This window comes from Camponotus vicinus, unplaced genomic scaffold (genome assembly GCF_025532165.1).
Source record: "Camponotus vicinus isolate PSW18456_S1 unplaced genomic scaffold, iyCamVici1.0 SCAF_10, whole genome shotgun sequence".
In the NCBI taxonomy this organism is placed as follows: Eukaryota; Metazoa; Arthropoda; class Insecta; order Hymenoptera; family Formicidae; genus Camponotus; species Camponotus vicinus.
This window is the reverse complement of record NW_028141946.1, coordinates 10,534,638-10,606,726: the sequence shown is the minus strand read 5'-3', so window position 1 is coordinate 10,606,726 and position 72,089 is coordinate 10,534,638. Positions and strand designations below refer to the sequence as shown.

General features: G+C 35.8%; 3 protein-coding genes and 3 pseudogenes across 3 annotated transcripts; 2 read left to right on the top strand and 4 right to left on the bottom strand.

Annotated features, from left to right (window-relative positions):
• The window catches only part of LOC145960890 (uncharacterized), a 14,122-nt pseudogene extending 1,581 nt beyond the window's left edge, over positions 1-12,541 (bottom strand).
• A 3,548-nt stretch (positions 12,542-16,089) lies between these two features.
• On the top strand, positions 16,090-28,056 carry LOC145960889 (uncharacterized; annotated as a pseudogene).
• An 18,153-nt stretch (positions 28,057-46,209) lies between these two features.
• LOC145960888 (uncharacterized) lies at positions 46,210-48,301 on the top strand (annotated as a pseudogene).
• A 246-nt stretch (positions 48,302-48,547) lies between these two features.
• LOC145960887 (uncharacterized) lies at positions 48,548-54,754 on the bottom strand. The gene is made up of 4 exons (XM_083080587.1): positions 54,366-54,754; positions 53,655-53,837; positions 53,200-53,572; positions 48,548-48,568 (listed from the first exon to the last, which is right to left on the bottom strand). The coding sequence occupies exons 1-4, from the start codon at positions 54,752-54,754 to the stop codon at positions 48,548-48,550; spliced, it is 966 nt and encodes a 321-aa protein (XP_082936713.1).
• A 6,516-nt stretch (positions 54,755-61,270) lies between these two features.
• LOC145960886 (uncharacterized) lies at positions 61,271-63,311 on the bottom strand. Its single transcript, XM_083080586.1, has 4 exons — positions 63,056-63,311; positions 62,169-62,263; positions 61,802-62,035; positions 61,271-61,729 (listed from the first exon to the last, which is right to left on the bottom strand). The coding sequence occupies exons 1-4, from the start codon at positions 63,309-63,311 to the stop codon at positions 61,271-61,273; spliced, it is 1,044 nt and encodes a 347-aa protein (XP_082936712.1).
• Positions 63,312-63,419: 108 nt separating this feature from the next.
• Positions 63,420-64,367, bottom strand: LOC145960885 (protein CFDP2-like). Its single transcript, XM_083080584.1, has one exon. The coding sequence runs from the start codon at positions 64,365-64,367 to the stop codon at positions 63,420-63,422; it is 948 nt and encodes a 315-aa protein (XP_082936710.1).
• Between the last annotated feature and the right edge of the window lie 7,722 nt (positions 64,368-72,089).

Genomic DNA, 72,089 nt, shown 5'->3' with positions numbered 1-72,089 from the left:
AGCCGCGAAAAGCTAGAATCTATATCATTTAACATTATTTGTACAATAATTTACTGCGCGAACACTCAATAACGTTACATGTGAAAGCACCTTAAGACGTGAACAGTAAATGAATAATCAACCAATCACAGTCGAGAATCATGGCAACCACTATCATAGCATAGATTAGATTGTAGATCATTATTACAGCAATATTATTATCAATATTTTAATAATTTTTATTTTCGGTGATGTAATTATTACATTACTATGATCAATAGTACATTATTGTATCCATGTAATACATCCCAGTATCATAAGAGACATGCATTTACTGTATAAGACTATTTAAATCTGAACATTATTTGTAGTTTATTAAACTTTAATAAAATATAATAATTAATAACTCCTTTTCTCTCGACCAAACTGGCAAATGTATTTATTAATTAATTCCTATCATTGTGATAGGAATTAATTAAAAAAATTTAATAAAATATGTTTAGTAACTGGTAATAATATGTATTACTGCTAAAGCAATATGTTTATACAAAATTATTTAAAAAATTTTAATTTATAATATTTATAATTTAGATTATTAAATATCAATTTTTTTCAATTTCTACAGGAGCTGAGAACGAGATATTCTGTGCATCCATAGTAATCAGCAAAACAAATCTTTAGCTGATATCAGAAGATTTATAACAAGAAAAAATCCATTTACAAATCATGAAATTTTATTAAGCGAGAGCTCATTATTATTGTCTCCGCTTTCAGAATCTTGTGAAATGATTTGGAATCATCTACTATGATTAATTTAAGTGTTTATCGAACAAGTATCAATGTCAATAAAGCTTTTACACATGTTTGTATAATGCTTAAAAAGTTTATAATTCTATCTAGGTAATACCTGTGTGTATGTGTGCGTGTATGTGTAGTTTAATAATCCGCATACCACAGATCCAAGATACACCGAGTGTCAAGAGGGAATCCATTACAAACCATGAGAATCTGTTAAGCGAGAGCTTAATATTATAGTCTCCGCTAATAGAATCTTGTGTTATGTAATGGAATGATCAACGCCCATTCATTCATCTGCTGAGATTCTTGAAATATGAATGATTTTATATTGTTGACGATTAGCAGATTTGAAGACAACTTGTACTGCTATTCAGTGAATACATCAGGAAAAATAGTACTTAACATATATTTAAAGGCAGTGTATGGTATTATATATATTATACATATCCTGTGTGCATATATACATATACATTCTTGGTATCACTATGTATAAAAATCTGTTAATATTTTATTTTTAACCATTTATCAAATATACATTTATATTAGACTATATATTTATACATATAACTTTTTGGAGAAATTAATCTGTATCACTATGAAAACTATATGATATATTAGTAATATTTATACTTTAGAGTTTATATGTATGTATATAGTCTCACATAATGCATATCTTGAAATGGTGTTAGAATAATTATATCTTTATAATACATATTGATGTTTCTCATATGGCATGCTGCCTCTAAGGGCCACGTTGCCTCGACATATGTAAGATTTTATTTGCGAAACAGTACAATTCTTAATTGTTAACAGGCAGAATGCCATACAAAAATCATCAATATGCAATTATAAAGATATAATCATTCATATATTCATACAAGATATGCATTATGTGAGATGATACATATTATATATATAAATCCGTAAGTAATTACTACAAATATAATATCTTACCAATACAGACATTATTTTATTGTTAGCGATAAAGATTCATTTCTTTAAAAAGTTATATGTTTAAATATACAGTCCAATTTAATTGTAATTGATTAATTGATTAAAAACAAAGTATTATAAGGTTTATATCTTGTGATACAGCAATGTTGTATACATATGATACATATAATTTAAATATACTACATATATTTAATACAATATGCTATTTAGGTATGACATGGTAAAGCACTGTCTTTCCCTTTACTGACATATTCACTAAGTAGCAGTACAAATGGTTTTTCAATCTTCTCATTCTTCTAACACGTCAACAATATAAAACCGTAAATATTTCAAGAATCTTCTCTTTCCGCCTTTCGACTAATTTCGTTAAAATATATTTTCAATTCTTTGATAAATTTCTTTACTGTCGTCAAAATCGTCAAAAAATAAATATATCGTGTCGTCAAAGTATACAATGTCGTCAAATTAATCAATTCTCCGTTTCGGGTTAGTTTGACGACATCGCCAAAGTACCTATACGATTTATCGGTAAAAATTTTGACGACACATTCTCTCTCTCTCTCTCTTTCTCTCTCTCTCTGTATAAATCGTGTATGTGTGTGTGTGTGTGTGTGTGAGCGTAATGAAATAAAAAAGCATCATATTTGTAAGAATATGTTAATAAAAAGCATATAATATATACATCATTTGAATACCACGATGTAGATATTATAGTACATTATGCTAAATGTTGTGGATAAATTGTTAAATATATTATTTCAAAGTATACACACACACTCATGCACACAGATATCTGACTAGGAATATAAATGTTTTATACAATGTGTCAACTGTAGAAACATATTAATCATTTGATAAACGCAGCAGTTAAATTAGTGACAGTGGATATGATTCATACTTTCATGTTTTTACAGATGACTACATTTCATACAAAATTTACACGATATGCTCGTCGTATAATGTTGACAAAGCTGGTGTTGTTCGGAACATAGTACTACAAAATGTATAAGAATCACTATTGAAACTTGACTTGATTATTATCTGAAGAAATATCTCTCGGATATGTTACGTTTATGCTTTAATGATGAGGTTGAAACTATGGATGGCATAACTAATAATAATTTCTTATTTATGGAATAAAATTTAATAGATGTTCTTTATTACAACTTCAATTATAATTTTTATTGATACTTTTTAAAAGAATATTAATAGCTTTCTGTATATAATATACAAAAATATAATATAATAGAGTAAGTTATAGTAAAGTAAATATAATAGATTTATTATAAAAAAGCCGTGTTATAAAAAATTTTAATTTTAAATTTTGTAAATGAAGATTATTACATATTTTTATCTAGAAATAATACTGTTGTATATATTTGTTCATATTTTAATTTTTCTAACTTAAAGTAAGCAACAGTTTTCTTCTTATTTAAGATCTTAACAACTAATTTTGCACTTTGTATCACAAAGTATGATTCTACTTGTATCAAATTGCAGAAATGTAAAAGAAAACGCAAAGTATGAATGCTTTAGAGAAACAAAATCTGAGAAATTAACATTTTATAAAAAATCGATTATATTACAAGTTTTAAAAAATAATAGAATATTTCGTTTTAACTTATAGTACGACTTTTTTTTAGAACTAATAAACTTTATACTAATATACACTTATTACATATTTTTATCTAGAAATAATACTGTTTGTATATATTTGTTTATATTTATACTTTTACTAATTTAAACTAACAATAAGTAACAGTTTTTTTCTTATTTAAGATCTTAAGAACTAATTTTGCACTTTGTATCACAATGTATGATTCTACTTGTATCAAATTGCAGAAATGTAAAAGAAAACGCAAAGTATGAATGCTTTAGAGAAACAAAATCTGAGAAATTAACATTTTATAAAAAATCGATTATATTACAAGTTTAAAAAACATAATCGAATCTTTCGTTTTAACTTACAGTACGACTTTTAAAACTAATACACTTATAAAAACATTTTTGACTTGTGATGCTTTGGTATAGATACGCTTAATATTGCAACAATTAAATGAAAATGTATATATAATTGATGATGTAGATAGTTTATCTGCCAATTTTTTGTAAATTTGTTGTGAATACTTCCATCGTTAAACTGCAGATCTAATTCACTTACATTTTTAACTTATGATGCTTTGGTATGAATGTATTTACGTCTTCTTATTTTTCTTGTCTGTAAATAAATAGATTAACATGAAATAATAATTTATTTTACATTTATATAAATTAGATCTGGAAGATTTGATTCTGTTTTTTGTTCCTAATGTATCATAAATGTTTAATAAATTATATGTTAAAATAAAATATATATTAAATATACAAATAAATACAAACCAACCCAAGATTATATTATGGTATTATTACGAATATATATTCATCGTATTTGTTATTGCACGCAGGACATTTTTCGTGCAATAAATTTTGTATGCAGTTTTTGCAACAACATAAATGTTTACATGGCATGAACATTATCTTAGATTCCTCGATTAAACATATAATGCATATGCCTTCTTCATATGAATTGTTTGTATTTATAGTTGATTCTATATTTTTAATGGATAAGAACGGCATTTCTAGTTTGTCATCTTCTGTAGTCTCTTCATTAGTCCAGTAACTATAATCATCATAAGAAACTTCATAAATATATTCTGTAAAAAATAGAATATTGTGTTATTTTATTTTATGTATATATTTATATGTGTGTATTTTTTAATGTCTTTTAATTTTACAACTTGTTATATTTAATTACCTTCATCATTGTCATTACCATCATCATTATCATTATTATTTTCCTTTTCTCTATTTTTATCAACTTCTGCAGTTTCAGCTGTTGAATAAACACCAGCACGTTAGAGTATTATATTAGCAAGCAAGAATAATATTAATATGTAGTTCATTTAAATTATTATGAGATTGGTATAAGAAATCGACTGATTTAAATTGTTTAGATTATATCTTGAACTTATTGTGTATATTTTATGCATATCTCTTAATCTTACAAATTAATTATATTTAATTATCTTCATCATTGTCATCGTTATTTTTCTTAGTTTCTCTATTTTCATCAACCTCTACAGTTTCAACTGTCGAATAAACACTATGTTAGAGTATTATATTAAACAAGCTTAAAAATTAATAATGTTAATATTTAAAAGTTACATAATTGTTATGATATTGGTATAAAAAAATGATTTAGATATTGTTTGAATTATATATTTTGAGCTAATAATGTAACGATAATTAGATAAAAAGTAATTATTTAGTCTAACAAATTTTTATTAAAATATTATAAACACTTCTAATGCTCAAATATATTATTATTTTCAACAACAAACAAATCTAATTAAATGATACTATATAATCAGCATTTCAAAAATGTTACCTGTACACATACACACACACACATACACACATATACATACATATATACACACATATACATATATAAAATATATATTTATAAAATTTATAAAATATATATTTGTAAATATATGCTGTGACCGTTAATTTATTAAGGGCTAATGACATTAAATGACCGGTGATAATGGCCCACGGCACACCTTCGGCGCGATCTTCTAATATAAAAGAAAAGTGTTTCTTCTCCAAAGTAAAATATATGGGCGCCAGGTGCGGGAATCCGCACCACGCTAATAAAATTTAACGTATCGGCAGTACACACGAAAAAAAATGCAAAGCTCTCAGAAAAACCGCGACGGACGCTCGGCTAGCCCCGTCTCGAAATTGGTAGAGGGGCGGTCCGTTTTAATAATTCACAAGGAAGGATCGAGAATACAAGGTGGCTGCAAATAAAACATAATATTTTAGTAACAAGAATTAATATATTTAACATACAGGGTGATCCAGAACAAACGTTTGTCTTTAAAAAAATAAATTGTCGAGTCTATTCTAAGACGATTTTCCCTTTACCAAAATTGTCTACGAGGCTTAGTTTTTAAATTATTAAATAAAATAGTTTGCGAATTACGGAACGAGTACAAGAGGTAGACAGGGACGGCGCAACTCACCGTCCGATACAGGCGATCATGTGGGGGGGGCGCTCGACGCGATCAGCTGATTGCTGCACACGATGAGTGTAACAATCAGTGTGTGTGTGTGTGTGTGTGTGTGTGTGTGGTGTATTTATGCACGCGTATCCACACATGCACCGTACTCTCTCTCTTTCTCTCTCTCTTTCTCTCTCACTCACTCACTCACTCACTTATTCTTACCTTAATAATGAGATTCTTCATACTGCTGATAAATAGCAGTGCCCAGTGTGTTGCACGATAATAATCGTCGTCGACGAGACGTCGTTTCTTCAACACGCAGTCTGACACATCGTCAAATAAGCGAAGTTTTTTCTTTCATCACTTTCGACACTTACAAATTTACTCGCGCACTTAATCACTCACGATTGATAAAAGGAGGAATTTACCAACGGTTACGGTACGAATTTAATAAACGGTTAACGCATTTAATTATTAATTACACACTCGATTAAAGAAACGCGTTAACAGAACGCGATACTCGATGCAAAGCGCGCGACGCGACGACCGACGACAAGCAGGTCAGGTTAGTACTAGCGCGTAATGCTACACGTTTATGTTTGGCAGCGCTAGAGGCGCTAGTACTAATCTGACCTGCTTGTCGTCGGTCGTCGCGTCGCGCGCTTTGCATCGAGTATCGCGTTCTGTTAACGGGTTTCTTTAATCGAGTGTGTAATTAATAATTAAATGCGTTAACCGTTTATTAAATTCGTACCGTAACCGTTGGTAAATTCCTCCTTTTATCAATCGTGAGTGATTAAGTGCGCGAGTAAATTTGTAAGTGTCGAAAGTGATGAAAGAAAAAACTTCGCTTATTTGACGATGTGTCAGACTGCGTGTTGAAGAAACGACGTCTCGTCGACGACGATTATTATCGTGCAACACACTGGGCACTGCTATTTATCAGCAGTATGAAGAATCTCATTATTAAGGTAAGAATAAGTGAGTGAGTGAGTGAGTGAGAGAGAAAGAGGGAGAGAGAGAGAGAGAGAGAGAGAAAGAGAGAGAGTACGGTGCATATGTGGATACGCGTGCATAAATACACCACACACACACACACACACACACACTGATTGTTACACTCATCGTGTGCAGCAATCAGCTGATCGCGTCGAGCGCCCCACATGATCGCCTGTATCGGACGGTGAGTTGCGCCGTCCCTGTCTACCTCTTGTACTCGTTCCGTAATTCGCAAACTATTTTATTTAATAATTTAAAAACTAAGCCTCGTAGACAATTTTGGTAAAGGGAAAATCGTCTTAGAATAGACTCGACAATTTATTTTTTTAAAGACAAACGTTTGTTCTGGATCACCCTGTATGAATAAATTTCAACGGCGGACAGACTCGCGTAGATGTAGAACGATTTTATAATATTGATTATCAGATTATTAGCCGACAGCGACGGGCCGGCATTCGAGCGCGATCACCGCAGTATCACGTGTCACGCGGCAGGAAGAAAGCGTAAAAGAAAAGTCCCGGAATTCCGCGCTAAACGAAACTTGTTAGAGTTTCGGCAGCTACGAATTCCCAAATAATTTTTAATAATGAACACCGCGGTTTTGGCTCCTTTAATGACATCCGTCTGTCGCAAATAAAATAATTAATTACAATAGTAGATCTACTCGCCACACGCACAGTTAACAGAATCGATTATAGATGCGAGTCGATTATTCAGATCTACTGCTTTAACGAAAGAATTGAGCGACTACTAACGTATCTAACATAGACGGTTGAATCTAGACATGAAAAATTATAAATAACAATAAAGTATCAAACGATTTGAGCCTCGGAAATATGCGAGCCGACGCCGCGACGTAGTTGCCGGTTATCGAGTATCGCAATCGCCTTTGTGCGTGAGCTCGGTTACAGTACTTTTAACAGACAAAGTTTACAGCTAACAGTAATAATTGTACAAATAAACATTTACAGTGACTGTCGGCGCGCAACTGGGAGAGAGGGCACTTAATTTTACGAAAGCTCGAACAAAGTCTTTCGGCCGGCCGTCGTACTCTAAGACGCAAATATCGAGAAAAGGAATTTCACAATAAATTTAATGACGGCAGCTATATGGCACCGACATTGTTCGAGCTAATTCTACCTGAATTATTTAACAAAGATGGCCAGATGGGGTCGACGATTGTCTCACCGGTGACTCCTTGCGGTTCTCCGTGCTCTCGGCATCCACGTGTCGGATCGATAATTTTGGGCCGTCGTTCCCTTCGCCGGTCCGCCGAACAGTGGCGAGCGGAAGGCCCGTCGGAATCACGCTAGCAAATTAATGCGTAACTAGGCCACCTGTGGCGCTTCCGCAACGCTCAGGATCGTCGTGTGGCCCATTTAATCCTGCGGCCTTCAGGGCTGTACATGTGCTTGTCGCACCCCGTTTCCTCTTTTATTTTCCATAATTCCTCTCGTCGAGGCCCGTCAGGAGGGATACTTTCGGCAGCCACTCGCCGTTATTTAGAATGTTCTTCTTTAGCGCTGTTCCGGCCGAGATGACTCCGACTCGGGGTCTCAGTGTCAGTTTTCGTCCGCTGGTTGGCCTTCCCCTCAATTGTTCCCCGTACCTGCTGGGCATGTTTATGTTTACAGGGGCGGCAGCGGTAGTCTTAAGTGGACTTTATTATTGACGCAATTAAATAATAATACTTAGCTTGGCGTGTTCCTTTTAGTCGGCGCCTCCGCTCGCCCGTTTCCTTGTATCCTGTACTTCTTCCTCAATTTTGAGCCACCGGATGAGATCCCGTCAGCGTTTCCCATCGTGCCCGCTCTTAAGCCTAATCTTAACGCTAACAAATAAATTTGTACGCACGGGAGGCGAGTATAATCTCGCCTCCAATAGCCGCTCTCTCCCTAAATTAGGGGAGAACGAGGGTCCAAATTCATTCTCGGTCGGATCTCGCGATCCTTGTGACGGACCGCCAAGTGTCACGTCACAATGCATATATTTATATATACAAGATAGCTTATTTTAATTTATCCACTGGAATATTTTGACATTTCCAGTTTAGAACGAAAATGCTTATTCCGACAAAATTTGTTTAATTTGAAGGGGAATAAATAACACTTCGTAAAGGATTGATTTTTTTTATAATTCTATCTTAATATTTTTATATGCAGAATACTAGAAGAATTATATTATATAACGTAACAAAATTATATTACGTAAAAAAAATTGCGTGATTCTATTTAAAAAGTGATGATGATCTCCGTATAATCTAGAAAAGTCGATTTTTTCTAAATTTAATTACATCATATTTATCCTTCAAACAAAACAATTTCTGTCTAAAGCATTTTTGTCTTAAACTTAAAAATCTCGAAATATTCCAGTGGATAAACTAAAATAAACCATTCTCTGTGTATATATACAGGGTTTAGCAAAAGTGTGGAAACCCCTTAATATTTCGAGAAATACGCATTTTTAAAAAAAATGTTTCATACAAAAGTTATAGGGTTTTATGTGGCGCATTACACAGCAACATTATTATGACCTCGAATGACGTTGTCAAGGTTATGTGAAGGTCACCTCCAACTTTTTAAATGGGACACCCTATATGCTTTTACATATTCTTGTAGCTTATATCGAGAGCTTTCCAAAACACTATAATTAAGTACCTTTTCATTAAGTACTTTCCGAGTTATGAAGCTTAAAATCATTTCTTAATTTTACATAAACCATAAAATATCTAGTAAAATATTCATTTTTCGATTATCTTACCTTAATACTTTTATGTACAAAATAATGAGGAATCAATTGGTGTAAAGAAAAAACATAGTTATTTTTAAGAAAAAATATGTAATTTGCAATTAACAATTACATATTTTTTTTTTAAAACAACTATGTTTTTTCTTTACACCAATTGAATCCTCTCATTATTTTGTACATAAAAGTATTAAGGTAAGATAATCGAAAAATAAATATTTTACTAGATATTTTATGGTTTATGTAAAATTAAGAAATTATTTCAAGCCTCGTAACTCGGAAAGTACTTAATGAAAACTAACTTAATTATAGTGTTTTGGAAAGCTCTTGAGATAAGAATATGCAAAAGCATATAGGGTGTCCCATTTAAAAAGTTAGAGATGACCTTCACATAACCTTGACAACGCCATTCGAGGTCATAATAATGTTGCTGTGTAATGCGCCACATAAAACCCTATAACTTTTGTATGAAACATTTTTTTAAAAAATGCGTATTTTTCGAAATATTAAGGGGTTTCCACACTTTTGCTAAACCCTGTATATATACATATATATATATAATTACTTTTACACGTAATTGAATGTGCTTTTATTTATTAATGTATTTATTTGATTAGAAATGATCAAATGTAAGCATATAATATAAAATTTAAAGAGTAATTATAAACTAATTAATTAAAATTATATTAAAAATCAAATACACTCATGAATCTAACAAAAAGAAATAATAGTTTTTTACCTTCGAATTCATTAGTGTCATATATGCATTTCTTTCGTCTCCGACGTCGAGTATTTTGTCGTGTAATTGCGTTTTCAACGCTATTAACTGGTATTAAAGCAAAGAAAGTATATATTTTTATAATTAAATAATTACAATAAAATAATTACAACTTACAACTAAACAACAAAATGATAACAAGAAAATTTCTTTCTCAGACAAAATGATTAATCAAATTTTACCTGCTTCTACAGCTCCGTCTGTGTGTAAATCCGCACAAATTTCATCTTCGTCATTATCTAAAAAAGTTAATATACAAAAAAAATGTAAAAAGTAATAAAAATTATAAAATTTGACAACCAAGAAATTTGTAATGAATAATACTTGTAAGAAATTTCAATAGAATGTATATATTGTAAATAAAATATATAAAAATATATAATTCATAAGTACTTGCCTATTATGAGTTCCATATTATATTCCTGACGTCCGCTATCTTCATCAAATATCTGTAAAAATTCTTTCAACGAGTAGATACCAGTAGATAAATAACTTTGAGCTTCTTGTATTCTTGTATTTCTATATTTGTTATACCGGCAACGATTTCTTGAAACTTGTAGGCCATTTATTAAACGATCATAATCAATTTCTTGATCCGTAATTAGTTTTGAAATGTTATCTACAAAAATAATTATTTTTTACAATATGAAATACCTTTTTTTAATATAATTATTGAAATACTATATATATTTAGGTATAGAGACTTATATATGTATAACATATACATAACACATACAGTTATAACATATATAACACATGTTATACTATAAGTACAAAAACTGTATATTGAATACCTTCTATATATTATAATTGTTAAGAAAAGTAAAAACATTTGTTCGGTTTTTATGATCACTATGTAGAAATACAGATAAAATAGTTTAGAAATTATTGTCTAAGATTCTGTTTTAAAAGTTACTCATTTTTGTAACAATTAAATAATATATATGTATATAAATATATATATATTTCTACAGTGATCATATAAACCGAATAAAAATTTTTATTTTTCTTATTGTTTTTAACAACTAAAATATATAAAGGATTATACAGTTTTTATACTTATAGTATAACATGTGTTGTATGTTAGTATAGTATACCTAAAATATAATGTATATTATGTATATAAGCATACCTAAAAATATCCAAAGATTTGGATGAACTGTTTGCATTTTTGCGATATAATATTATGAAATGATTCGACAAGATTATTAGTTCTAACTGGGCATCCATATACACTTATTTTTTTTGATATTGGGAGCCAAGTGCTCCTCATATATTTCATAAAAATTAATATGTTAGGATAATTAGATTCCTTATCTGCAATGATCTGCATAAGATTTAAACCTTCGGAAAACATTTCTGATAGTGCCAATGCTAATGTCATTGCCATGGACACAATTTTACGCGGTGCTTTTAGAAACTCTAATCGTTTCCACTTTTTCAAAACAGCCTATAATGTGAACATAAAATATATATTAATAAACTATTTTAAAAACTTATAAATTATGAATGTCAAAATGTAAATAATCTATAAAATAAATCAAATCTAATAGTTTTGCTAATAAAAAATATTTAAAATACCTGACAATAGTGAAACCAGCAGCCTCGTAGAGGTGCATTGGGAAATTGTTCATGGACAGCATTCATCGATGCTTTTTCATAATCACACATTATGAAGCGCAAATTACATTGCAGATCAGGAGCTAATTTAACAATTTCTTTCCATATGGATTTGTATACTAATTGCGTTCTTGCTTCACACAAGATAAATAATACTGCAATACCCTAAAAGAAAATATTTATATATTAAAATAATGTTGATAGAAAAAATATATGTAATAAAATTGTATGGAATGATAAAATTAATATACCTTTTATCCATGTATCGCACATGAACTGAAAATAACTGTGCAAAATTTGGTGCTCTTGGTACAACCTGAAATAACATTTATATAGAACTATAACAACAATCATCATTGTCCACAAATATTTCAATAAAATTATATATTTTAATTACAAATATAATATAATAACAACTAATACTCACAGAAAATGTACCATCGATAAAAGTTTCAGAACTTTCCTCTAATATTTTTAGAAGTTTATCGTTAGTAAATATGTAAGAATATTTGTTGTCTTCAGATATAACACAACCTTTGTAAATAACCTTTACAGATTCGTAGTTTTGGAGAAGATTGCCAAGATTACATACACTTGAAGGTAATGGAGGACGCATTTTAAGTTTTTCTTTCGATAACACATTTCTCATAGTATTATATGAAATATAAGCTGCTGCTTTTGGATTTTTTCGAGAAACAGTATTAAATATTTCTTTGTTCGTTGTAGTGGTCTCTTTACACATTTGAATCATTTCACTTTTTAGATTCAAAATATCAAGTATGTGAGGATCGCTTGGATGATTATGATTACTTTGTAAGATAAAACTTTCCCTTTCTTTAACTAGCACACCCTTACATGCTGTAGTACGTCTTTTTGTACAGCGATATGTGTAAGTATATCTGTTATCTATATTGTATGTATATCCTTCATATACATACAAATAACTGTTCTTTCTTCTCCCAGATATTATTTCCATTTTATAGCTGCAAACCTAAAGTGTTTTAAGCTGTATTATTATTTTTTAAAATAATAATTACATGCATATCGTTTTTCAGTAATACTATTCTACACAGTATTGTATTTTTATTTTAAATGTAATGTAAATAATTTGATTATATAATAAGATCATTTTTGACACTATTTTAATACTAGGTTTTTTCTTATTTATTGGTAACCTTATTAAATATATTTAAGATTATTATATTTTATTCTATATAGTGTTACATTACATCTATATTTTCATATATAGAATAAAATAATAATTTTTAATTTATTTAATAAGGTTATAAAATAAATAAAAAATAGCAATAAAAAGTGTAGAAAATGATCTTGTATAATCAAATTACATTACATGTAAAATTAAAATACAATACTGTAGATTGTTTTATTGGAAAACGATGTATGTACCGATGATTGTATCGAAAACAGAAATGTTAGGTTAGGTATATACAATTTCCTTAAGGTAGTTATAGATTCTATATCTTATAAAATTATATATAATCTAAACAAATCATGAAAAAAGTAATCCCATTTATATCGTTCAATTTAATCTATTTCGAATTAATATTGCATAACTAAAACGCGGCAATTCAACAAAAAAATTTTAATTATATTCTATATTATAATTTGTATTGTATTCTAATTATTCAATATTAATTTCTTTCTGTTTTACATATGAGTGAAACCGCAAAAAGAATAGTTATGTTTACAATTCATCTGAGTTGAAACAAAAAATTGTCTAAAAAACGCGCTCACACACACACACACACACACACACACGAGTGGTGATGTAAAGATATTTCACGTAATCTAATTTTATATTTATATAATCATCTAATAAAAAATTCCATATTTTTCTCTTCTTTTGTAGCATTTCTGTCCATTAATAATAAGACGAAATATACTATTTTGTAACATGTTAACGTGTAAAAGCAAATTTGTCGGATTTCGTGAAAAGAGATTTACTTATCATTATTATACTTGATTTTGCAGATATCTTGACTGCCCTTGTCGTTTCCAATGTTTCTGAAACTTACCACGTGACTGTATTGAATAAAATTCTGATGTTTGTTTTCCAGAAATGTTTTGGTTAGTGCGGAACGAATTCTCGAAAAGAAGATATCTGCCGTACTACGAATATTTTTACGTTAGCTGTTTGAAATAAAAAATGACTAACGTTCAACAGAGAAGATTCTGCAATTGTTGTATGTACAATTAGTAAATATGATTGTTTCATTGGTGTATGCTTTTAATTTTCGTCAAAACCGCCAAAACTAAGAACATACGCCAATCAGATTCACGAAGTTCACAAAAGTTGCAATGCATAGTTTTCTCTACTAAACGCAGTCACAGTATATATAAGTATACTGTGACGCAGTCAATGCTCTATCTAATATATTGTATGTTTATGGCTCAAACTAATCGGAGATGGTGAGACGTGAGACCGGGAGTTCAGTGGAGATCGGCCCATAATATCATTAGTTTATTAACGATTTAGTAGTACAGAAGATTCTTTATTCTTTTCGAGAATTCGTTCCGCACTAACCGAAATCTTTTTCTGGAAACCAGAATTTAATTTACAGCATCGAGCTACATAGCAAAACTCTAAATTAATAAGAAGGACGGTCAGGTAATTTGCAAATCAAGAAATAATGATAAATTAATCTCTTCTCAACAAAATTTGTTATACTTCCTTAACATGTTACAATAGTACTTTGTTTTTTATTAGTGGATGGAACTGTAACAAAGAAAACATAATTGATTGAATTTATCATAAAGATAATCGCAAATATAAAATTAGGTTATGTGAATATCTTTTATGTCGCCTTCCTCGTATGCTTTAAAGATAATAATAGATTTTTGTCTCATATATGAATTGTAAACGTAAGTATTCCCTGCAGTCTCTTGCTGTACGAAACAGAAACAAATTAATTGTGAATAATTAAAATATATAGAATATATAGAATATATATTATAAATTAGATGGAATACAATTAAAATTTTTTCATTGGGTTGCCGCGCTTTTAAAAATGCAATACAAAACTTTCGAAATAGGTTAGATTGAGCGATATTAAACGTCATTTTTATTATTTCTTCCATAATTTGTTTGAATTATATGTATATGATTATATAAAATACTGAATAAAAATATGTGTATTAAAACATAGAATATATATACTTAAGAAAATTGAAAATGCTTTTCTTATGCTACATTTTCAAACTTCTACTTTCTTATTGTTTTTCCAATAGTAAAATATTATATATTTTCCAAAGTACTATTTTCAACTTAAAATGTAATGTTAATAATTTGGTTACAATACAATTACAATAACAAGATCATTTTTTTACACTTTTTTGTATTACTTTTTTCCTTAATTACTTCTAAAATCTATATAGTTTAATATTTTATTCCATAGCATAACATTATACATCTCTATGTGTGCGCCTATGTGCGTGTTCGTGCGTGTACACTACGTCTCAATAATTCGTTCCTTTTTCGGTGTAGAACGGTGTAGATGAGCGCGCCATCTCTAGGCTAGAGATCTACACCGGGCTCTCTAGGCTCATCTACACCGTTCTACACCGAAAAAGGAACGAATTATTGAGACGCAGTGTACATACCGTTGGCTTTACACACACGAACATGCATGTACGCACACGCAAAAAACACGCACTTATTGTTAGGCGTACATTACGTCTCAATAATTCGTTCCTTTTTCGGTGTAGAACGGTGTAGATGAGCGCGCCATCTCTAAGCTAGAGATCTACACCGGGCTCTCTAGGCTCATCTACACCGTTCTACACTGAAAAAGGAACGAATTATTGAGACGCAGTGTACACGGTACGATTTTTCGTACTGGGTCTGATAAGATTTAGGTCCATATTCTGAATCCTCTTTTATCGATAAAAGTGCCTCTAAAAGTGGCTTACAGCCAATTAGAAGGCTTATAAGCCACTTTTAAAGGCCCTTTTATCAATAAAAGAGGATTCAGAATATGAACCTTAGTATATTAGAAATGTTGCATTCTGATTGATGTATTTTTAATATATTATTACTAAATCATCAGATCCAGTACGCGAAAAATCGTACTGTGTGCCGTAGGCTTAATTTTAAAAAGCAATAAAAATACAGCTTAACACATTTTTTATATTTACAGCATTAAAATGGAAATAATATCTGGGAAAAAAAAGGCAGTTATTTGTATGTTCACGAAGGATATACATACAATATCGATAAAAGATGCAATTATATATACCGTTGTGCAAAAAGGCGTACTGTTTCATGTACTGGATTATTAGTTAAAGTAGAAGAAAAATATGTTTTAAAAAATAAACATAATCATCCAAGTGAATCTTATGTTATTGATATTTTTAATCTAAAACATGAAATGATTCGAATGTGCAAAGAGACTACTGCAACTGACAAGGAAATATTTGATATTGTTTCTCGAACAAATCCTATAGTTGCAGCAAATATTTCATTCAATTCAGTAAGATCTCTATTATTAAGAGAAAGAATCAAAATACGTCCTTCGTTACCTTCGTTACCTTCGTTAAATGTGCGTGACATTGGCAATTTGCTTCAAGGTTATGAACCTATAAAGTTTATTTATAAAGGCTGCGTTATATCTGAAGACAACAAATATTCTTACATCTTTACTAGCGATAAGCTTCTAAAAATATTAGAGAAAAGTTCTGAAATTTTTATCGATGGTACATTTTCTGTGAGTATTATTAATTATTTTATATTTGTAATTAAAATAATTTTATTGAAATATTTATGGATATAATTATTGTTACAGTTCTGTATAAATTTATTTCAGGTTGTACCAAAAGCACCAAATTTTATACAATTGTTTTCAGTTCATGTGCGATACATGGATAAGGTATTTTAATTTTATCATTCCATATAATTTTATTATATACGTTTTTTCTCTCAACGTTATTTTAATATATAAATATTTTTTTTAGGGTATTGCAGTATTATTTATCTTATGTGAAGCATGAACACAATTAGTATATAAATTCATATGGAAAGAAGTTGTTAAATTAGCTCCTGACCTGCAATGTAATTTGCGCTTCATAATGTGTGATTATGAAAAAGCATCGATGAATGCTGTCCATGAACAATTTCCCAATGCATCTCTACGAGGCTGCTGGTTTCACTATTGTCAGGTACTTTAAATGTTTTTTATTAGCAAAACTATTAGTTTTGATTTGCTTATAGATTATTTATATTTTAACATTCATAATTTATAAAGTTTTTTAAATAATTTATTAATATATACATATTTTATGTTCACATTATAGGCTGTTTTGAAAAAGTGGAAACAGTTAGAACTTCTTACTGCACCATATAAATTAGTATCTATGGCAATGACATTAGCATTAGCACCGCCAGAAATGTTTTCTGAAGGCTTAAACCTCATGCAGATGATTGCGGATGAAGAATATGCTAATTATCCTAACGTATTGCTCTTTGTGAAATATATGAAAAGTACCTGGCTTCCAATTTCAAAAAATATAAGTGTATATGGATGCCCAATTAGAACTAATAATCTTGTGGAATCATTTCATAATGTTTTGTTGAAAAAAATGATTCATCCAAATCTTTGGGTGTTTTTAGGTATAAATTATATAATAACATTTAAGTTATACGAAAATAATATTTTACAACAAAAATTTTTTAATGTATAATATTTCGTTTTTCTAAGTTTATAGTTGCTTAGAGTTACATAATAAAAAGATTGAAGAATTTTGTTTTGTTGATAATGACTGTAGATATTTATATAGCAAAAATTGAAAAATTACTAATCTTTTTAGCAACATAATATAGCAAATTATATGTAACATATTAAATGCATTGGAATAGTTTCTATGTATGTATTATCAAAAATTATTTATTTTTGCAGATATCATTTCCAAAATAATTTTGGATCAAGAAATCAATTATGATCGTTTAACAAATGGTTTGGAAATAACAAGAGATCGCAGTCAATTTAATAAGTATAAAAACAGAAAAATTCAAAATGCGAAAAATTATTTATTTACTGCAATTTATTCATTAAAAGAATTCCTGCAATTATTTGAAAAGGAAAATTTACATAAACAACATAAAATGGCATTGCTAATAGGTAAGTATTTATAAATTAATTTTTGTTTTTCTATACGTTTTACTTTGTTATGCTGTTATACAGGATTTGTCAAAAGTGTGGAAACCCCTAAATATCTCACAAACGGTGCATTTTAGAAAAAAATGTTTCAGGCAAAAGTTGTTTGGTTTCAAAGAGGCCATAAGACGGTACCATTGGTTTGACCTTGAAGAGTCATTTAAAGGTCACGTGAAGGTCACTTCAATTTTTTTAAATGGAATACCCTACATATTTTTGCACACTCTTGTAGCTTATCTCGAGAGCTTTCCAAAACACTATAATTAAGTACCTGTGGCGGCTACGATCCACCACACATTCAGCGCCTACTGAACCGCACGCCGTACACGTGCTACGCGTACGGCGGTGCGAGCCCTAAGGCGATTCGGTACGCGGCGAGCCGACAGATGGCCGCAGGGGCAAACCATTTCGCATAAGTGAAATTCGGCAGCCTCGCTATATAAGACCGCGCGAGACGACGGAACACCGAGTCGCGGCTTGAGAATAGCACAGCATCATAGCTCTCTATATCGATAGCCAAGACTTGTTCTTTTTGCACGAGGAGATAATACCTCCTCGGGAATTAATTGTGGAAGAGCTTTGCGCTCTCGCATCATTACACGGCGGAGGAGTCACATTCCACGGCCACTCTCGACGCCCCGATCACCAGGGCCGGTCAGATCACCGTGGAAAGAGGCGCCCAGGGCACCCTGCACCAACCAGTCAGCAGGAGAGAAAAAGGTCTCGTTCCTGAGAAAAAGCTTCTGCCCTGGAAACTGGAGAAGATAGACCTGGAACCACCGAGATTTACTCGTCCACCACGATACCTGCTCGAAGTCTGGGACATACGCATACGGAGATACACTTCACCAACTGGACCTTGGAGCGTTCCAGTAGCAGTCTCACCACTGCCGCCATCTCCATCGCCGTGTTCACGAACAGACCAGGCCTCACAGACGGTCCCATTAAGCCGTGTCCACAGGGGGACTCAAGTCGGCGCAGTTCACACTATCGATCAGAGCACTCAATCGGACTCCGATTGGGAAACGCCCAGTCACAGCACGGCCACGCAAACGGATCAAGTAGACGAGAACAACAATAGTCTAGGGTCCTTAAAAATCACTAAGGCCTGGCCACACATAACTTATAGAGAGCGGCTATAACTCCGCATACAAAAACGGCCCTTGTAAGGGCCACCAAAAACAATCTAAAATTAATTGTATATAGTGTACAGAATAAACCAACTACTGTTACATCGCCTCGATTATTCACGAGAATCTCGGCAACCTCTGCAAATCCTTCCACGAGCGAATTACGAACACGCCTGAACATAAAGCACTACATACCTTTTCGTTAAGTACTTTTTAAGTTATGAGGCTTGAAATAATTTCTTAATTTTACATAAACCGTAAAATATCTTGTAAAATATTCATTTTTCGATTATCTTACCTTAATACTTTTATGTACAAAATAATGAGAGGAATCAATTGGTGTAAAGAAAACACATAGTTGTTTTTAAGAAAAAATATGGAATTGTTAATTGCAAATTACATATTTTTTCTTCAAAACAACTATGTGTTTTCTTTACACCAATTGATTCCTCTCATTATTTTGTACGTAAAAGTATTAAGGTAAGATAATCGAAAAATGAATATTTTACAAGATATTTTACGGTTTATGTAAAATTAAGAAATTATTTCAAGCCTCATAACTCAAAAAGTACTTAACGAAAAGGTACTTAATTATAGTGTTTTGGAAAGCTCTCGAGATAAGCTACAAGAGTGTGCAAAAATATATAGGGTGTTTCATTTAAAAAAATTGAAGTGACCTTCACGTGACCTTCAAATGACTCTTCAAGGTCAAACCAATGGCACCGTCTTATGGCCCCTTCGAAACCAAACTTTTGCCTGAAACATTTTTTTCTAAAATGCACCGTTTGTGAGATATTTAGGGGTTTCCACACTTTTGACAAACCCTGTATAATACACACTCATTATTAAATATTAATAACAAAAATTATGTACGAATTCCTTTTTATAAATATTATATTATTATGTTGTACATTGATTGGTATTATAGTATTAATGTATTAACCATACTATATTAATATCTACATATTAATATGTATTAATATATATGTATATGTATATATATATATATATATATATATATATATATATATATATATATTAAAATATCCATATATAATCATATTGAGTATGTGTATTTAAAAAATATTCTTATATATTATTATTTACCTACAAAATCACATACATATTGGAATGTCCCTTATTTGCATGATAAAAAATTCTTATATGTTTAGATTTTTATTTATATTATTATTTTTTCGGTTTTACCCCCTAAAAAATTTATAATTGATAGAATCACACAAAAAATTTCCGCCCCCTAGATTATTAATTCCTTCTTGTGCGAACGGAAGTTTTAAGTTTGATAAAGAAACATAATTTAAAACAAAATATAAGTTTTGTCAGCACAAAAATAAATTAATCTAGAAAACAGAGAGAACTAAATTTTTTGTACATGATTCTTATGTCAATTGTAAACTTTTTAGGAGGTGAGATAAAAAAAATACCTAAAAATATTTTTAATAAAAATCTAAATATATAAGAACATTTTTTATCATTATATATGTATATGGATGAGGGACAATCTTGTGTGTATGTGTGTGTACAGTGATATAATCTGACAAAAATGATTCTACATAAAATAATAAATAATTAGTATGAAAGAGGGCTTATGGAAAGCCAAGCGTAGTTAATAATACGCAATACCGCTTAAATTTCCTCGTCATTAATAAGATTGATTCGTCAATTTATTAATAAAGACAAGGAAATTTAAAAACGATATTGCGTATTATTAACCACGCTTGGCTCTCCATTTGCCCTCTTTTATATTAATTATTATTTATTATCAGAGCTATATATCAAAGTTAATAAAATAATAAATCCATAAATGTAGAATTAAATTTTTGGCTTAAGGTTTTGTTTGTGGAAAAATTGACTTAAACAAAAATTTATTAAAATTTTACATTTTATTTTAAATTAAGATTTTTATTTCAGTTTTTACTTAATGCTTATTATATTTCCTTTTATTTCATATTTAGTTTTTTTTCTAGATTTGAATGATTTCTAATGATCATGTGTTATATTTAATTATTAATTTAGTATAAGGAAAATTAATTTTTTTATTTTAATATTCATATAAATTTTATCGAAATTAAATTCGATAATATATAACATTATTAAAGGTTAAGCATAACAAAGTGTTATGTTAATTTCCTAATTTTCAAAATTAAATTTTTTTAAAAGCGAAGTCTTTTATGAAAAAAGTATTCTACGTTTTTGACTTATATTTTTATATTGAATTATTATCATTTTCTTTCCAGTTTCTATCTAATTGCTATAAGATAATTTGTATACATTAATAATGTTTACATGTTTTAGATGATAATGATGACATGGAAGTTTGTGATTTATATAAAGAAGCAACTACCGACTCAGGTAAAATTCTTAATTTTTGTATCAGTTTTTTATAGCTAAAATTTTTATATAAAAAATCAGTTAATGTTACATATACAGGGCGATCCTGAAAAACGTTATGTCTTTAAAATGACGTATTCCTGACACCATTCTAAGACAATTTTTCCTTTACCAAAATTTGATTTGAAGCGTAGTTTTTGAATTATGAGCAAAAATAGTTAGTAAATCACGCGTCGGGTACAGAAGGCAGGCAGGAGCGGCGCGGCGTGCCGCGAGCGCGGGCGCAGCTGACCGCCCGACGGGTGATTATCACCGCATGAGTCGCTAACTATTTTATCTTATAACATAAAATTATGCTTTAAATAAAATTTTGGTAAAGAAGAAAATGTCTTAGAATTACGTCAGAAATACGTGTTCCTTAAAATAACGTTATTTTAATAATGAAAAGTTCCGGATCGCCGGCCGTCCGACGTTGCAATCAGCTGATTGCTACACGCGATGTGTGTATGGCGGAGTGTGTGCGTAAGAGAGAGAGAGAGAAAGAGAGAGAGAGGGAAGGTAGGAGGGACAGACATTCATACACACGCACGCACTTTTTTTCTCGCTCTCTTTCTTTCTTTTACGCAACACTCATACACTCTCTCATTCAGTCTCTCACTCACACTCTCTCGGTCACTCACTCACTCACTCACCTGCTTACTCACTTGCTCACTCACCTTGTAGCAGCGTAGCGAATCTTCATGCTATGTATTGTTGTTATCTGCTGCACGGTTATAATTGCTAGAGATGCGCGACACATCGAAATTTTTTCGATTATTAGTCTCACACTCGATTGACACAATACAGATTACACGATAACGAGTTTACTGTTTATTCACTCACTATTGATTTATCGATACCAAAAATTACTTTCAAAGAAACGCGAATGCAAACAGCACATGACTCGACGCGAAGCGACGGACCGCGGAGACTGCGCGACCACAAGAGTTATGTTGCCAGAAACGCGACACGCGACATCTAACAAACGACTTGCGCGTGGCGCGTGATTGACGCGAGATAAGACGAACGATCGGCTAAGAATTAAAATTACATTATTCTTGCGATTGACTTAAATCTTCGCATCGTGAATGCAATAATTTCGAAAACGTAATAACGTACAACACATGCTTTTTAAAATAATAATTATTTATTATAATTAGAAATAGTTATTATTTATAATAAATAATTAATTTTTTAAGTATGTCATTATACGTGTCATGTTTTCTACCGCATTCGCAATGCGAAGGTTTTAGCCGATCGTTCGTCTTATCTCGCGTCAATCACGCGCCACGCGCAAGTCGTTTGTTAGATGTCGCGTGTCGTGTTTCTGGCGACATAACTCTTGTGGTCGCGCAGTCTCCGCGGTCCGTCGCTTCGCATCGAGTCATGTGCTGTTTGCATTCGCGTTTCTGTGAAAGTAATTTTTAGTATCGATAAATCAATAGTGAGTGAATAAACAGTAAACTCGTTATCGTGTAATCTGTATTGTGTCAATCGAGTGTGAGACTAATAATCGAAAAAATTTCGATGTGTCGCGCATCTCTAGCAATCATAACCGTGCAGCAGATAACAACAATACATAGCATGAAGATTCGCTACGCTGCTACAAGGTGAGTGAGCAAGTGAGTAAGCAGGTGAGTGAGTGAGTGAGTGACCGAGAGAGTGTGAGTGAGAGACTGAATGAGAGAGTGTATGAGTGTTGCGTAAAAGAAAGAAAGAGAGCGAGAAAAAAAGTGCGTGCGTGTGTATGAATGTCTGTCCCTCCTACCTTCCCTCTCTCTCTCTTTCTCTCTCTCTCTCTTACGCACACACTCCGCCATACACACATCGCGTGTAGCAATCAGCTGATTGCAACGTCGGACGGCCGGCGATCCGGAACTTTTCATTATTAAAATAACGTTATTTTAAGGAACACGTATTTCTGACGTAATTCTAAGACATTTTCTTCTTTACCAAAATTTTATTTAAAGCATAATTTTATGTTATAAGATAAAATAGTTAGCGACTCATGCGGTGATAATCACCCGTCGGGCGGTCAGCTGCGCCCGCGCTCGCGGCACGCCGCGCCGCTCCTGCCTGCCTTCTGTACCCGACGCGTGATTTACTAACTATTTTTGCTCATAATTCAAAAACTACGCTTCAAATCAAATTTTGGTAAAGGAAAAATTGTCTTAGAATGGTGTCAGGAATACGTCATTTTAAAGACATAACGTTTTTCAGGATCGCCCTGTATAAAAATAGAAACTTTGTTAAATAATTAAAGTTACATACTATAAAGAAGTTAAATATATATTTTATTTAGTTAAACCTTATTTTTTAATATATAGAAAATAATTTAATATAAGGAAGCTAAACTCTTTCTTTTCTATTTTAATATTCATATTTTTATTGAGAATTCGATAATGTATAACATTGGCTGCGGTCAAGATTGTGCTACAAATACTTCGAAACATCATTCTATCTTTATTCTCCTAAAATATAGAACAGAGATAGAATTATGTTTCGAAGCATTTGTAGCGCAGTCTTGACCGTAGCCATTGCTGCAGGTTATTGAAGCATAAAAAAACGTAATATTAATTTCCTAATTATCAAAATTAACTTGATTGAACACGGGGCCTTGCACGAGAAAAGTATTCTACGTTTTATATTTTTACATTGAATCATTATATATCTTTCTGATTCTACTATCTAATTGTTCTAAAATAATTTGTAAATATTAATAATGTTAAATTTTTTAGATGATAATGATATGAAAGTTCATGACTTTTTAGAAGTAATTGTCGACTCAGGTAAAATTGTTATAATAACAAATTTCTTTATCAGTTTTTATCTCATTTTTGTATTAAAAAGTCATCAGTTATTGTTTACATATATAAAAATAGAAACTTTGTTTAATAATTGAAGTTATACATACACTAAAGAAGTTAAATATATGTTGTATTTAATTAAACCTTATTTTTTAATATATGGAAAATAATTTAATATAAGGAAGATAAACTCTTTTTTCTATTTTAATATAAATTCCATATAAATTCCATAGAGATAATTTGATAATCTATAACATTGTTGGGCGTTATTTAAGTATAAAAAAGCGCAATATTAATTTCTTAATTTTCAAAATTAACTTTCTTCAACACGAGGCCTTGCATGAAAAAAGTATTCTACGTTTTTGATTTATATTTTTACATTGAATAATTTATCTTTCTGATTGTACTATCTAATTGTTTTAAAATTATTTGTAAATATTAATAATGTTAAATTTTTTTGATGATAATGAAATGGAAGTTTGTGACTTATTTAAAGAAGGAACTGCCGATTCAGGTAAAATTCTTATTATAGTAAATTTTTGTATAAAATATCAGTTAATGTTTATGGAAAAATAGAAACTTCGTTTCGAAATATTTTTGATAAATTTCTCAAATATAAATATATTTTATTACATTTTCTTTTACCTCTAATAAAATATAATATAATTATAATCTCTAAATAAAATATAATAAATGTAATATAATGAATAATTCATAAATTATACAATTTATTATTATATTAGTATTGTATTATCTACCTAACACTTTTTAAATAAATATTTAAGGATTCTTTATATAAAATTTTGCAGAATCTTACGAGAACAGAGAAAAATCTTAGATGAATTGCATGCAGAAAAAACATTGAATGATAATATTTCTTAAATAATTCATTGCATTTAGCTTAATTAATTGATCAAATTTCATAGATATTAATAATTTTTTAGTATTTTAAATAATTGTATTTCTTTAGCTTCAAATGCTAATGAGAAGTAAAAATGTGAGTCTAATCGTTAATAAATATATACTACGTTTAACAATGATCCATAGGAATAACAGATAAAAGATGTATATATAGATATACAGGGTGACCCATTTTAACTTAGGCAGCCAAATAACTCGAAAAATAAGCAAGATAGAGAAAAATGTTTTAGACAAAAGTTGTATGGTTTCGAGGGGGCCATAAGATGGTATCATTGGTTTGACTTTGAAGAGTCATTTGAAGGTCACGTGAAGGTCACTTCAATTTTTTTAAATGGAACATCCTATATATTTTTGTACATTCTTGTAGCTCATCTCGAGAGCTTTCCAAAACACTATAATTAAGTACATTTTCGTTAAGTACTTTTTGAGTTATGAGGCTTGAAACAATTTCTTAATTTTACATAAACCGTAAAATATCTTGTAAAATATTCATTTTTCGATTACCTTACCTTAATAGTTTTATGTACAAAATAATGAGAGGAATCAATTGGTGTAAAGAAAACACATAGTTGTTTCGAAGAAAAAATATGTAATTTGCAATTAACAATTCCATATTTTTTCTTAAAAACAACTATGTGTTTTCTTTACACCAATTGATTCCTCTCATTATTTTGTACATAAAAGTATTAAGGTAAGATAATCGAAAAATGAATATTTTACAAGATATTTTACGGTTTATGTAAAATTAAGAAATTATTTCAAGCATCATAACTCAAAAAGTACTTAACGGAAAGGTACTTAATTATAGTGTTTTGGAAAGCTCTCGAAATAAGCTACAAGAATGTACAAAAATATATAGGGTATTCCATTTAAAAAAATTGAAGTGACCTTCACGTGACCTTCAAATGACTCTTCAAGGTCAAACCAATGATACCATATTATGGCCCCCTCGAAACCATACAACTTTTGTCTAAAACATTTTTCTCTATCTTGCTTATTTTTCGAATTATTTGGCTGCCTAAGTTAAAATGGGTCACCCTGTATATAAAGTTCTTTTATTTCAAATTTATGTTAAATAAAAAGTTTTTTTAAACAACAGTTCTTTTTATAGAAAATAATAAATATATTACTTTTTCACTTTTTATTATAATTAATACTATGAAACACATATCAAAATATCTAATTGTGTATAGAAACTACGAGTTATAATAATCTAAATAATCTTAATAATGTCATCTTCGGTTTCCTATTCAATTTTCTATTTTATTTTCTAAGCTTTTGATGACAAAATTTTTATTTTGTCAAATAAATATTTTCTCTAATTTAATTAAAAAATTAAATTTTTTTATAGATAGAAATAATAATGAGAAAACTATGTTAAATTATGTATATAAAATATTAAATTTATTTTAATTTATAATATAAAATAATAATTATATGTTATATTTATATATTATACTTATATTACTATTATGTTACTTAATATTATATAAGTAACGCTTGAAATAGTAATGATATGCAGAATCCGTCAATCATAGAATGTACTAGAAATTACTGAAAATATTCACAGTATTTAAGCAACAAGATTTATTTTCTTTTTCTTTTCAGGTAGTTGTACGAAAGATATAATTCAACGTATCACTCCGTTTCCTGAACAAAATCCCAGCAATAATAACAATTCAAACGAGTTTAAAGGTTACACTATTATTATTTTAAATTTATAATAAAATAATTTATATTTATACAATTATCTAAATTAGTTTTGAACTCGTTTCAATTATCTAAAATAAGTTTTGATTAACAGTTTTATAATGCTTCTATACTATTTATACTATTATCCAAATTAGTTTTGAACTCGTTTCAATTATCCAAAATTAGTTTTGATTAATATTACAAGTTTTATACTACTTTTACACAAATTAATTTTATTATATACATATATTAATTTTAAATAACTATATTTGTACGAATTATTTAACATATTAAAAAATTGGACACGTCAATCATATATTATTTGTTAATATTTTACTAATATTTTTTATTATACAGGGTTTCTTAAAAGTGGACCGCTACTTTAGGAGCATATTCTACTCGAAATGAGCAAAAAGTTCATATAAACAAATGTGTCGTTTTCACATTACAGTCATCGCTCAGAAGACAAGCAGAGCAGTGTATTTTGACTGGAGATGATCACTTTGAACAATTGCTTTAAGACTAGTTTTATTACTTTTAGTTTCTACTGCTTTGCATCGTTCAAACTAAAATGATATGGCTTGTAATTATTTTAAGTTTCAACATGGCTGTATGGTGAAAACGACATATTTTTGGATATTTGTTATATATATAAATTTTTTGCTCATTTTGGATGAGTATTATACGTTCCTAAAGTAGCGGCCCACTTTTAAGAAATACATATTTTATAATATATAATATAGAACTAATAAATCTGATTTTTCAGAAACTGCAAAAGAATACCAACAATGTAACGTTATTGTTACAAAAATAGACACGGAGCAAATAGTACAAAAACGAAAACCTTTATCTACTATTAGGTATGTAATCGTAATTAGAACAATTTTTAATTAAAATTAAAAAAGCTAGTTATTTTTATTGCTAAAAATAATTTTTTTAAATTTCAGTACCACAAACATTCTACCAAAATCAGTTAAACGACGAAAGCATTCACAACAAATATACAAAAAAAATGGCAGATAAACTATCTACATCATCAATTATATCTACATTTTCATTTAATTATTGCAATGTTTAGCGTATCCATATCAAAGCATCACAAGTCAAAAATGTTTTTATAAGTGTATTAGTTTTAAATGTCATATTTGTATGTTAAAACGAAAGATTTGATTATTTTTTTAAAACTTGTAATATAATCGATTTTTTATAAAATGTTAATTTCTCAGATTTTGTTTTTCTAAAGCATTGTCATATATACTTTGCGTTTTCATTTATATTTCTGCAATGTGATACAAATAGAATTATACTTCGTGATATAAAATGCAAAATTAGTTGTTAAGTTTTCAAATAAGAAGAAAACTGTTGCTTATTGTTAGCTTAAATTAGTAAAAGTTTAAATATAAACAAATATATACAACAGTATTATTTCTAGATAAAAATATGTAATAAGGGGTATGGTCAAGACTGCACTATGAATGCTTCGAAACATCATTTTATCTTTATTTTCCTAAAATGTAGAACAGAGATAGAATGATGTTTCGAAGCATTTGTAGGGTCGTAGTCTTGACCATATCCAAGAGTATTAGTATAAAGTGTAATAATTCCAAAAGTCGTACTGTAAGTTAAAACGAAATATTCGATTATTTTTTTAAACCTTGTAACAATCGCTTTTTTTTAAATATTAATTTCTCAGATTTTGTTTTTCTAAAGCAATCATACTTTGCGTTTTCTTTTACATTTCTGCAATTTGATATAAATAGAATCATACTTTGTAATATAAAGTGCAAAATTAGTTGTTAAGATTTTAAATAAGAAGAAAACTGTTGCTTACTTTAAGTTAGTAAAAGTTTAAATATAAACAAATATGTACAACAGTATTATTTCTAGATAAAAATATGTAACAACCTTCATTTACTAAATTTAAAATTGAAATTTTTTATAATACTTGGCTTTTTTATATAATACTTCTATTATGTTTACTTTACTATAACTTACTCTACTATATTATATTTTTGTATATCATACAGAAAGCTATTAATATTTTCCTAAAAAGTATTAATAAAAATTATAATTGAAGTTCTAAAAAAGAACATCTATTATTTATTCCATAAATAAGAAATTATTATTAGTTATGTCCATCCATAGTTTCAATCTCATCATTAAAGCATAACGTAACACATCCGAGAGATATTTCTTCAGATAATAATCAAGTCAAGTTTCAATAGTGACTCTTATACATTTTGTAGTACTATGTTCCGAACAATATCGCTTTGTCAACATTATACGACGAGCATATCGTGTAAACTTTGTATGAAATGTAGTCATCTGTAAAAACATAAAAGTATGAATCATTCGCTGTCATTAATTTAACTGCTGCTCATTCGCTGTCATTAATTTAACTGCTTTTATCAAATAATTAATATGTTTCTAAAGTTAACACTGTATAAAACATTTATATTCCTAATCAGATAATATCTGTGTGCATCAGTGTGTATTACTTTAAAATAATTTATTTAACAATTTATCCACAAAATTTAGCATAATGTACTGTAGTATCTACATCGTGGTATTTAAATGATGTATATATTATGCTTTTTATTAACTTATTCTTACAAATATGATGCTTTTTATTTGATTGCGCTTATACACACACACACACACACACACACACACACGAATGTATACAGAGAGGAAGAGAGAGTGTGTGTACGTGCTCTGAAAAAAAGAACATATCTAAAACTTGAATATTATTCTAGAAATTTCTTTCAGGGTAAAGGATTGATTTTCCAAAATTCCAAAGATTATGCGAAATATAAATGTTGATACTTCCATATAATAACGTTTTATATATAGTATTCTAGTAGAGGTGATGATTTTTTACATTTAACCGCAATTAAAAGTATTACATTAGAATTGTACATTCAGATTAATTGCAGTAGAAATGTTTTACCAAAACTAAATTTATATATAGTAGCTATCTTATTAAAATCTATAGTTTTGCTTCATATATATACATATTACAAAACTAGGAGCTTAATTTTATAAAATTTTTCCTATCAATTTATTTGTAAGAATGATAATTTAACAGATATGACACATACATTATTTAAATATTGCAATAAAATAATACATTACACATTACACTGTTTTCTGTGGATTAAATCATTAAACATTATTTTAAACTACACATTGTTTTGCTGATTACTATGGATGCACAGAATATCTCGTTCTCAGCTCCTTTAGAAATTGAGAAAAATTGATATTTAATAATCTAAATTAAAAATATTTTAAATTAGAATTTTATACAAAATTTTGTATAGACATATTGCTTTAGCAGTAATACATATCATTACCAGTTACTAAACATACCTTATTAAAGTTTAATAAACTACAAATAATGTTCAGATTTAAATAGTCTTAAGCCAACGGTACACGGTACGATTTTTCTTATTGGATCTGCTAATATTTAGTAAGATGCTAGAAATGCTGCATTCTCATTGGTATATTTTTAATATATTACGAAATATTAACAGATCCAGTACGAAAAATCGTACCGTGTGCCGTTGGCTCTATACAGTAAATGCATGTCTCTTATGATACTGGGACTTATTACATGGATACAATAATATACTATTGGTCATAGTAATGTAATAATCTGTTACCAACCGAAAATAAAAATTATTAAAATATTGATAATAATATTGCTGTAATAATTATCTACAATCTAATCTATGCTATGATAGTGGTTGCCATGATTCTCGACTGTGATTGGTTGATTATTCATTTACTGTTCACGTCTTAAGGTGCTTTCACATGTAGCATCTAGCGTTATTGAGTGTTCGCGCAGTAAATTATTGTACAAATAATGTTAAATGATATAGATTCTAGCTTCTCGCGGCTAATAACATGGTAATCGTTAATTAATATAACAAATATAATAAATATAATAAATATAATAAATATTAATCTAACAAATAAATTTATTATATTAATTATTTTAATTTATAATAATCATTAATTTTCAGTAACTAATGTATGCATATTAGGATATAATCTTTTGATCTCGACTGTTTATTCGTATGACTCGTCATGTTATTAGCCGCAAGAAGCTACAAATCTAACATTTAATATCTGAACAATAATTTTCTACGCAGACGCTCGACGTTCGATGCTACCACGTAAATGACCTTTTACTTTTCATATTTTTTGTGTGCCATGGCTTTAATGCAAAACTTTTATATTTGCGACAGAGTACTAATTTTTCAACTACAATAAAGTAACTATTTATAATATTTTAATTGTGAATCTCATATACATAAGAATTAGTGTAATAAATCCATACATGACAAAATGTGCGGTGTCGAATCGTGCGGTGTCGAATCGTGCGTGTCGAATCGTGCGGTGTCGAATCGTGCGGTGTCGAATCGTGCGGTGTCGAATCGTTCGTGTCGAATCGTGCGGTGTCGAATCGTACGGTGTCGAATCGTGCGTGTCGAATCGTACGGTGTCGAATCGTGAGGTGTCGAATCGTGCGTGTCGAATCGTGCGGTATCGAATCGTGCGTGTCGAATCGTGCGGTGTCGAATCGTGCGGTGTCGAATCGTGCGGTGTCGAATCGTGCGGTGTCGAATCGTGCTTGTCGAATCGTACGGTGTCGAATCGTGCGGTGTCGAATCGTGCGTGTCGAATCGTGCGGTGTCGAATCGTGCGGTGTCGAATCGTGCGGTGTCGAATCGTGCTTGTCGAATCGTACGGTGTCGAATCGTGCGGTGTCGAATCGTACGGTGTCGAATCGTGCGTGTCGAATCGTGAGGTGTCGAATCGTGCGGTGTCGAATCGTGCGGTGTCGAATCGTACGGTGTCGAATCGTGCGTGTCGAATCGTGCGGTGTCGAATCGTGCGTGTCGAATCGTGCGGTGTCGAATCGTGCGGTGTCGAATCGTGCGGTGTCGAATCGTGCGTGTCGAATCGTGCGGTGTCGAATCGTGCGTGTTGAATCGTGCGGTGTCGAATCGTGCTGTGTCCAATCGTGCGGTGTCCAATGCTGCCGTGTCCAATCGTGCAATGTGCGTGTCCAATCGTGCAGTGTCGAATCGTGCGGTGTCGAATCGTGCGGTGTCCAATCGAGCGGTGTCCAATAAAACGTGTCCAATAATGCGTGTCCAATCGAGCGGTGTCGAATAGTTACGTGTCCAAAAAGAGGTCACTTGTGCAAGCGTGGGGAAGATGCGCGCGCTGCTGGGCGTTGCCGCAGGAATTGGGCGTAGTTTAATTTGTAGATGGTGGGACTCTTCAGAATTGGAGTGGGGTTGACGGAGCGGTCAGTATAGAATCGGCTATACTGGTTACATTGTATTTTGACATATAAGTTTTATAATAATTATTAGACCATCAGAATTTCTTTGCAGTTCACATGCATATATTTTCTAATGTAGAATTTTAAGCTCTAGCTGTAGAAATGTCAACGGAGTTTCAGCATGCTCCGTTCAAAAGTTCATTTTTGTCTTTATGTATTATTATGGAAAATGCTTTTAAATATTGTTAATAAATTCTGATATCATAATTATTATAATTACAATTATTTTAACATATAAGTATTTATGATTACGTGGTGGAATATAGATATATAAAGACTATAAATTATTTCAATAAGTTGTGCAACAATTCTTATTCTTTGGATTTTAATTTTAATATTTATAACCGTTAGTTTTTTGCACTAATAAATTAATAAAAATTATTGCATATGCTTAATATGAACATTTAACAATAAATTCGTTTGTCTCTTAATAGTAGTTAATTATTTCATCATGTTGCGCAATGATATCCGAGCGGAATATTTCATAGCCTTGAGCTTGGAATGCGACGGGCTCGGTGCTTCTGAGAAATGCATTGCATTTAACCTTGAGCACTTTATGGCGACTTATAATATTGCATACGTAAAATCATGTTTAAAACTTTACTTATAAATAACTATAAGAAATTAGGCTCTGTGTATTAAAACATAAACTTAAATTTAAACAGGCCATAAGAGCTAAACGCGGATGATAGTGCGTAAGTTCAACGAGAAAATAAGTTTTTCGATATTTTTCTCGCCTACAACATTACAGGGGGGAAAGAGGGATAATAATTAAATAAATTCTCGAATTGAGAATTATTTAAATTTGCTTGGTATCGTACCAAGAAAATTTGTGCCCTGTGCACACAAATAAGTTTCAACGAAAAACTTATTTTCTCGTTGAACTTACGCACTATCATCCGCGTTTAGCTCTTATGGCCTGTTTAAATTTAAGTTTACTTATAAAATTAGTAATATTGAAGTTTTCATAATTATGCATACATGTATCAACTCAGCTTTTTATGCTCTTTAAGTAAAAATTATAACGAGATTTTAATCTATATTATTTTTTTGAGTTAATAAGGAATCAAAGATTTTTGATATAGTTTATGCCTTAAAGTAATGAGATATATGTATAGCCGGTGCTGAGACGTGTACAAATATATATATGTATGTATATATAATTTAATAAATGTCCTTTGAATTTTGGTTTGTAAGTTTTTTAGTATCAGGATAATATACTAATAAACGAGGTATACTCTTATATGTCGGTAAGGTTAGCAACATCATTACCTCGGGTTGGTATTATCGTCCGTCGGCAATGTGGGTACTAACATTATTCATTGTAAGGTAGGAACATCGTTATCCTACATCGGTAATTACCATGTGTCGGTAAGGTAGGAAGTAACTTTATCGTCAGTCGGTAAAGTAGGAAGTGATTTTATCTTCAGTCGGTAATGTCGGTAACTGTATTATCATGTGTCGATAACTTTTGTGTCGGTAACTTTTGTGTCGGTAATTTTTACTCTGTCGGTAAGGTAGGAAATTACTTTACCATCTGTTGGTAACTTTTGTGCGGGTGACTTTACCTACTGTCGGTAAGGTAGGAAATTACTTTACCATCTGTTGGTAACTTTTGTGCGGGTGACTTTACCTACTGTCGGCAAAAGTAGGAAATTACTTTATCTTCCGTCGGTAAGGTAGAAAACTGTATTGTCGGTAATTTTTATGCGGAGAATATATGTGGGTAAATACTTAAAATTATTTCTACCATTCTTAAGTGAGGTTATGTTATGTATAGCTACCTTCTTAACAAAGAAAGATTATTTTCGGAGACATTGACAATAGTATATCGCGCGGCGGGGTAATATTGATGTACCATAAATATTGGCGATAATATATTGCGCGGTGGGATTTTATAATAAGAAATATTGGTGATAATAGATGGCGCGGTGGAATTTTAATTAACAATATTAATTATATTAGCAATAATATGTTACGCGGTGGGATTAAGATTTATATGTTTGTCGGTGGAATTACAGTTTAAAGATTATAGAGGCAATTTTTGCGTGTTTAAATAAAAATAAAATTTTTGTTGCGGGACGTTACAGTCTAGAAGTCGCTCAGGGCACTCGGGGCATTCGTCGCTAATTCTGATGCTGCTTAATCTATTTCCACAGGAGTGACACCCGAATCCGATGGGTTCGCCAATTATAAGTCTATGTTTCGTCACGTAATTATATTGTAGACGCTCTTCGGCGGCCAGGGAATAATAACAGAATGCGCACAGAGCGGCTCTAGTTTGATTATTCGCGAATCCGCAAGCCTTTTGGCAAAAGCTCAGGGAGAGATCGGGGGTATTAAGGGGGGCCTGAGTGGTCCGATCACGAAACTCGCGGGGTCGCATCGGGGAAGAGCGATTTCATCGGGTTAAGTCCGATTTTCCGGCGAATTTCTTAAAAGTAGGTCTCGGCTGGGACTGAGTCCCTTTAACGCGGCGTCGGTTTAAAGGGATTCGGGAAAGTAGGTCACGGGGTAATTGGGTCAATTTATGTAGGTCACTGGGTCATCGCATTAAATCCCAAAATAAAAATTAGGTCACTGGGTCAGTGGGTCATTGCGTTAAATCCCGAAATCGAAAATAGGTCAGTGGGTTAGTGGGTCGTTGCGTTAAATCCCAAAATTGAAAATAGTTTAATAGGTCGTTGCGTTAAATCCCAAGCGTCGGATTAAATCCCAATTCATAATTTCGTTAATTATAGCTTAAGGAGAGGACCGCGGTCATTTGTCGCTACGAATTCGGATTGTTGTTATTATTATTATTAATATTTCACTATAATTCGCGGGGTAGAGCCGGTATTCGCGGTAATTCGCGGAGATAAAACCGGGGATTTAATACAGAGAGGCTCGATTGACCGCTGGAATGTACCGCGGCGCCGAAGGGTCGGGCTAAGTTCGTAAAAGTGAAACCTTATACAAAAACACGATGGGCCTAGCAAAAAGTCGTGACTTGCACAAACAGGATTTTTCAACCGTCACTTACCTCCAAGATGGCTTCGCTTCATTTCCTTTCAAAGATTAATTTCCACGTGGTCTGGCCGCATTGATTAATCAGGCTGCACTGGTAGGCGGGGATCGCGGCGCTCCGCGCGGGTCTCCGGGGTGAGTGGAAGCTGGTTGATGCGGCTGGTTATCAACGTCGATGGGGATGAGTCGTTCTGGCCATTTTATTAAACACGTGGTTTTATTTGCACTCGCGAATAATTGTTCGTATTCTTTATCGTAGTGGTTTGGTTCTACGATATCGATATAATTGGAGGACGCGGCGTAGTAATGTCTCGCTATCATCCGACGGAGTTGATTTTTCCTACCGGCACGGCGTGTTTTAGGCATTGTAGAAAATTAAAGTCAAATTCGGATTTTCTGTAGGCGGCGAGCGGCTTGTCCTCTCTGAGCCGTCACTTCAAATCAGAATTAATTAACTGTGCTTCGGATTTTCTGTAGACGACGAGCGGCTTGTCCTCTCTGAGTCGTCACTTCAAATACGAAATCCTGATTTAGTTATTATAATTTAGTAGCACGTGCCTGGTTAAGAATATCTCCGTATATTAACGTCGCGTCGCGTGGGAAGTGGATTTATTGAATTAGGATTCTTTTGAATGATCACAAGATTTAGCACACACTAATATATATTTCTAAATTAATACACACAATGTAATATATTTAAACTAACACTTAGATTCGAGAATGAATTTATAATGAACTTAGAATTTGAGTTAAGGTTACGATATGGAATTAGAGTTAGAGTCCAGCTTAGGACTTGTCGGTTCGGTGTCGCGAGTTATACTGACTGAGTCTGGGCCCGCTCCGAGGTCCCTCGATTTCGGCGGCTCGACTGCTGTGGCGGTCGAAGGTGGGGAGCTTGGAGAGAGAGGGGCCCTAGCTGAGCGCCATCTCTGGGCGCTTGGCGAAGGCTTAAATCTAACGCAGTGCCGCGCTCGGCCACTAGTCGGAGTTCGGTGTCATAGCGCGCCTTGGCGCGCTTTTCAAATGCGCTGAAAGAAACTTAGAGGATTTACATGAAAGTTCGTGGAAAAATCAGGCGCGGGATATAACATACAATAGTGTTTTATATAACAGTTATGTTCACTTTTCTGTAATTAATTTAAAGTATATAATTATTTTACATACACGATTACTGCAGGTATAATATAGTATTTTTCCTAGATTTTTGGTTATATATATATGTTAATAGATATTTGAAATAATAAATTTTATGGTAATATTCATTAATGACTTATACTGAATTTTGTCGCGAATACCTTTAACACATTTTGCATTATTCAAAATAATTTTGTTCAAGGTTTTTCTTTAATAACAAAATTTCGAATCTATTTCTCTCTTGAATAAAGTTGATTAATAATAATACTTTATATAAATATCTTCGTACATGGTTAGAACTGCCAATATATCGTAATATACTTCTGGCTATATACTATATTAATCAATTTATTATTGATGATTGAACTATATACTATATTAATCAATTTATTATTGATGATTGAAATTTGTGACATATATATGTATGTACAACAATTCGGTAATTTTCGATAAATTAATTAATTTGAGAAACATATTAATTTTATTTGATTAATATATATATATATATATATATATATATATATATATGTAAAACCAGCTATTCAGTTAGCACTGGTATATAGTTAGTATTTTAGTTATATAGGATAATTAAATAATATGAATATTGATTGATTACATATAATATATACAGGGTGAGCCATTTTAATTAACGCACGCAATTATTTCGGAAACAAAGCATTTTAGAGAAAAATGTTTGAGACAAAAGTTTTATGGTTTCGAGGGGGCCATAAGATGGTATCATTGGTTTGACCTTGAAGAGTTATTTGAAGGTCACATGAAGGTCACCTTCAATTTCTTAAATGGAACCTACTATTTGTCATTGCATATTCTTGTATCTTATCTCGAGAGCTTTCCAAAACACTATAATTAAGTACCTTTTCGTTAAGTACTTTTTGAGTTATGAGGCTTGAAATAATTTCTTAATTTTACATAAACCGTAAAATATCTTGTAAAATATTCATTTTTCGATTATCTTATCTTAATACTTTTATGTACAAAATAATGAGAGGAATCAATTGGTGTAAAGAAAACACATAGTTGTTTTTAAGAAAAAATATGGAATTGTTAATTGCAAATTATATATTTTTTCTTCAAAACAACTATGTGTTTTCTTTACACCAGTTGATTCCTCTCATTATTTTGTACGTAAAAGTATTTAGGTAAGATAATCGAAAAATGAATATTTTACAAGATATTTTACGGTTTATGTAAAATTAAGAAATTATTTCAAGCCTCATAACTCAAAAAGTACTTAACGAAAAGGTACTTAATTATAGTGTTTTGGAAAGCTCTCGAGATAAGCTACAAGAATATGCAATGACAAATAGTAGGTTCCATTTAAGAAATTGAAGGTGACCTTCATGTGACCTTCAAATAACTCTTCAAGGTCAAACCAATGATACCATCTTATGGCCCCCTCGAAACCATAAAACTTTTGTCTGAAACATTTTTCTCTAAAATGCTTTGTTTCCGAAATAATTGCGTGCGTTAATTAAAATGGCTCACCCTGTATATAGTGATATGAATATATAGTGAATATATATATAAGTACACGTAAAATTATATAAGATGAAAAATTTCTTTATACTATTCTACAAAGTAATATTTAAAATTTTTGTTGCGGGACGTAACAGTATTTTATTAATGACCATATATACTAATGGTTAAAGCAAAAAGTCGGTCTGAATTTATGTCATGCCTTAGTCTTATAAGAATATTATTTTAGTCTCTTTTGTCTGAAGGCTAACGCATGAACGTCGCATGCATTAGGGGAGATAAGACTGTTGGCGCATTCCAACAGATAACACAGCGCGCTGGCTTAACCTTGAGCGCTTAGACTGACTTATTAATTCACGCGTATAAAATCACGTACTTATTTTATTTGCATTATTAATTTTTATGCATACGTATATTGTTCTAAATTTGGCATTAATTATTATGGACTTTTATACTTTGATTTTGTTAGTAATTAATTTATTAAAATTCCTCTTTCCTTTATTTAGGTTATTACAGTATATATATATATATATATATATATACAGTATATATATATATATATATATATATATATATATATATATATATATATATATATAAGAATAATTGAAAGGACATAAGCCAATGGATATTTCATGGACAATATGCAGGCCTAAAGCATATGAGAGTATGCTTCATTCAAATAGACTTGAGGCTGCTGCATAAAGCATCTATAATACTACGCATGGAAGTTCATTTGGTACGTTCGTTGATTTTTATATTTAATTGTATACTGCATTTAACATTAATTTGCATATATGTATATGTACCTTTCATTACTTTAATATATCGTGCCTCGAAACTTTTACTAATGAATATTCTTTTATTCACGGCATAGCGCATCCGTCGGGTGATGCAAGCGTTGACGCATACCGGACGTAGGGGAGATAACGGAGCGAGCGAAGGTTAACCTTGGACGCTTATAAGAAGACTTATAATTCTGCATGCAGTAAAGAGTTATGTATAAGATTTTATTCATATTATTTTACCAGAGGTCTCTATAAAAATTAATATTCATAAGTATTAATGCTTTAATTAATTTAATGCATTTCATTTAACTTTTGGTCTTCTTATATTTTATATGTATATGTATGTAGACGTTTATAAAATATTAATTTAAGGAATCTTCTCAATGATTTTAGCATTTATTAATATTCTATATTAATAATTTCTTTACATGAATTAGCTTCTAAAATATTGTTAGCATTTTGTGGTAGGTTATACTTCTATAGGACCAAATATTATTTAATTATTACTTTTCAGCTTTCAAGATCCGAAATTACTGCAGCTATTCATGGCAAGCTGACCATATTATTATGAAGAGAATACATGCAGGATCATAAGATTGTCTATTAACAAGATTCAAGTATATATTACCTTTATGAATATTCTACCTTATAACATTTTCAATAATTTCCCTTTTACATTGCTATTATATTTTTCAGGTGTCGCTATATCAAGGTTTCGAGATGGCTGACGGACATAGACGACTTGATTTCTAACATTAAAGCGACAGCGAACATATATGTATGCACGTCTCTCCTTATGGACTTATTTCAACCTTGAATATTGAATAGGAGTTACGCGGATTAATTTAGAATAAAAATTATATCTGCACTTTCTGGGTGTAGAAGGTGCACAAAAGGTGTAGAAAGTACAAAACTAATTATGGCGCCAGGAGGCGTAATTGAAGGCAAAAAACATAGTAACAATTATAAAAGACTGATTTCAACGATATCTGGGAAAAAGTGCACAAAGTGCACAAAAGTGTAACGGGTGCACTACTAGCGAAGTCTTTGGCTACTGAATATTAACATTAACACTAATGATTTAGAGGAATCTTATGCTTTAGTTCTTTAATACTACATTATAATTTCCTTGATCATATAGGATATTAATTATTCCATTATTATCATTATTAAATTAATATTCATAATTATATATGGCAAAATTAACAAGTATTATATATTATTCGCAATCATGTATATTAACAAGACTTTGTGCTATTACTGTTCGTGAAATGAGACATTAAGTTAGTATTGGTAGATTGGCAAAGTATTTTCTCTGGTTATATAGAACAATATGAATAGTAAGTTGATCGGTTAACGACAAAGTTTTAAAGAAATATGGTTTTAATAACTTGTATATGCATAAAATGAGTAAGCTTTTGTAGCTCATTAAAAAACGAAAAATCTTTATGTGGTGGGACGTAAAACAATTTTTCTGAACTACACTTTTTAACTGCACTTTTGTGCACTTTGTGCACTTTTTCCCAGATATCGTTGAAATCAGTGTTTTATAATTGTTACTATGTTTTTTGCCTTCAATTACGCCTCCTGGCGCCATAATTAGTTTTGTACTTTCTACACCTTTTGTGCACCTTCTACACCCAGAAAGTGCAGATATAATTTTTATTCTAAATTAATCCGCGTAACTCCTATTCAATATTCAAGGTTGAAATAAGTCCATAAGGAGAGACGTACATATGTATATGTTCGCTGTCGCTTTAATGTTAGAAATCAAGTCGTCTATGTCCGTCAGCCATCTCGAAACAGTAGGTGATTCAATGCCGGTTCTAACGCAGGGATCTCAGGGGGGGTGAGGCGCGAGGGGGTTCTCCGGGGCGAGGGGGTATGACGTCACGCGGGACGGAGGGGATTTCGGAGGAGGCGCGCGTTGGATGTTTTATCGCAATGATAAGCAATATTATATTACATACGCGATTGATAAACGATATAAACAGAATTGCATATACCGATGTCCGGTTTATAAACAATATGAACAGTAGCATTTCTTTGAAAGACAACGCGTGCGAGGAGAACGCGTGCGAGAGAGAGGGAACGATAGCGCGAGATGATCGCGTACGAGAGAGAGAAAAAAGGTAAAGACTTATAACTAGCGCAAAGGATGGAAATATGTGCGAAGAAATTACATCATGATTTAGTAAACTTGAAACTCTTTATTCTTCTTTTCATACATATTTTTCTTACGTACTATGTGGACTAAAAACTAAAACTGCCAGCTCGCAATCGACGAGTTGATGTTTGTTGAAAGCGTCACTCGCGCGTATTACATTCGATACTTCTTTAGGATCCGTTACAGTGGACGCGATATTGGAGAATTGCGTAAATTTGACATCGACTGTCTCGGTCACACTAACCAATCGATCAAAAGTTACATCTATGCAATCATCGAAATCGAACATAAGATGTAACGTCGATTCGATCATCATCATGCGTACATCTGAAGATTCGAGACTTATGAGTTTGACGTCGTTAATCGTATGAACTCGCACTGTTAGCGGTCCAACACTTATAAAACTGTAGATGTCTTGAGAGCCGTTCCGAAGGAGATTTAGAATATTATGACGTTGCTCGTAGAGTCCCTTCCACGTTTCGAGAGATAATATCAGTTCCTTTCCCCGATGATCTCCTATGGCAATCACCACGTAACTCGGCGGACCCACGTTGATACCAATTTCGAGGAATTTGAATTCCGTAGCTGTCAATGCGTATCGTCTACCTAGTATACGAACCGCACGACGCTCCAGCGAAATGCTACGGGAAAAATTCAAATTAAATAATAGTAATAATAATACAATTTGTAAAAAATAGAAAGAAGTTAAACGAAACTTACTCGTCACATTTGTTCTTAAACGATGGAGTTTTATCACGACGCGGCACGTAATTATTCACGTGTCTTCCGACGCCGCAGCTGCTGCTGCTGCTTCTTTCGACGTAGTACATTTCTCTGGGGTTATGAAAAGTGAACGGTTAACGCGACACTGATCGTACAGGAATTAACCGAGTATACGTGACGCTCATCTTCCAAAAGTATAATGTGGTGGGGGATCAATGCTTCTAACGCTCTGAAATTTAGGAGAAGGGGAGGCGGCGCTCGGACAAAAGAATTCTTAGAAACGCAATGAAGGATTAGGGTGGGGAAATAAGAGATAACACATATTAATGTTTACATATTTTATTTTTCTTGCAATTCTTTCTGGCGTTGCGACCACCAGTTAAATATTTTGAATACATTTTGTAATGCGCAATTCTTAACATGTTTTCGACATCGCATACTATTGGTAATATCTAATTTATTTAGAGAATCAATATCTTCGTAATCAGCATCCAAGGTTTCAATGATATAGCCGTTTTCCGCATCGTCTAGTATATTGGTCAGCCATTCTCGCTTTTCAAGTCCTTTAACGTACACGACAGACGATTCTTCTTCTTCTTCTTCTTCTTCGTGTATCGTACCAACGACAGCTGTTGTAATTACACGCTGAGCCAAGCCATACGGAACGTTTCCGTCTTCCCATTGTAATCCGTGATGATTTCTAATCAGCCATGAGACTTGACATCGCTCAGATTTTGTAAGCACTCTCCACGGTACGGGACTTGCGAAAAAGTAATGCGAGAGAACATATCCCTTTCTCAGAACCGCAGCTTCCTTCACGACAAAATTTCTCCCGACAATAAATCCTTGCAGATCCACAAACGTTGGTACGGACATGACGAGATCTCTCATCGAGAGGAATGACGACACTCTAAAACCAACGCCTCGCAATACTTTGATTTATATCGTGCTCCTCTTCCCCTCTCTCTTGTGTCGCGAACACTTAGGTGATTTTGCGTACAACGTTGGTCAACGGATTGTACTGGATCACGCGATCGTGTATGATGAGACAGTACGCAGTGGTATTCGTCGGCACGTTCTCCTTACACTCGAATTCCAATCTCACGTCCACGGTTGCGCTCTTGACCGATTCGTTTTGTCGAGAACAATCGATAATCACGAACGGACCGTTACGTAGAAACATCGAGACGGTGAGACTCGGCTCGAGATACTCGTATCCGTAATAATTCTTGCAGAAGCGCGTGTACGTGTCGTACAGAATGGACCATCTATTTTTATCAAAATCCAGATTCATATCATCGTACGGATAACATTCCGAGTTCAGATAGAGTTTCACGTTGACCAATTTGCAGTCGTCGAATCGACTCGTATCCTCAGACATAACATTCTTCCGGCCTGTTTGCAGAGCGAAGACAACGTAGCGTGGTTTCTCCAGCTGAGTCGCGGTCTTAATGGCCCACGAATGCTTGGTGGTACGCTGCAATAGCGAATACTCGTACAGATCCCACGAGCGAAAACCCATGCTGAGATATCGTCCGCTTTCCAGAGCACGCAGCATCGACAGTTTTTCGATCTCGCTCAACAGCACGTGTGGCATTCGCCATTGTATCTTGAATATGTTGATCGCAGGCTCCAGCGTCGAATCTCCAAGCAGACAATTGTTGTCGTTGCGCGATCGTATTAAAATCAATTCGTGACGAGTGTTAATCACCACACGTTTGTAATCTTCGCAAAATCCCAATAACATGTAGAGCGGTACGCAAAAATTGAAGTGTCCATTCGCATTGGTCGACGCATCTCAGCCGGCGTTCCTCATAATCACGCTTCTATCGGATGATACCGTTACATAGTTTTTGAGCGTAGTAGTTATTCCTACGTTTCTATTGCGATCAATCTCAACGCCATCGAGTTCGTATCGAATCTCATCGAACATGAATGCGACGCAATTATTTCCCACATCAGCTCCTCCGTCAGCTGGTGGTCTGTTTTTCGTTAGTTCTCCCTCGATGTATAGGAAACTCTCATACGGCAACGTATACAGATCCTGTTGTTGTATGGGTATTCTTATCTCGTCACTGTATCCGAACGTTGTATTGGCGAACGGATTGTACGATCGTCGAAGATCGGTTCGTCACCGATGTTGAGGATGTCGGTCATCGTACAGCTGTTTCATCGTTCGGCTGCACCGCAAATCCCAAAGATTGTAAAAACTCAACGTTCGATGCGCTAAGTTTCTTTTTCTTGGATGATTGGATATTAGCGAACATCGACGTTGTTGTTGTTGTAGCTGGCCTCGTAAAGATTGCGTTATCTCTCACGTCTTTCGATCCGTTCAACACGAGCATCTCATACATCGCATACGTATGTTATCGCCATAGCCGTCGTACGTGTAATCTTACGGTGATCTCTTCTCCTCGAAAATCGAGCAATCGTCCGTTCTGGTCGACAACGCGTAACGTTAAATCCGTAATGCTCCGCGCGATGATCGGCAGGTAAATGATCTGCGCCGGCGTTTCCGATATCTTATATTCCGGTGGTACCCTCGGTGAAAATTCATGTATCGTATGAACGAGTTTGCCGTTGTTGTACGCGCCCGCGGTCACGTTACACTCTACGCGGATAATATTCACGTTGATAATGTTAATCGGCATGTTCGATTCGTGCCATTTTCGCGGCTCGAGAATACGATTCGAGAATCCTAGCAGCGATCCAATGTTGTTGGGCTTGCTAAAGTTTATTCTGTATGCGCATTTGATCTCGCTCATCGTATTGTAATTAGCACGGAGCATTATCGGATATTCTCCATCTTCATAGTCACCGTCGTCAATGTGTTTCTTATCGCGATGTTTCCGTGAAATTGCATGTTTCAAAAATGCATGTATATCTCGCAACTCGTAGGATCCCTCGGGAATCGTAATTTCCGCGTCGTCTTTGCCAAAGTAAAATTTATTATTCGAGGAATTCACATTCGGTATCGTGTGATATCTCAAAATCGTTAGACCGAGCTCGTATTCATCGTCGCCCAAATCTACGGCGGGAAAGAAGTTTGCCGCGAGAACGCTACTCTTCCCAGTCAACGTGAATGTCATAGACATGTCGGCAAAACTGTTTAACGAATACTGAATTAAATAGCGCAATATCAGTCTTTAAATTCGCACGCATCGACCGTTCGAAGAAACTGCAAGCATAATTGTCCGCAGATGCTCTGATCGTAAGTTTGAACAGGTGTGTGATTGTACTGTATCTTCGTTACGTTTCGTCCGAAATATCGCACCAATTCATTTGGTGGTCGAAGATTGCCGAAACTGTCGAAATATACGACACGATCTCCCCTCTTTGCGTACGCTATCCAATGAGTACCCGGTCCTTCGACGCTATCCAAATTTACGATACCGCTCTCGTTTCGATATATACCACCGATCGGTAAAGATCGCGCATGAAAACACCTCTAAAATATGGAATGCGCACACGTTTTGCCAGTTGTAGCAATTGTACGTTGGTAGTTGCGCCCTGCGGCATTTTTAGCGTCTCCTTGACGTTTTTTTTTTCTTCTCGTTGAGGCTCCTCGTCCGTATTTGTAAGGAGCGAGATATAATCCGCGACCTTCCATGGCGTGATTGTGACGTAGCATCTCTTGCAACTGACGTTGCGCGGCTTTTCCGTCGTTCACCGCCTTCGCTACACCCGCCGCTCCACCGATCAGGGATCCGAGCGCACCCAACATTGGTAGAATCGGCAACACGCCGCCGCGTTTCGCTACCGGAAGTATCCGTTTCTTCGCCGTTTTTTTCTTCGTCTTCGTCTTCGTCTTTGTCCTCTTCAGACCCATACCGAGCTTCGTCTTGGCTTTCATCGCTGCCCAGACAGCTGTGGCGGCGGCTCTCTCACGGAGAGTCGAATCTCTCGCACCGATGCGATTTCGCGCTTTCTCGGCGAGTATCCTATCCGCCGCGTGTCTCTCGGTGAGATCGTTGCTCCGAGAGTATGCTATATCGTGTTCACGACACGCCGCGTCCAATGGATTGATACCTTGATCGCCTCTGGCTAATCGCTTCTGCAACCGCGTGCCTGGACCGCAAAACTCATAGCCGGGAATATGGAATTCGATCGGAAGCGCGTTTATCGCACGATTTAAGAGACCGCTGCCTCTCACAATTCTCGCTGACATACGTAGCAATCTTTTATTAACGGTGGCGGACCGTCGATGTGCGTTCGCTGCCACGGCTGATTGTAATGTCGCATGCACGAACGATATTGTTGAACCTCAGAATCAGCCTTTATATATTCTGGAAGCTTGTCCCACAATCGTTCCACGTAATCACCAAAATTTTGCAGTAAAAGAATCTTTGGGATATACTGCAGTTGTTCAGCGGTAAGCCGGAAAATGTCTCTTTCATCCGATAGGAGAAACATTTTTAATACTGAGCGGTTTCGAGTCGAGACACCTCTATAAATAGGTCTCCTCCCCTCGCGATCATTCGCAAAATTGATTCGAAAGAGAAAACATGCGGTTCGTACGACAACCTTTGACGATACGCGTGACGAATTGCGATGACAGATTACGATCAATGGGGGACAACGTGAAGATGCGCAGACACGGTACGATGCTACCGACTACTATACGCGCGATCGTTTGCGGCCCCTCGAATTGCGGTAAAACCAACGTTCTGATAAGTCTACTGGAAAGTCCGCACGGTGTACGTTTCGAGAACGTGTACGTGTACTCGAAGTCGCTGCAACAGCCGAAATATCGATATCTGGAGAATTTGTTGACGCCGATCGACGAAATCAGCTGCTTTACGTTCTCGAATAACAGTGACGTCATTCCACCGAGCGAGGCACATCCAAACTCGATTTTCGTCTTCGATGACATGGCGTGCGACAAGCAAGATACGATAAGAGAGTACTTTGCAATGGGTCGTCACTCGAACGTCGACTGCTTCTATTTCTGTCAGACGTACGCGAGAATACCAAAACATCTTATACGCGACAACGCGAACCTGCTGATCTTGTTTAAACAGGACGGTACCAACTTGAAACACGTGTACAACGATCACGTGAATACCGACATGTCGTACGAGGATTTCAGTGAATTATGTCGACTTGTTGGCAGCAAAAGTATGGATTCCTAGTGATAGATAAGGACAGCTCGCTTACGAACGGGCGATACAGAAAAGGATTTAACGTGTTCGCGATACCGCGAAACGATTAGTCGCTGCCGACATTCCGTCGAGAGGAGTGAAACGCTCGACATTCCGTCGACATGGCTGGAAGCGATAATATTCGCGAGCGTGAAAAGGTTGCGAGGGAGATTGAGAAAACGAGCGAATCGATTCGCAAGAAACATCGCGCTTTGAAGACCGGTAAGATCGACGACGATATCGCGGTCAAGACCCATTTTGGGCCTATTATCGAGCCACTGCAAAAGATCGCCGACAACTCTAGCTCAATTGCGGTGAAAAACGAGCCGGAGAGTAACGCTGACGCGAAGATTAAAACGTTACCTATCAAGCGGTACAAGGAGGAAGAGGAGGAGGATGCGACACCGAAAAAGAGGAAACGATTGAAGGCGAATCGTTTATCGACACCGCGTACATCCGATCTATCGGATGCTTTACTGGATGAACCGCCGATAACCTCTACACCGTCAGCGACAACGAGAATCGTACAACCCGCGATACCCGAATCACTCGCAATCGAAAATGTTTTCGAAACCACGGGCAACCCGCTCGAAACATCTGTTCGAAACATGTTACAAACGTCGGAAGGTCAAGAAGTGTTACGAGAGCACTTGGGGCCACTGGGACAAAAGTACATGAGCGCTCTCCTTAGTGGCGACGATATAAACAAGATCGATCACGTGTACGGTGTCTATTTCGACGAGAATGAAATGCGTCTCGGTAACAAACGATTCGACATTGATAGAGATGACTCTATAATCATTGACAAAGTGAGGTATATCGGTACACCTGGATTATACGAGTTGATCTTCAAGAGAATTCCCGATGACGTCATATACACTGAGGACGATATGCAAAAATATAAGAGCATATTAATGGCGACGAGTGCGCATAAACGCAAATATGATGCGCAAGGTCGATTAAATAGCAACAAGGGATACAAGTATAAACAAATTATCGCGCCGTTGGTGTCGATCGAATCGAAAAAGAATAAATCCGGAACGGGAGTATTCATGCCTCGCGCGATGACCGACACGCTAACCGACAATAAGATCGATTACGTGCACTGGGACGACCCCAACGAGCTAGTGGATCGACTACGATTGCTTCGCGCCGAGCTGGCCACAATGCTCACGACAACGAGATCTTGTCGATCCTAGAGGAACTTCGCGAAGCCGGCCTTATTATAAATTAAACGGTGTCTCGACGAAACTAATCAGTCGATCGACGTCACTCGCATCGAAAAAAAATGCCTATCAACAAATTTGGATTATTCGAACGGAGAAATGATGCGATCGACACAAGCGATCATTGGGGTAAATTGGTGAAGAGTTACTTGCGTCAAAACGCTCTGTGTCGCGTCGCTACGGACTATGACGCGAGATCGCGCAAGATTCGCCGTGTAGCGCAACCTGAGGCCGATACCGATGCAGTCAACAAACTATACGTGGAACAATGCGTTAAAACGTTGAAGAATCAACAGAAAGAATCAGACGAGAAGCTGACTGCGTTCGAGAAGGACGTGCGAGACTGCGATAAACGAGCTTCGGCATGCGATTAACACTAATTCAGAAACGGCTGTCAATCTGTAATGAGCTGTAGTGAACGGCTTAGGAGCGGCTATTGTACAATTATTGAGCATCTACAAAGGCTTATCGAACGGCTACGAACAGTTATCGAACAGCTAAAAACAATTATCGAACGACTATAAACGGTTATCGAACGGTTATCAAGCTACAATGAATGGCAGTGATCGAAGAGGAAACGGTCTCGAACGAGGCTACGAACAATTCAAGAACAGCTGCGAACGAGGCTATGAACACGTCAGAAACGGCTACATACGAGGCGGTATACAACTCAGGAACGGCTACGAACGGGTCAGAAACGACTGTGAACGAGGCTACGGACTACTTAGAAGCGACTACCAACAGGGCCAAGGACGGCAACAAACGGGTCAAGAACGGCAGTGAACGACTATCAAACGTGTAAGGAACATCGAACGTCTATCGAACGCCAACGAACGAGCCAGGAACGTCTATCGAACGTCTATCGAACGCCAACGAACGGGTCAGGAACGTCTATCGAACCCCAACGATGAATCGGCGATCGGGAATAATCGAGGAAGCGAAGAAACAACATAGTTTAGAGAAACGGCAGTTGGCGAACGAACTGCACGCACTGGCGAGAAAAAATTTTCCCCGAAGACACGTCATAGTGCGGGGATACGATGACCTGTGGCAAGCTGACATCGTCGAGATGCATCCGTATTCTCGTTTCAACAGAGGTTACCACTACATACTTACAGTCATCGATGCGTTGAGCAAGCACGCGTGGACCGTACCACTCAAGAGTAAAGGCGGAAGCGAGACAGCTGACGCTATCGCCGAAATAATTCGAGATAGCAAGAGGTCTGAAAAACATACAGACCGATATGGGGAAGGAATTTTATAACGCCGACGTGCAACGGCTCATGCGAAAACATAACATCAATCACTATTCTACGTATTCGATATTGAAGGCATCGATCGTTGAGCGATTCAATCGCACGCTGAAAAACGACATGTGGAAGATGTTTACGCTGAACGGATCTTACAAGTGGATCAGCGCGTTGCCGCGACTCGTATCGGATTACAACGCGCGCAAGCATCGAACGATCGGTATGCGACCCGTCGACGTTACCCCCGCGATCGCTGAAAGACTCTTGGCTACTGTATACAACCGTGTAAATATCGCGGGTCCGGCGAAATTCAAAGTAGGTGACTCGGTACGCGTTAGCAAGTACAAGACAGTTTTCGAGAAAGGTTACACGCCAAATTGGACAACCGAGGTGTTTAAAATTGTAAAAGTGCAGCATACTAATCCCGTAAGCTATTTACTCGAGGATTATCGCAAAATATCTATCGCTGGAGCGTTCTACGAGCACGAGTTGCATCGCGCGAATTATCCGGATGTGTATCTCGTGGAGAAAGTACTGCGCAGGAGGGGTGACGAGGTTTACGTGAAATGGCTGGGATTTGACAATTCTTGGATACATAAGGACAATGTGATTTAATTCATACAAATTGTATTTATTTTTAAATTTATGAAAAAATATATACAACATATAAAAAAATATACATGAAATATATAAAATACAAAAAATCTTTATTAATACATCCTTTCCAATAATCGTATATAATACAATATATGAAATACATATACATATGAGATACATATACAAAAATAATATTTCTTTATAGTATATCTTACATTATATCACACACTATATTACATTATATTACATTACATTGTATATATATTATATTATAAGGGTATCTGGTAATGTCCCCATGGTAACGTGTCGGTCGAATCAGGTATGACATATCGCTTGTCGTCGTACGGACTCAGAGCAATTTTCGTTTCGCGAATGGTATACACTTCGTGCAATTTCGATCTTATGCGAATAAGATTGCGAATACCTCCACCGGCACTTATTTGGTCAGCGAGCGACCTTTTCAAGGATCCTCCATGGCAATCGGCATTGCATCCATCGAGCAAGATACCAACATCGCTCTGGAGTCGCATATCACTGTGTTAAAAAGCAGCATTAGGTGTGAGGTCTGTGGTCTAGAGCAGTTGCCCGGAAAGCGAAAGACTCGGGTTCGATTCCCGATCCAGCCACTTGCGCCTCACATATTTTTCTGTCGTGTCATTTCTATTTCGTCATTCAAACACCGCGTGTAATCGTCGAATGTTATCGTTCTCGCAACAACGTTACTTTTGACGCCTTTAACCTTCTTCGTATCCTTTTTCCCGTCCACTCTCACCGCGTACATTTTTGCTCTAAGCTCGACGAATTCGGTCATTATCGCGCCGTTATTTTCATCTTTCATTAAACCCGGCACTTTTTTGTTCGCGAGCGGTATACCGTACACGTTATCAATTGGATAATCGCTCGTATCAAATCGGTTGATATCGCACTTCATATTTTCATAGACATCTTCGCACTCAATGTGGTATATAAGACTGTCTGTGTCGGTGTACATTACCCGGCATTTATCACGATATAGTGGTGACATGTACTCATGATGAAATTCGTACAAGCACGTTTTAGAAATGTCGAGTATGCACATGCCGACATAGATTGGTTTATAAAATTTCACTTCAAGTTTGCGTAATTCTATGGCAACCAAATTTTCCGAAAAGACGCTTCTACTATGAAAATTTGGTTTCGCTATCATTGCTTCTGCGCCGTATCGTCCATCCCACTTTGTTAATAATTTTACATCGACACGATTACGCACATTTTCCATCGTCTTGCCAAATACCGCGTTATTCATCAGTTTATATAAATTTTTTTCAAAATCATTTTTCGCGAGTGTTCTAAACTGTGTATTTAATTCGATATAACTGCGAAGCCACGGAGATTGTGTAAATTGTAATACGCGATGTATTTTTGTAACGCGAAGGCCGTGTTGCGTACATTGCTGTAGGTTACGGTAGTGTATCACGTAACGCTTCTTATCGTATAGCGTTGCGAGGAGTTTGTCTTGCCGCTTGTCATATATTCCTATCTTTCTCTGGAGGCCTGCCCCGGCCCTATCTTAGAGTCCATCCGCCACTGCTATTTGGTACAGTGGGGATTTTAGTATATTCTAGAGGGATCTTGGGGGATGTGGTCACTCTACGGCGTTGTGCTCGTCGGTGCCGTTTTATACGGAAGGCCAGTCGGAAGCCAGCATGTACGCGAATACCTCCACCGGCACTTATTTGGTCAGCGAGCGACCTTTTCAAGGATCCTCCATGGCAATCGGCATTGCATCCATCGAGCAAGATACCAACATCGCTCTGGAGTCGCATATTACTGTGTTAAAAAGCAGCATTAGGTGTGAGGTCTGGATAGCTCAGTGGTCTAGAGCAGTTGCCCGGAAAGCGAAAGACTCGGGTTCGATTCCCGATCCAGCCACTTGCGCCTCATATTTTTCTAGTCTGCGAATATTGTTTTCTAGCAATTATTCGTTAGGCTGAAAAATGTGTGAATGCTCTCTCCACAGGATATGCGTCAATGCCGTTGCCACGGATGGATTCTGTCGCTCATTGATCAAATGGGCGTAAAGACACGTCCGACCTCCTTCCACATACATCCCTATCTTTCTCGGGCGGCTTGTCGCGTGTCGGGCAAAACGGTAGGTCAGTGTGCGTATTGTGAAGATGTTGCGGGTACTCGAGATCGACTTCGAGAATATAACCAGTAGGCGAATCTAACGCGATCGATGCTACGTCAAAATTCGACACGTCGTCGACCCATCGAAAATCGGCGTAAGGCAACGGTTGACACATTGCCCATCCGTATAAATTATTTACATCGAGAAATACATTAAGTACGACGATGGTTTCGATGGATCGTACGATTGTTGCATGTACTTGTTATTAGCGCGAGCGTATCTGTTGGAACATTGGCTCAGACCACCGCGTATACCGCGTTCGATAAACATGACCATATCGATGTCGGTAAGCAATTCGAACGTAATTTTGGTATGCTTTAACATGGCATCCCACGTGTATCCGGGGAGAGTATAATAATACGCGGGGTCGAGTCCGTAACTTTTGATGCAACTATCGCGAAAGTTTTCAAAAATATCGGCTAATAACAATACGTCGATTTTGAGATACAAATCGCTATATTCGCCCAGCGTTCGAATGAAGAATCGCGTCCAGATATTCTCGGCGTGCGCGTAATCGCTCTCGGGTATAGTTTCATCGGTCAAAGAACTGTAAAACGATTCGCGCGGTGGTAAACACGTATCTTGCAACTTGTCGACGCAATCAATGTATTCGGAAAGACGCCTTTCCGTGTTAATAAATTGAAATTTTCTGCAGATAAATTTTGAAATTTCGATTTTAAAATTTTGAGTTTTCTTTGTCTAGATAAGATGCCAATTTGTCGCGACTTGCCGTAAGAAATTTGTACGAATCGATGAAGCGTAATTTTATATAATTTTTCCAATTGTCTTGTGTGACTTTAACAGTTTTTGTAAACGAAATATATTTTTCCTTGGTTATCGGAAGTAATTCGATTTCCCCTTCGAACGCTGTGGCTATATCCTCGATAATGAAATGCGCATCGTAACCGGATAAATTATGAAAGACTATCGGAATATATAATGATTCTTTGTAATTTAGATTGCAATTTGAGTGCGCGGGACCCCTATATCGCCCGGTCAAATGACAATGATCGCGTACGCGTGTATCGTCTTCTTGCGTAAACGGTTTTTCGCATATATGACAATGCGTTGCGCTGTGAAATTTTTCCCGCTCGTCCGATGTTAAATTTACCATGGGGACATTTGTAGTCAATAAAATAGTCTTTACACGTAACGCTAAATTTTTAAGTTCTTCGGCGAACCACGCGATACAATCAATACTGCGGCGAGAATGGTACGCGGATAACGAGTCGAACGAACAGTGTATATAATAAGCTATACTAAATACCTTATGATGCTGATAATTTTTTTCTTCGTCAGTCTTTGTCAACGCACATTCCAAATCGGCATAGATCACAAATGGAAGCCGCTCTTTCCTCGTGTAGTTGTTGAACTCGAGCCACTTGTCCTTATCGCTCGGCAATCGGATAGCGCAGTCGTTTATTTTTCCGCAGTCTACCGTATGTGACTGCAACTTGTTCTCCGATCCGAAATAGTGCAAGCATCTGTAAAAGAATTTTTAAATTAAAGATTTATATGCAATGCATTATATTTTATAATTATATAAACTATTTAAATTATACGTACCGATCACAGATATATTTCTTGTGATCCTTTTTACTCAACTGTGAACTGACAAGTCGCGATAGATTCTTGATCCAAGCGAAATGTCCAACGCTGTTGCCGTCTTGCACGTACAGCAAGTTCACTTGTTTGTCTTTCTTGTGTTCCGAAAGATGTATCGGGACGATGCAGTTCTCTTTCTCGATGCTGTACACGTTGATGGAGATATTGTTTATATGTTCAAACTTTTTTAGTTGGTTCAACATCATCGGAAACTCAATATTTTGTACATTTAACACCGTCGTATAGTGGGGATATGAAGATTCCCGATTCGTGTCTCTTTCAGCGGGGTATAGAGCGGCCACCACTGCCCACGCGAAACACGCATTGTCTCTGGATTGCACGTTAACCACCGCTTTCTTTGTCATAATTTTTCGCGGCAATTTAATATAACATCCCGCGCGCATAGCATTATATTTATTTACATTAACAATCAAATTCTGTATTCGCGACAATGCCCAGCCACTATCGCGTTCCTGAAATTCTTCCAACGATGCTAGGGTGGGCTCAATAACGCGATGCTCGTACCACTCGTGTAAATCGGACGTGCGAAAGAGTTCACAGTTTCTCGTATTGATACTTTTATTCGTGCGCTTATCACCCGACACAAATTCACCGTTGAATATAGTGTTCACTTTTACACTGTTGTGTGTTTTTATAACGTCTTGCACTTGCTCGAGCACGATGTCTTTGGCATCCTCGAGAAATTCACGAGGTTCGATATAGTTTGCGTTAATCACAGAACCGGTCAGAATACGGCTATCGAACGCGGTATCGATCTCTCGCCAAACGAGTCTTTCCGCGTTATTGTCGCCGCTGTAATCACCACCGCTGGGTATAAACTGTCTCTGCAATCGAGTCTTTGCACCTTCGAGTCGCCCGATTTTAGCCACCAGAGACTGTCTACTTCCGATCGAGAGTCGCGGACGCTTGACACGGCTACGTTCTTCGAGCTGTTCGATAAATTCCTCGCAACGCTGCAGCCATGCAAAATACTCGCCCAAGGTGGCAATTTGGCGGGACTGCTCTACCAGGTCGCGTTCAATCTGCTCGATGTTTTCCATTTTTTTCCTATCTTTTTCTTTCACACTTTTAAAACACTACGTCACAGTTTTCTACGGAGCACTTGCACGTGTCAATGGGCGTTCAAATCACGTACTATGATTTGATGCGCTTCAATCCTCCTTATATATATTTCATCCTTTCTTATCTTTGTGAATGGAGGAAGCAAGGACGCAAAGCAGCCGAATATCGGCGCTAATACGTTGCATTCCTTCCGAGAAAAAATCGTTGAAGATAATTCTGGGGGGCGCCATTTGTTTATATTGTTTATAAATTCGCACAACGAGTAATTCAATGAGAGAGAGAGAGATAAGAATACGTCGAACGGAAAAAATTTAGAATTACTTATATTGGGGGTGAGGGGGTGTACTGCGAGAGCGCAAAGCAGCCGAACATCGACGCTGATGCGTTGCATTCCTTCCGAGAAAAAATCGTTGAAGGTGATTCTGGGGGGCGCCATTTGTTTATATTGTTTATAAATTCGCACGATGAGTAATTCAATGAGAGAGAGATAAGAATACGTCGAACGAAAAAAAAATCTAGAATTACTTATATTGGGGGTGAGAGGGTGTACTGCGAGAGCGCAAAGCAGCCGAAAATATTTAACTAGTGGTCGCAACGCCAGAAAGAATTGCAAGAAAAATAAAATATGTAAACATTAATGTGTTATCTCTTATTTCCCCACCCTAATCCTTCATTGCGTTTCTAAGAATTCTTTTGTCCGAGCGCCGCCTCCCCTTCTCCTAAATTTCAGTGCGTTAAAAGCATTGATCCCCCACCACATTATACTTTTGGAAGATGAGCGTCACGTATACTCGGTTAATTCCTGTACGATCAGTGTCGCGTTAACCGTTCACTTTTCATAACCCCAGAGAAATGTACTACGTCGAAAGAAGCAGCAACAGCAGCGGCGGCGTCGGAAGACACGTGAATAATTACGTGCCGCGTCGTGATAAAACTCCATCGTTTGAGAACAAATGTGACGAGTAAGTTTCGTTTAACTTCTTTCTATTTTTTACAAATTGTATTATTATTACTATTATTTAATTTGAATTTTTCTCGTAGCATTTCGCTGGAGCGTCGTGCGGTTCGTATACTAGGTAGACGATACGCATTGACAGCTACGGAATTCAAATTCCTCGAAATTGGTATCAACGTGGATCCGCCGAGTTACGTGGTGATTGTCATAGGAGATCATCGGGGAAAGGAACTGATATTATCTCTCGAAACGTGGAAGGGACTCTACGAGCAACGTCATAATATTCTAAATCTCCTTCGGAACGGCTCTCAAGACATCTACAATTTTATAAGTGTTGGACCGCTAACAGTGCGAGTTCATACAATTAACGATGCTAAACTCATAAGTTTCGAATCTTTAAATGTACGCATGATGATGATCGAATCGACGTTACATCGTATGTTCGATCTCGATGGTTGCATAGATGTAACTTTTGCTCGATTGGATAAAATTATCGAGACAGTCGATGTCAAATTTACGCAATTCTCCAATATCACGTCCACTGTAACGGATTCGAAAGAAGTATCGAATGTAATACGCGCGAGTGACGCTTTAAACAAGCATCAACTCGTCGATTGCGAGCTGGCAGCTTTAGTTTTTAGTCCACATAGTACGTAAGAAAAATATGTATAAAAAGAAGAATAAAGAGTTTCAAGTTTACTAAATCATGATGTAATTTCTTCGCACATATTTCCATCCTTTGCGCTAGTTATAAGTCTTTACCTTTTTTCTCTCTCTCGTACGCGATCATCTCGCGCTATCGTTCCCTCTCTCTCGCACGCGTTCTCCTCGCACGCGTTGTCTTTCAAAGAAATGCTACTGTTCATATTGTTTATAAACCGGACATCGGTATATGCAATTCTGTTTATATCGTTTATCAACCACGTATGTAATATAATATTGCTTATCATTGCGATAAAACATCCAACGCGCGCCACCTCCGAAATCTCCTCCGTCCCGCGTGACATCATACCCCCTCGCCCCGGAGAACCCCCTCACCCCCCCTGAGATCCCTGCGTTAGAACCGGCATTGAATCATCTACTCGAAACCTTGATATAGCGACACCTGAAAAATATAATAGCAATGTAAAAGGGAAATTATTGAAAATGTTATAAGGTAGAATATTCATAAAGGTAATACATACTTGAATCTTGTTAATAGACAATCTTATGATCCTGCATGTATTCATCATCATCATTGGCGAGACAGCCCTTTGTGGGCCAGTGCCTGCTCCAGCTTATGCCTCCAAGTTTTCCTGTTCAAAGACTCGGTCCTCCAATTCTTAGCCCCGATTGTGGCCGCGTCGCGATCAACATCGTCCAACCATCTCAGTCTCGGTTTGCCCCGCCGTCTAACCCTATACATCCTGCCGTGCATGATCTGTCTCGGGGGGTAGTCTCCGGCTCTTTGCACGTGTCCGGCCCACTTGAGTCTCTGGATCCTTATGTGGGATATGATGTCGGGGGAATTATATAATTCATACAGTTCGTTGAATCTTCTCCTCCACATTCCATTTATATTGATTCCTCCAAAGATTCGTCGAAGTATTTTTCTTTCAAATGTACTAAGGATGTTTTCATTCTTTTTGCTCAATGTCCATGTCTCGCATGCATAAGTGAGAACTGGTTTGATCAGCGTTCTGTAGATTTGGATTTTGGTTTTTCTGCTGATGAGTGGGCTTCTTAGATGAGTGTTGAGTCCATGGGAACATCTGGATGCCATTATAATTCTCTGATTTATTTCTGAGCTGATATTATTCTCGTTGTCTATGATCGTACCAAGATATTTGAAGGCGTTGACTACCTCAAAATTATATTTTCCTATTGTTACTGTGTTCATTCTGATTGCTTTTGTCCTGGAGGTCGATGAAATGAGCATTTTTGTCTTTTCCTCATTTATTTCGAGGCCCATACTTCTAGCGGCATTCTCAATTTTGCAGAATACTTGTTTAAGTTCGTCGATCGATCTCGCTATAATATCCATATCATCTGCAAATGCTAGGAGCTGACTTGACCTGTAGAGGATTGTGTTCTCCCTGTGGGCTCCTGAGTCTCTTACCGCCTTTTCTAAGGCCAAGTTAAACAGGAGGCATGCCAGTCCGTCACCTTGTCTCACCCCCCTAGTTGTCTCAAAGACTTCTGATACTTCGTTCTGGATTTTTACCCTGCATGTTGTTTTTGCCATTGTTGCTTTTACCATCCTAATGACTTTTGGCGGAATCTGGAGTTCGTTCATCGCTTGATACAGTTTGGTTCTTATTATACTATCATATGCAGATCTGAAGTCAACGAATAGGTGATAAGTGTCCATATTGTATTCTCTTGTCTTTTCCAGTATCTGCCGCAGTGTAAATATTTGGTCGATCGTCGATCTTCCTGATCGGAATCCAGCCTGGTACGTCCCTATGCATTTTTCTGCATAGGGGCGTATTCTCTCTAGCAATACATTGGAAAGTATTTTGTATATAGTGTTGAGGAGTGCTATGCCTCTATAATTCTTGCACTCTAGCTGATCTCCTTTTTTGTGCAGAGGACATATCACACTGACTCCCATTTCTTCTGGCAACTCCTCCTGGTTCCATATGTCTACTATAGTTTCATGGATCCAGGGTGTGGTCCATCTCGCTGCTTTAATTAGTTCAGCCTGAATAGTGTCTTCTCCGGGACTCTTGTTATTTTTTAATTTTTTTATTGCTTTTTCCACTTCTCTTTTTGTTGGTGGGTCGTCCGGTGTTGTATTCTGTATGTTCATTTGTTCTTGTTCATTGTTGTTCTGTTTGGCACTGTTGTTGTTTGTGTCGCTTAGGGACTTTATAGGCTGCTTTCCTTTTAGGAGACACACATCGACACAAGTTAACACACTCGAACACAGTTTGTCACAGATAAATGGAACGCGTTATGTACAGTATGTGCCGTATGTGCACGAACTAATACCTAACCTTAGATTTATCACATCAAACATGCATCAGATTTATCGTAAAAACGTGTTTTAAAATTTTATAAATGTATGTATTATAATATATTATACTGTAGATAAATATTTTTAATTAAATGTATCATAAAGTTAAAATATATCATAAAAACAAAGTTTTATTGTCATGTTAATTGCTTTTCCAAATATAAAAAATAATTCTAAGGAAAATTTATAATAATTCAGTATTTATACGCAAACTAGAAAGAGTAAACAAATTGAGAATATATATATTTTTATATGTATACACATATTTTTATGTGTAATACTGTATATTAATGTATTTTTATTAATTTTTATTATTTCTATAATTTCTATTATATTAACTTCTATTTATATTTCTCTCTATTTATATTAATATATTTTTATTATATAATTTCTTCAGATGAATCCACTACTTGATCTTTTGGTGGAAAATAACAGTAGCAGTAGCAGCAGCAGCAGTAGTAGTAGTAGTAGTAGTAGCAGCAGCAGTATCGAAGATGAAATTTCAATAGATGACAATGAATATGAACATGACATGTTTCCAATCCTACAAATATTGCAAGTTGGTTGTAAAAGACATCGAGTGGAAAATTACATAGAAGTTGTACATAGCTGGACAAATGCAGAATTCAAAGAACATCTCAGATTACATCGTCATATTGTTATGACATTAATCGGTATATATGGAAATTATTTATTATATTACTACATTTTTTTCATGTTTTTATTATCAAAAAATGTTATTTTTAAAATATTAATGATCTGTTATAGTAATTTCACAGTTAGTTGTAGAGTACGGATTAATAAATGGCACATCCTAAAATAAAAATAAAAATACAATTTTATGATTAATTTATATTATAGTTATTTAACATTTGTTAGAGCTCATATAGAGATATAGTTTATAGAATAAAGCTTATTCGCCTTTGATATTTATGAAATATGCTGTAATAGTGTATAATCCTGAATATCAAATAGTTATTTCTCACTACTGTTATTACTTACTTTTATTTATTTTATATAAACTTCCTTTATTCTTTTTATACTTGAATTTATAGATGAACTTGCAGAAAGTGGAATTCTGCCATCGCATTCATTTGGTCGACCAAAAATAACTGCAGAATGGAGTTTACTAATCACATTATGGTTTCTAAGCAACACTGAGCCATATCGTACTTTGTCGGATAGATTTAACGTAACCATATCATCAATATTTCGAGTGATTCGACGAGTGATTACTTGGATTCAAACCAAATTAGATGATGTAATCAAATGGCCAGAAGGAGAATCATTAATTGCAGTTGCTCATGGCTTTCAAAATAAGAAAGGAATTCCAAATTGCATAGGAGCAATGATGATAGATGGCTCGCATATCACCATTCTACAGCCAAAAGAAAACGCTGCTGATTATTGTAATAGAAAAAAAAGTTACTCGATAATATTACAAGCAGTTGTTATGTCTAATATGCGATTCACAAATATTTATTGTGGTGAACCTGGATCACTCCATGATGCCAGAGTTTTACGGCGGTCAAGTCTTTATTGGGAATCAGAAAATAATAAGGATAGAATATTCCCAAATAGAACGTTTATATTAGGTGACTCTGCGTATCCATCTCTATCTTGGTTAGTACCACCATTTAAAAATAATGGTCAACTCACAGCACAACAAATTGAATTTAATTTTATACATTCGTCTACGCGCATGGCAGTAGAAAAGAGTTTTGGTATATTAAAAGGACGCTTTCGACGTTTAAAATTTTTCAACGAATATCAAGATATTCAATTTATAGTTCAAATAGTTATAGCATGTTGTATTTTACACAATATATGCATCGATGGTCTTGATGATGGTATGGATTTATATGACGAAGATAATGGTGCGAACGTTGTAGGTGTCATAGATGAAAGAGAAAATCACGGACACGCAAATAATAACGATCGAAGATCAAGTTTATTTTATGAAATGTTTCCGCAGTAAACAAATAATTACATCATATTCTTAAATCTTATAACCCTGTGTATTTGTACTTTTAGAAATAAAATTATTTTTATATGTACTTTATTTATTTTTTAAACCTTTATCACAAATATACAACTACTCAATACATTTGCTTAAAATAGAAAAAAAATCTTTTGAGAAACTTGTATAAATTTATGCAAATACATTATGTACTATGTAATGACATAATGAAACAAAAAACTTATTATATTATATTAAATAATAAACTAATAGTTCTTATAGTTAAAGTGAGATTACTTTGAAAACTTTTATAGCCTTATTTTAGTAACAACATAAAATTTTTAATAATAAAAATAATATTAAAACTATTATTTAATAATAAAACTAAAAACTTTGGCATATAGGAACTTTGTGAAAATTATTGTATGAACTTCGTAATAAAATATAAAGACATAAATTTTATAACAAAAATAAAAGAATCTGTTTGAAAAACTTAAACTATAAATATATTGGCCTATATTCTCAACTTATAACGATAAAAACGTTTTTAAGAATACAGTTTACTATACTTAAAAAATTTCTTACTTTTTAAATGACAGCATATCATTAACCGAAAAAGAGTCTTTTGATTCTATTAATTGTTTCAATAATTGACATTTTTCATTTTCAAATCTCATTCGTTCTCTATGTCTCTCTTCTTTCTTTTGCATTTTCCGATTTACTATCATTTCTTTCCATAATAACTGTTTTTCTTTTAATTGTAATTTCTGATCTATTTTCTTCAATTTTTCATCTTCTTTCTTGCTTTTTTCATCTAATACTTTTAGATGTTCCAACCATTGCTTTTCTAATTCCAATTTTGTGTTGGTAATATTTATTGCAGATCCAGCTCGACTTTTTTTTCTTTTTCCAGAAGATAAAGTTTCAGAACATGTTCCAGAAGATGGTGTTTCTAAACGCGGTGTTTCAGAACGTGATGTTTCAGTACGTGATGTTTCAGAACATGGTGTGTTAGAAGATGATGCCATATTGAACAATTCCTGTTGACATTTTATATTTGAAATTTTCGTTGGTAAAAATTCAGATGTAAATGAAGACACTTGCTTTCTTACCGATGATATTTGCTGTTCAGGTTCTAATGAAGATGATTGTCTTTTATTTCCAATAAATGAAGTACCAATTACGTGATTGCAATTAATATTTTTCCGATGGCTAAACATATCTTGCATTTCGTCAAAATAAGCAAATGTCATTGGACTTCTTCCCGATTTGGAATTATTATCGACACATTCTTTATATTTCTTTAAGAGAGCATTAAATTTCCATCTGGTCTGATCAGCAGTCACCTAAAATTCATAAATATATAAATTCATAAATATAAATATAATATAATTATTTTATTTATTAGTTATGTTTTATACCATTCAAGGATTTCAAATTCATATGTACATAAAAAGCAATTATTACATTATATCCTACTTTATGTAACTCTTTTGCAAGATTGTGCCAAAAGTTTCTTTGTTTTTTAACATTTTCTTTATCTGGTTGCATAGCATTATATGCAGCCAATAAGCCTAACGTGGCATACGATTCCAATAGAACGCTGTAATACATAATTACATGCACAATAAATCAATGCATATCTCGATATTAATTTAGAAAACTATAATTTCAATTATTTATGGAAATTTAAAAACATTGATTAATTCTAAAGATTTGAAACTGTTGCTGTGAAAGACTTTGAGAATATGCTTACATTCGTCTTTTCCAATCTTCTTCAATGGCTCGCATGGCTCGCATGGCTCGCACTTATGATTATTTAGTGCCTCCATATCAATGAAAATGCCCTCACAAGTAGCACAAGTGTAAGAATTGAAATCCCACAATCAAGTTAAATAAAAAAAATTAACCTCAAAATCTAAGTTGTAAATGTATTAATGAAAGTTATAAATCTTAATAATGTAAAATCTTATTAATGTAAAATATAGATCATTATTTAATTACGATTATAAAGTACATAAATATTTACCATTGTAATTTTTTATTGCACGCAAACAATTTAAATAATATAATTATTTTTCGAAATGAGATTGTTCGCACAGAGCGTATTGTACAGCACATATCACATATACGTGTTTACGCTTGTGTGCGCATGCTAACCTGACATCACTAGTCAAAAAACACACTGTAACTCTCCTCTCAAGCAGAGTCGAAGAGTGTCGATTGAGTATGAATAAAATTCTAAATGGAAAGCGAGGTGTGTCGATTTGTGTTAAAAGTGTCGCTTGTGTCTCCTAAAAGGAAAGCAGCCATAAAGTGCTCTCTCCATCTTTGTAGAATTCCTTTCTTGTCGCTCACTATTTTACCTTCGCCATTTCTGATCATCTTCGTTCTCGGTTTGAATTCCTTTCTTCCATTGTTGACTCTCTGGTAGAATTTTCTGATCTCGCACTGATTACGTAGGGTTTCCAGTTCTTCGAATATTTTATTGTTATATTCTTTCTTCTTCGCCTTGTGGACACGCTTTTCATCTCTTCTCAGCTCTTTATATTTTTCCACTAGTGCCCGAGTTTTCCTGCCTTGTTGCATTTTCAGATAAATCTGGTTTTTCTTTTGTGTCATTTCCCTACATTCTTCGTCAAACCAGTCTTTTATCTTATTATTATTTCCTTGGGTTCCTAGTGCGTTTATTGCGGCTGTTTTTAAAACTTCCGCACAAGTGTTCCATTTCTATTTGGTAGTTTGGTCTCTATCTTGATTTTCGGTTGTCTCCAGGAGCTGTTTGACATGCTCTGAGAAGTTGTGAGCTACTTCCTCGTTTTTTAAGGCGTTTATTTTTTCCTCTCTTCTATCCTGTAGAATTTTTGCGGTTGAGATGCGTGCTCTTACCACTGCCTTGATTAGGTGGTGATCGGAGTCCATGTTCGCACCTCTCATGGTTCTTACCTGTATCAAATTTGATACGTGTCGTGTATCAATCAATACGTGGTCGATTTGGTTGTGAGTTTCTTGATCAGGCGAAACCCACGTGTATTTGTGAATGTCTTTTCTTGGAAACATGGTACTGCCCACCACCATATTTTTGCTTGCCGCAAAGTTGATGGCTCTGAGACCGTTTTCGTTACTTTTGGCATGCAGGCTATGTTTCTCTGTCTGGCGTTGATGGAATTCCTCACGCCCTATTTTTGCATTCAGGTCTCCAGCTATTATTTTTATGTCGTTCCGTGGGCATTTGTCGTGGGCTCTGTCTAGCGCATCATAGAACGCATCCTTCTCATCTTCGTCTTTTTCTTCTGTCGGTGCGTGTGCGTTAATAAGGCTGATGTTATGGAATTTGCTCTTAATACGTATTACGCATATTCTTTGGCTCACTGGTCTCCAATCTATGATTTGTTGTTTTAGCCTCCGACCGACTACGAAGCCCACTCCCAAGGCATGGACTTTCTTATCGCAGCTATAATAGATGTCAAAATTGTTTTTGTGCAGGATACCGCTGTTAGTCCATCTCATTTCCTGTATTGCTGTTATGTCGGCCTTGTACTTTGTCAGAATGTCGGTTAGTTGACGCAGGGCCCCGTTCCTGTAGAGTGACCTGACGTTCCAAGTATAAAGTCCCAAATCACTGTTCCTGTTTCGCTTGCCGGGTCGTAAACCTGAAATCCTTCCTGTCCGAGGCATTTTCCGTGCTTTCGTAATCATAGGTTTTCCGGGTGATTATCCTAGCGCTCCCCCTCTTGGAGGACCAGATCACCTTGCTTCTCTGTTTCCTTATTTCCCACCGGGGTTGTTTACCCGATCTTCCATGAGGATTAACAGTGTCACCACTCGAAGGTGAAGCAGGAGATTGACCGTGGGACGTGCGTGGCATCATTTCTATCGATCAGCCATCAAGTTTCACACCACCGTTCTTTTGACACCCCTGCATGTATTCTCTTCATAATAATATGGTCAGCTTGCCATGAATAGCTGCAGTAATTTCGGATCTTGAAAGCTGAAAAATAATAATTATATAATATTTGGTCCTATAGAAGTATAACCTACCACAAAATGCTAACAATATTTTAGAAGCTAATTCATGTAAAGAAATTATTAATATAGAATATTAATAAATGTTAAAATCATTGAGAAGATTCGTAAAAATTAATATTTCATAAACGTCTACATACATATACATATAAAATATAAGAAGACCAAAAGTTAAATGAAATGCATTAAATTAATTAAAGCATTAATACTTATGAATATTAATTTTTATAGAGACCTCTGGTAAAATAATATGAATAAAATCTTATACATAACTCTTTACTGCATGCAGAATTATAAGTCTTCTTATAAGCGTCCAAGGTTAACCTTCGCTCGCTCCGTTATCTCCGCTACGTCCGGTATGCGTCAACGCTTGCATCATCCGACGGATGCGCTATGCCGTGAATAAAAGAATATTCATTAGTAAAAGTTTCGAGGCACAATATATTAAAGTAATGAAAGGTACATATACATATATGCAAAATTAATGTTAAATGCAGTATACAATTAAATATAAAAATCAACGAACGTACCAAATGAACTTCCATGCGTAGTATTATAGATGCTTTATGCAGCAGCCTCAAGTCCATTTGAATGAAGCATACTCTCATATGCTTTAGGCCTGCATATTGTCCATGAAATATCCATTAGCTTATGTCCTCTCAATTATTCTTATATATATATATGTACTGTAATAACCTAAATAAAGTAAAGAGAAATTTTAATAAATTAATTACTAACAAAATCACAGTATAAAAGTCCATAATAACTAATGCCAAATTCAGAACAATATACGTATGCATAAAAATTAATAATGCAAATAAAATAAGTACGTGATTTTATACGCGTGAATTAATAAGTCAGTCTAAGCGCTCAAGGTTAAGCCAGCGCGCTATGTTATCTGTTGGAACGCGCCAACAATCTTATCTCCCCTAATGTATGCGACGTTCATGCGTTAGCCTTCAGACAAAAGAGACTCTAAAATCATATTCTTGTAAGACTAAGGCATGACATAAATTCAGACCGACTTTTTGCTTTAACCATTAGTACATATGGTCATTAATAAAATACATTTTGCATCACGCTCTGTTAAAATTGTAAGTCGCAAATCTCAAGGAATATCTTTATGTATATTATAAGTACGAACATATATATACATATTAAAATTAAAGGTAAAAACCCAAAACTAAAATTCAAAGTGAAATGCCAATTGCAAAAATATGAGCGACTAGCAATAAATAAAAATTCAATAATAGAAAGGAGTCTAAATTATAAAATTTAATAACGCTAATAAGCATATGATTTTATACACGCAACATATTGTTACGCCCGCGGCGAGGACTTCGATTAATATCGAAGACGCGCGTAAAGGAAATCGGCCGCTCACGAGACGCGCGAAATAAATAGACACTTTCAGGGATAACAAGGAACTTTAATAGGAACGAACGCGAGCAACAGATTAATTATACAACGGTACGGTGACACAATTATCGTTCGTAAGCGGGAACGCGACCGTCTTGCTTGACAGCTGTCTCCGGACTCCGTTTGACATCTGAATCCACAATATCCCGGAGACGATCTTCTCTTTTGCCGCAACGAGCGGACGTACGACGCGGCACCGGAACACGAAGCAGGGACGTAACAATATTAAGGGGGGAAGACCCTCCAGGCAACAGGTTTTTCAATAATTTTTTACAAAAAACTGAGAGTATTTATTACATTGAATGAAATTACATATTGACATTGATGTTCAAATGTATACACACAAATTTTTTTATAAGAAAAGAAAACAAAATGGCGGCGCTACAGCTGCTCAAACTTGGCTCCTTCAATTTGCGCTGTGGAATGCCCAACCCCTTGTAGTCAACTGAAATCAACCAATCAAAAGTTTTTCATTAAAATAAGTTATTTCGCTTTGTATGTACCTATTTTTAACGAAAAAAAAAAATGAAAATTTGAACACAAAAAGAAAAAAATTACACTTTTTTTTTTATAAACAAATTGTTAAAAACAATATTTTTAGCAATAATTATTACTAAAAATATTGTTTTTAACAATTTAATTTTTTTCTTTTTGTGTTCAAATTTTCATTTTTTTTTTTTTCGTTAAAAATAGGTACATACAAAGCGAAATAACTTATTTTAATGAAAAACTTTTGATTGGTTGATTTCAGTTGACTACAAGGGGCTGGGCATTCCACAGCGCAAATTGAAGGAGCCAAGTTTGAGCAGCTGTAGCGCCGCCATTTTGTTTTTTTTTCTTATAAAAAAATTTGTGTGTATACATTTGAACATCAATGTCAATATGTAATTTCATTCAATGTAATAAATACTCTCAGTTTTTTGTAAAAAATTATTGAAAAACCTGTTGTCTGGAGGGTCTTCCCCCCTTAAGTCTTCTTATAAGCGCTCAAGGCTAAATGCGACGCGCTATTTTCCTTATCGTTTCCGAGAAGCGCCCGAGCAGTTGCATTTCTCAGAAGCGCTCGAGCCTGCATTTCAATCTTCAAGGCTAAAGAATATTCCGCTTGAATATTATTCTATACGAATATTATAGAGAGCACTTCTTATTGCGAGCGTAATAATTGTAAAATTATAAATTGTTAAAAGGATATATACATATGTCAAATAAGCATGAATATTTTAGAACTTAACAGTAATAATTTTCAACCAACCTCTTATTTCTTCAGAAGGAAATTATTAACACATATCAACTATTAACTAATTATTAAATAAATTTAACAACATAGTTAAAAATTAACAAGCTACATTTATGCATTCTTTAAAGATTTAAAATCAAGTAATATCTACATATATATATATATATATATATATATATATATATCCTACATCATAAAGCTAATAGCAAAAAGCTATAGGAATAAAAATTGTTACAAGCGAAATTATTAAGTCGTCTTATAAAGCGTTATAAGAATAAATTCACTCACCAAGAGACAAGCGAAACTCCGAGCCATGAGCTCATGCGGCGATAAGATAAAAGCCGGGCGCGACTGCCTGGCGCGACAGCCACATTCTACATCCCAAGAACTAAAATGAATAAAATTATTAGTTAAGTAATTATATTACTCTTCACAATTAAATTTTCAATATTAATTAACACTACACGCCCATATGTATTACACATATACATCTATATATCCACACACATATATATATATGAAGCGAATATATTATAATATAAAACCATTGTAATTATAATAGTTAATGATACCAGAGCCTATTTAAACAATTTTAAAGGTTCTAATATTAGACAGTATAAAAATTACAACCATTAAATGTTACTTTTGAACGGAGCATGCTAGAAAGACCGTTCACATTTCTATCATATTAAGAGAGCTTAGGATTCTGCATTGGAAAATATATGCAGCAAGAACTCTGGTAGCTAAAAACTATTATAAAATTTTACCTTTGTAAAATAAATTAATAAGCTTGAAGCACGAATGCGACTGACAGCTCCGTCGCCCCCACTATCTCCACACGAGGGCACGCCCACTACGTCACGATGCGCTCGAAGAAGAAGGGCAGCTATAGCAACTAATAGCGGCCGAGCCGCCTACGCCAGGGAGCGCGCGCATTCTCCTATCACTGCAGACGCCCGGCACGGAGTAGGGACCAGAGGGTACCTCAGGGAGGGCAGCTCAGTCTTCCGTGCATTTGACCACCAGCTCTCTAGAAGAAAGGAAGCAACTGACTTCCCAACTCTCCCGACGTCGCGCCACCTTGTCGTGGTGGGAGAGCTCCCCTCCCAATTCGGAGGGGTCTAAGAGCGCGAATAGAGGAAGGAAAACCTCGATAAAAAACCCGGTCTGGACAGCCCGTTAGCCTCTGGACGGCATGTCCTAAGGGAAGGAAAACCCCAACAGAAAACCAAATCCTTTGATTTATGGACTATGGACCACAAAGAAAAGAGACGTACCGGCCCAGGGGTTTCGGACCCCCAGGGCCCGGCGGGTGCGGGGAGTACTGTCCCGACTCCTCCCCAGTCGTCATCCAGCGTCGGGCTACCCCCAGGGTCTCGGGAGAGCACTGGGGGACAATTGGCTATCTCCCTTATGGCCAAGGGCCTTGCTAAGGCCCTCTCCGCTGACAGGCGGGGGTCTGGCGACTCCGAGCGGAAGAACCCGGAGTCGGACGCCGAGACGCGGGCTGGTCCAGCTCCTTCCACCCCGGGTCCATCGACGTCGAGGGCAGCGGCCGGGGATGCTGTTTTTAAGCGTCCCGGTCCGCTGTCTTCGAAGAAGACGAGGCCCATGGAGAGCATGGACCTCACGGGGGACAGTTCGTCCGACGATGTGTCGGGGAGCGGTGCCGATATGGCGCCGTTCTCCAGCATGTCGTCGGATACGAACCGGGCGCTGGGTTGCGTTAAGAAGAGGGGGCGTGGGCGCCCCCCCACCACCGGCGAGTGGGTTGGGATCCTCAAGAGGCTCTACGAAGAGGTGGCGGTGGAGAGGGATCTCCCCGCGGGACGTTTCGGGGCGTCCTTCGGAACGGCCGCGGGTAGGATCCCCTCCGCTGATGACTTTGTGAGGGAGTATACGGATCACACCGTGGACTCCCTCATCAGTGTCATTATTGAGGAGATGGAGGAGGTCGAGTTCGTCGCGGAGCGGTCGGGCTCCTTGAGGGTTATAGGGACCTACAAGGATAGACTCCGGGCTGCTTCGCGGCGGGCTTTGGCTGTCTCCAAACTCCTCTTCACCCACGCCACAACAACTGTGGTGGGTGGTGGGGAGGCGGGGGCCCTCGACCGGCTTCGACGCGAGCTTCTGGCCGCGAAGGGCCTGTTCGAGGAATCGCAGGAGGAGGTTAGGCGTTTGGAGAAGGAGGGTCCTCAAAGCCAGGGAGACCCTGAGGGCATCCGGGGCGGATAGGGCCCCACCTCCTCCCCATCGGACTCCGTCCTTTGTGGCGGAGATTGAGGAGGAGCGGATGGAGGAGGAGGACTCGCCCGTGAGGGCGAATCCTCCGGAGAGGAGAACCTCCGTCACTGGGGGTCTCACGACGGACCCCGCTCCGTCTTTCGACTTGGTCGAGAGAATCGTGGGGCGGGTCCTTGAGAGACTGAGCCCCCAGAGGGAGGCCCAGGACCAGCCCTCCGTCTCTTCACGACGCCCCCCCGAGACCGGGGGGGAGAAGTGGAGTGAGATGGTCGGGCGTAGGGCTCGAAAGAGGAAGGAGAGGGAGGCTAAGGCCTCAGAGAAGGAGGTTCCTCCTCCTTCCGCCCCCGCGGTTGGGGGCGGAAAGAGGAGGAAGAGGAAGAAGAAGAAGGGCCCTAAACAACGGGGCGCTGGGGGGAAACCTGGTAAGGAGGCCCTCCCCTCAAAAGAAGAAGGCCAAGGCCCCCGCCAGGGTGGTCCGTGGCCGAAGACGGCGGCGGTCCTTGTGTCCGTCGCCCCGAAGGCGGCGACCACCATGGCGGAGGCCTTAAAGGCGTTGCGGCCGTGCGCGATGGAGCTCCTGGGTGGACGGAGTCTACAGTCTCCCTGAAGAGGGCCTAGGCGGGTGGCACTCTCATCCAGCTGTCTGGAGGGGAGGGCCATCGCCTGGCGGATGAACTTGCCGCGAAGATGCGGCAAGTTGTGGAAAAGGTGCCGGGTGTTCGGGTCCGCCGGCCCCTGAAACTCGCAGAGTTGCGCCTTCAGGGGCTGGATGACTCGATCACCCGGGAGGAGGTGATTGGTGCCGTCACATGGTTGACGGGCTGCTGCGCGGAGGACCTGATCGTGGGAGAAATTAGATTTCTCCCAAATCGGTTGGGCTACGTGTGGTTGCGTTGCCCCGTGGCGGTGACCAACAAGGTGTTAGAAGAGGAGAGGCTCCGCATCGGGTGGGCCACGGTGACGGCTAAGCCGCTGCCGGCCCGCCGGATGCGGTGCTATCATTGCCTTGAGGTAGGGCACGGGGCGGCAGGCTGCAAGGGGCCCGACCGGAGCGGTCGCTGCCATAGGTGCGGCGACCGCTCCCATCAGTCGCAGCGTTGCTCGGCGGGGGTGCCGAAATGTCCGCTGTGTGCGGACTTTGGCCTCCCTGCCGGGCATTCGCTGGGTGCGGCCGCCTGCGTGACGAGCGAGCGAGTCGCCCGGCGACGTCTGGCCGCGAAGGCCAGAGAGAAGGAGAGGACTCGGGGGGGTGCGCGATCCCAAGGAGGGGTTGCGACCCCGGCCGTCCTCGGCGAGGGGTGTAAGGGGGGCCCGCGAAGGGCAAAACCCCCCGAAACCCCGCCCCAGCAGGGCCCGCGGGGGAGGAGAGGGGGACCCGTCCGGAAGCGGACGAGGGTCCCTCCTCCTGCGCCCCGGAAAAGGGCTCCACCGACGGTGGGGGTGACCGCTCGACCAAGTCCTCGCTGAAGAGGACGGTCTCTGAGCGGTCTCCCTCCAACGGGGGATGGAAATTAGAAGGGATACGGGGGAGAAGGAGGAGACGCCTCCACTTTTTCCCCCCCTCCTGCGCCGAAGAAGAGGAGAGACCGGAGGGGACGATTCAAAACCCGTTGAATCGCCTCCTCCGCTCACTCCCGAGTGGAGAACGGGGTGAACCGGCACCCCGCGGAGAGGGGACCTTAAGTGGCCCGGGCCAGGTTCGCCCCCGGGGTAATGCTACGGCGGGTACCCAGGGGCAATAGAGCGGCGAAAGCAGCAAAGGCGGCTGCGTTACAGGGGTTTTTAGTTGGTATACCCGACATTGCACTCCTTGGAGGAGGGACTAGCTCTCCTCCAAGGGTCGGGGAGTCCAACACTACCCCCCAATGCGCCGGAGCATTACCCCGGGCGTAACCCTGTGCGTAATGCATTTTCCCCTGTCAATAGTAAAAAAAAAAAACTGACTTACCAAGCGTCTTAGAGCCGTCAAATATTGTATCGAGAGTTTACTTAAATAAAGTGCATTCAAACTTGCAACTTGGGTCTTCTGCCGATTATTCACCGGCTCCTCTGACTCTCCTGAAGGGACATCGCCGAGGCGGACAGCCCTCTACGGAGACCAGTCATCTTTATCCAACATCTGCAGCATAGCATCAACTGGTAAGTACATATTAAACCAATTCAATTTTCTTGCTTCCTGATACTTATTAGTAATTAATAATTAATCTACACAGTCGCATGCTACTTGACTGTCATTTTCTATATCTTTTAATTCTTTACCTTCAACTATTCATATTCCCACATCCATACACACAAGTTATTTAAATCTTATTTCGAATTGAAAGTCTTTTATGAGACTTATCCCCTTTTTCGAGACGACTCGCTTGATAGTGAATAGTGCGAAACTGCAGCGGCAGGGCGAACCAAAACCTGGCCCAGTGAAAAGGCAATTATCTTGAGGAATTTATTCCTATGATAGAGGTTTCCTCTTGACT

Coding starts and splice junctions, on each gene's coding strand:
- LOC145960887 (XM_083080587.1), bottom strand. CDS start 54,754: ATGGAAAACATCGAGCAGATTGAACGCGACCTGGTAGAGCAGTCCCGC. Junction 53,838..54,365: donor GCCAAAGACATCGTGCTCGA/GCAAGTGCAAGA, acceptor CAACGTGTACAG/CATCGAGAAAGAGAACTGCA. Junction 48,569..53,199: donor TGACTACAAATGTCCCCATG/GTAAATTTAACA, acceptor AATTGTTTTTAG/CTGTTCGATAACTGTTCGTA.
- LOC145960886 (XM_083080586.1), bottom strand. CDS start 63,311: ATGACACAAAAGAAAAACCAGATTTATCTGAAAATGCAACAAGGCAGG. Junction 62,036..62,168: donor TTGCAAAAGAGTTACATAAA/GTAGGATATAAT, acceptor TATGAATTTTAG/GTGACTGCTGATCAGACCAG. Junction 61,730..61,801: donor CTGAACAGCAAATATCATCG/GTAAGAAAGCAA, acceptor AAATGTCAACAG/GAATTGTTCAATATGGCATC.
- LOC145960885 (XM_083080584.1), bottom strand. CDS start 64,367: ATGCCTCGGACAGGAAGGATTTCAGGTTTACGACCCGGCAAGCGAAAC.